This window comes from Nomascus leucogenys, chromosome 10, assembly GCF_006542625.1.
Source record: "Nomascus leucogenys isolate Asia chromosome 10, Asia_NLE_v1, whole genome shotgun sequence".
NCBI classification, from domain to species: domain Eukaryota; kingdom Metazoa; phylum Chordata; class Mammalia; order Primates; family Hylobatidae; genus Nomascus; species Nomascus leucogenys.
In genome coordinates this window covers 49,429,454-49,490,401 of record NC_044390.1, presented here as the reverse complement: position 1 = coordinate 49,490,401, position 60,948 = coordinate 49,429,454, and the positions used below count along the sequence as shown (strand labels likewise).

The following is a 60,948-nucleotide window of genomic DNA, read 5'->3' as shown; positions in this document are numbered from 1 at the left end:
GGGTCTCACTGTGTCACCCAGAATAGAGTGCAATGGCTTGATCAGGGCTCATTGCAGCCTCGACCTCCTTGGTTCAGGCAATCCTCCTACCTCCACCTCCTGAATAGCTGGTACTAAAGCTGCAGGCCACCATGCTCAGTTAACTTTTGTATTTTTTTAGATACATGTTTTTGCCATGTTGCCCAGGCTGATCTCGAATTCCTGGGCTTAAGCAGTCTTCATTTCTTGGCCTCCCAAAGTGCTGGGATTATATAAACACGAGCCATCATGAGTGACCACAATCTTTTTTTTTTTTTTTTTTTTTTGGGACAGAGCCTCACTCTGTCACCCAGGCTGGAGGGCAGTGACCTGATCTTGGCTCACTGCAACCGCCGCCTGTCAGGTTCAAGCGATTCTCCTGCCTCAGCCTCCGAGTAGCTGGGACTACAGGTGCGCACCACCACGCCCAGCTAATTTTCGTATTTATTAGTGGAGACGCGGTTTCACCATATCGGCCAGGCTGGTCTCAAACTCCTGAGCTCGTGATCCACCCACCTCGGCCTCCCAAAGTGCTGGGAATACAGTCGTGAGCCACTGCACCCAGCCCAGAATTTTTTTTTAACATGATATAGAAAAGCTAACTATATTTAGATCTGTTACTTAACAGAAAATTTGAGCAACAAGGCAAATTCCAGTCTCTACTTAAAATACGGAAATAAACCGGGCATGATGGCTTACGCCTGTAGTCCCAGCTACTCCAGAGGCTGAGGCTGGAGAATCGCTTGAACCTGGGAGGCGGAGGTTGCAGTGAGCCAAGATTGCACCACTGCACTCCAGCCTGGGCGAAAGAACAAGCCTCTCCTGGAAATAAAAAAAGAGTGTATAAACAAAAGCAAAATATGCTTTTGATGAAGAAAGTTAGAAACATTTTGTCTACTTTGAAATTATTTAAAGGTTGTTTCAAATTGAAAACATAAGAATAATGTAGATTAAAATACAATATAAAAACTTAAAAAATGGCCAGGCACGATGGCTCACGCCTGTAATCCCACTAACTTGGGAGGCTGAGGCGGGTGGATTACTTGAGGCCAAGAGTTCGTGACCAGCCTGGCAACATAGTGAAACCCCATCTGTACTAAAAATACAAAAAATTAGCCAGGTTTGGTGATGCACGCCTGTAATCCCAGCTGCTCAGGAGGCTGAGGCAGGAGAATCGCTTGAACCCAGGAGGCAGAGGTTGCAGTGAGCCGAGATGGCGCCACTGCACTCCAGCTTGGGCGACAGAGCTAGACTTCGTCTAGACAAAAAATAAAAAATAAAAAATTATAAGAGATCATAAAATATGTATAAAAATCTAGAATGGTCAAAAAGACAAATTTGATGGACTTTATTTTTGTTATTATTATTTTTTTTGAGACAAAGTCTCCCTCTGTCCCCCAGGCTAGGGTGCAGTGGCAGGATCTCGACTCACTGCAACCTCAGCCCCCCGGGTTCAAGGAATTCTTCTGCCTCAGCCTCCCGGGAAGCTGGGGTTACAGGCGCGCGCCACCATGCCCAGCTAATTTTTTTTCTTTTATTTTTTTGAGACGGAATTTTACTCTTGTTGTCCGGGCTGGAGTGTAATGATGTGATCCACGCTCACTGCAGCCTCTACCTCCCGGGTTCAAGCAGTTCTCCTGCCTCAGCCTCCCGAGAAGCTGGGATTACAGGCACGTGCCACTACGCCCAGCTAATTTTGTATTTTTAGTAGAGATGAGGTTTCACCATGATAGGCTGGTCTCGAACACCTGACCTCATGTGATCCGCCCGCCTCGGCCATCGAAAGTGCTGGGATTACAGGCATAAGCCACCGCGCCCAGCTGATGGAGTTACTTATAACGGTTTATCAAATTAGCTTTAGTACTGATAATACATTATTACTAAAGTAAAAGTTGATTTTTTCTTGAACAAAAATTATATGTATTATTAATATACATAAAATATGTTTGTTCACATTTCGAATACATTGAAAAAGAGAGAGAGCAAAAAAGATACAGAATTTTCCCATGCTCTGGGGTGGGCCTGGCTCAGCTCGGGGAGGAAGCCCTGCCCCATAAGGCTGCAGCTTAGGCTGTCACTCTTTCTTCAGCCTAGGGTGTGATCACATCTTCTATCACTCAGGGTCTGAGTAGGCGGGGCCTTAAACGTTATCCAACTAGGGACGTTGGGCTGGGAACTGTCCAATCAGGCACACAGCTGGACTGGACAAGGCGGCTTCCGGGATATGGCGGGGTCTTTGTCTCGCTGTTGCCGGAGCTCCAGGTCTGTCTTCACTGCTCTGTGTCCTCTGCGCCTAGAGGCCCAGCGTCTGTGGCGCTGTTACCAGCAGGTATTGGAGATCCACAGCTAAGATACCAGGACCCCCTAGAAGCCTAGAAATGGTAAGAATGCCAGCGCGACATCCCGAGAGAGGGGAGGGGGCTGGTTGGAACTGGTGGGAAGCGGCTGTGGCGGGACTCAGGCCTCCCCGCAGTCAGCTCCACAATCTGCGCCCAGCTGGACCTCAGTCCCCTTCAGAAATAAGATGGCGGCTGCGCTGACAGCCAGGCCCCCAGGCCTCCTGTTTCTTCCCTGCGCAGTGACTGTGCCCTGGCCTGGAGCCCTCTCTGGGCAACTGTGGACCCGCAGCCCCGCGTCTCTCCCAGATTGTGCAGGGACCCAGGGAGGGTCCTCGGGGAGAATCCTGACTCGGGTTGCGGGTTCATGAACGGGAAGAGCTTTGGTCTGTGGGGTTCCCAGACCCTCTTTTTTTCCATTAAAAATTTATGGGCGTCACTGCAAAAATATTAAATAATTTAATAAAAGAATGATTCAAAAATTGTACAGCACCCAGCTGTGGTTTGTACCTTTGTGGTCCATGGAAGGGGCCTGAAGAAAAGATTGTTACGAGGTTCATGATAAAGAAAACTAAATTCATTAATTGGCTAGGTACAGTTATCTAGGTTTTCGGTTTTTTTTTTTTTTTTTGAGACAGTCTCACTTTTTTGCCCAGGCTGGAGTGCAGTGGTGTGATCTCGACTCACTGCAGCCTCTGCCTCTTGGCTTCAAGCGATTCTCCTGCCTCAGCCTCCCTAGTAGCCGGGACTACAGGCGCCCGCCACCACAGTTTTTTCACTTTTAGTGGAGACGGGGTTTTACCATGTTGGCCAGGCTGGTCTCCAACTCCTGACCTCAGGTAATCCGCCCACCTCGGCATCCGAAAGTGCTAGGATTACAGGCGTGAGCCACCGTGCCCAGCCTAGTTTCTTAATTTTTACATTTAAGGTGGAAATATCCTGGTTATGTAATCAGAGCTTAATTGGCAGCTTATTCTTGGTTAAGCATGAATTTTGTTTCCGCTAATGTAGTAATTTACCAAAAAATGCCCTTGAGTTTAGATTTTTTTTTTTTAGAAGTAGAAATCCGGGGACTAGAGCCACCTCAATCGAATTGCCTGCCACTTAATTATTTCACACTCCACAGGGGACTGCTTTTTTCCTGAAATTTTCACATGTATCCCACGCAGGGCCTCAAGTCCACCCCTCATCCCCTATTCCTCCAGCCTAACTCTGGCTTGCAGGAAAATACTAAATTTCCCCTTTTGTCCGACATTCCCAAATGTCAGTTTCCCCTCCCTAATTCACTTTATCAACTATTTGTCCTTTAGTGTAGATTTTGATACCTGTTTTAATTTTTATTTATTTATTTATTTTAATTTTTGAGACAGAGGCTCGCTCTGTTGCCCCGGATGGAGTGCAGTGGTGCAGTGGTGTGATTTAGGCTCACTGCAACCTCTGCCTTATGGGATCAAATGATTCTGTTGTCTCAGTCTCCCAAGTAGCTGGAATTATAGGCGCCCGCCCCCACGCCTGGCTAATTTTTGTATTTTTAGTAGGGACCGGGCTTCACTATGTTGGCCAGGCTGGTTTCAAACTCCTAGCCTCAAGCGATCCGCCTGCATCGGCCTCCCCAAGAGCTGGTATTACAGACGTGAGCCACCTCGCCTGGCCAATTAATCTTTTTCTTTTTTTTGAGACAGAGTTTCACTCTTGTTGCCCAGGCTGGAGTGCAATGGCAAGATCTCGGCTCACTGCAACCTCCGCCTCCCAGGTTCAAGTGATTCTCCTGCCTCAGCCTCCCTAGTAGCTGGGATTATAGGCATGTGCCACCATGCCTGGCTAATTTTGTATTTTCAGTAGAGACAGGGTTTCTCCATGTTGGTCAGGCTGGTCTCAAACTCCCGACCTCAGGTGATACGCCCGCCTTGGCCTCCAAAAGTGCTGGGATTACAGGCGTGAGCCACTGCGCCCGGCCAATTAATCATTTTTTGACAAAGCATTTGATGGCACATTTAAAAAGATTTGTTTTCTTTTTGTAAATATTTCCTATGAGAAGAAAGCAAAGAATAATCTCCTGACACTGTATTGTAAAATATCTCTGTGCGTTTTTTTTCTTCTATTTTCCCTAGACACAGATATCTTATCAGAATGTTTTTGGGTCAAGTTTTCCTTTTAGAAACTATAGTGTGATGTGTCTTCAGTCACCGTTCGCTTTTCTTGGACCTGGGTTTCAGTACTGTATTGGGATAAACTAAGATACCCACCATGGCTATGTCTGCTTAGAGTGTCTAGTAAATATCAGCTTCTGGGTCATATTCTCTCACAGGAAAATCTGAGGTATTGAGTGTTGCTTCCCAAGTGTGCAGGTGGATGCCCTGAGTCTAAAAGGCATTTCCTGGTGCACTTTTTTTTTTTAAAGCTAATTTTTTGAGACATTAATATTGTCTTCACCCAACCCAGCTTTCATTTCTTAAAGACACATTGCTGGTCAGTCAATCAGATACTAGTATTGAGGAGAAAACAAATAATTTCTGCCTCCTGGTTTCGTTTAGAGGACAGAAAAATAGTAAAAAATTTCTAGAAAACAAAACAAAACAAAAACCAGGGCCAGGCATGGTGGCTCATCCCTGTAATCCCTGCACTTTGGGAGGCCAAGGAGGGTGGATCACGAAGTCAGGAGTTCGAGACCAGCTGGCCAACATGGTGAAACCCCATCTGTACTAAAAATACTAAAAAAAAAAAAAAAAAAAAAGCTGGGCGTAGTGGTACATGCCTGTAATCGCAGCTACTCATGAGGCTAAGGCAGGAGAATCACTTGAACCTCGGAGGTAGAGGTTGCAGTGAGTGGATATCACGCCACTGCACTCCAGCCTGGGCGACAGAGTGAGACTCCATTTCAAAACCAAAAACAAACCGCAAAAAAGCTGACCCCAGTGAGATGGTGTAAGAACTTGCAGACTAAAATGCGCCTGAGGCACTCACTGGGGCATAGTTCAGAGTCTCCTGAGAGGGGGTTATTGAGCACTTTAGTGAGTAGGATGGGGTGGGACAGTCTCTCACATAATTGGATGGCCTGACTTGACACATGATTAAGACGTATCTGTGTCTTAAAAAGGTTTTTTCACTTATTTTGACCTAAGGTTTGTTTTCGTTTTCTTGAGACAGAGTTTCCCTCTGTCACCCAGGCTGGAGTGCAGTGGTACCATCTCGGCCCACTGCAGTCTCCAAATCTTGAGTTCAAGTGATTATCATGCCTCAGCCTCCCAAGTAGCTGGGGCTACAGGTGTGCACCACCACACTCAGCTAGTTTCTGTAGTTTTAGTAGAGACAGAGTTTCACCATGTTGGCCAGGCTGTTCTCAAACTTCTGGCCTCAAGTGACTCACCTGCCTGGGCCTTCCAAAGTGCTGAGATTACAGGCGTGAGCCATTGTGCCCTGCTCACCTCAGTTTTTTAACTGTATATTGCATTTTATTAGTAGAGCTTGAAAGGTAAGAAAATATTTACAAAGAGCATAAAAGAGGTGAGTTTCAGAAACTTTAATATCTAATAATGTATTTTATTTGTTGAACATTTTCGTTTACCTTTTTCTTTCTCAGAGTGAGTTTAGGAAGTTTCTTGGGCATGTTTTTTTTTATGGCGGAGTGATTTTTTTTTTTTTTTTTTTTTTTGAGACAGAGTCTCATTCTGTCGCCCAGGCTGGAGTGCAATGGCGCCATCTTGGCTCACTGCAACCTCTGCCTCCTGGGTTCAAGCAATTCTCCTGCCTCAGCCTCCTGGGTAGCTGGGATTTCAGGCACACACCACCATACCTAGCTAATTTTTGTATTTTTAGTATAGACAGGGTTTCGCCATGTTAGGCTGGTCGTGAACTCCTGACCTCAGGTGATCCGCCCGCCTCGGCCTCCGAAAGTGCTGGGATTACAGGCATGAACCACTGTGCTTGGCCTATGGCTGAGTGATTTCAAACAGAATTCCATCTAGCTTTTAGAATGGTAGCTACCAAGGAAAAAAATAAAGAGAAAAAGATCTCTCTTCAATTTCAGCTGTAGACAATGAATACATTTCCACAAAACAATATGATAGATAATTGATGAGTTAAATAGATTCCTGAAAACTTCAATTCCTTTTATAGCAGGGTAAATTCTTGGTAGTGAATATCTTTGTTCTATATCCTGTTATTTTGTGCGTTTGATTGTTTTTTGAGATAAAGAGTCATACTGCGACACGCAGGCTGGAGTACAATGGTGCGATCTTAGCTCACTACAACCTCCAATTCCCAGGTTCAAGTGATTCTCCTGCCTCAGCCTCCCGAGTAGCTGAGACTGCAGGCATGTGCCACCACACCTGGCTAGTTTTTGTATTTTTAGTAGAGATGGGGTTTCACCGTGTTGGCCAGGCTGGTCTCGAACTCCTGACCTCAAGTGATCTGCCCACCTTGGCCTCCCATAGTGCTGGGATTACAGGTGTGAGCCACTGCGCCCAGTCTTATATCCTGTTATTTTGATTTTTGAGTTTAATGCTAAATTTTATGTGATGAAACTTGGTACCTCCTAGAAGTGTTCCTATGTGATTAATTTTTTTTTTTTTTTTGAGATGGAGTCTCTCTCTGTTGGCCAAGCTGGAGTGCAGTGGTGCAATCTCGGCTCACTGCAAGCTCCATATCCCGGGTTCATGCCATTCTCCTGCCTCAGCCTCTGGAGTAGCTGGGACTATAGGTGCCTGCTACCACGCCCAGCTAATTTTTTGTATTTTTAGTAGAAACAGGGTTTCACCACGTTGGCCAGGATGGTCTCGATCTCTTGACCTTGTGATCCACCCACCTCGGCCTCCCAAAGTGCTGGGATTACAGGCATGAGCCACCGTGCCTGGCCTTTTTTTTTTTTTAAATGGAATTTTGATCTTGTTGCCCTGGGTGGAGTGCAGTGGGCGATCTTGGCTCACCTCAACCTACACCTCCTGGGTTCAAGCAATTCTCCTGCCTCAGCCTCTTGAATAGTTGGGATTACAGGCACCCATCACCACCATGCCCAGCTAATTTTTGTATTTTTAGTAGAGATGGGGTTTTATCATGTTGGCCAGGCTGGTCTTGAACTCCTGACCTCAGTTGATCCACCCGCCTTGGCCTCCCAAAGTGCTGGGATTACAGGTGTGAGCCATCACGCTGGGCCAAGCAATCCTCTTGTACCTCAGCCTTCCAAGTAGCTGGGACTACAGGCATGCACCACCACGCCTAGGTAATTTTTGTTTTTGTATTTTTTTAGAGATGGGATTTTTCCATGTTGCTCAGGCTGGTCTCAAACTCCTGAGCTCAGGCAATCCACCTGCCTTGGCCCCTCAGAGTGCTGGGATTACAGGCATGAGCCATTGTGCCTGATCATACCATATTTTCTTTATTCAGTCTACCACTGATAGGCATTCAAGTTGATTCCATGTTTTTGCTATTGTGAATAGTGCTGTAGTGAACACCCTTGTGCATGTGTGTTTATTGCAGAATAATTTATATTTCTTTGTGTATATACCCAATTATGAGGTTGCTTGATGAAATGATAATTCTGTTTTTAGTTGTGTGAGAAATTGCCACACTGCTTTTTACAATGGTTGAATTAATGTACACTTTAACAGCAGTGTATAAGCATTCCCTTTTCTCTGCAACCTTGACATGTATTTTTTGGCTTTTTAATAGCTGTTCTCACTGGCATGAGATGGTATCTTGTGGTTTTTCTTTGTATTTCTCCAATAATTATTGATAGGCATTTTATTATATGTGTGTTAGCCATGTATTTGTCTTCTTTTGAAAAGCATCTTTTTCATGTTTTTTGTCTGCTTTTTAGTGAGGTCTTTTTTTTCTTGTAAACTTAAGTTTTTTATGGATTCTGGACGTTAGACCTTTGTTAGAAGCATAGTTTGCAAATATTTCCTATCGTTCTGTTGGTTGTCTGTTTACTGTGTTGATAGTTTCCTTTGCTGTGAAGAAGCTCTTTAGTTTAATTAGGTCCAATTTGTCAATTTTTGTTTTTTTTGCAGTTGCTTTTTGTATCTTCATCGTGAAATCTCTGGAGATTCTATGTCTAGAATGACATTTCCTAAGTTATCTTCCAGGGTTTTCTATAACGTTAAAATAAACATTTCAGTCTTTAATCTTGAGTTGATTTTTGTATATGGTGTAATAAAGGGGTCCAGTTTCAATCTTCTACATAGTGCTAGCTCATTATTCCACCACCATTTATTACATAGAGAATTGTTTCCACATTTCTATTGTCACCTTTGTTAAAGATCAGATGGTTGTAGGTGTGTGACATTATTTTTGGACTGTCTATTCTGTTGCACTGGTCTATGAGTTTGTTTTTGTACCAGTTCCATGTTGCTTTGTTTACTGCAGCTCTGTAGTATAATTTGAAGACAGGTAATGTAATGCCTTCAGCTTTGCTGTTTTTGCTTATGATTACCTTGGCTATTCAGACTGTTTGGTTTTATATGAATTTTACAATAGTTTTTTTTTTTTTTTTTTAGTTCTTTTAAAAATATTTTGGGCATTTGATTAGAATAGCATTAAATCTGTAAATTTTGGGGGGCAGTATGATCATTTTTAGGATATTGATCTTTTCTATTTATGAGCATAAAGTTCTTTTCCATTTGTGCCATTTCTGACTTCTTTAAGCATTGTTTTGCAATTCTTACTGAGATCTTTCACCTTCCTGGTATTTGTAGATATTTTATTGTTTCTGTGGCAGTTGTGAAGGGATTGTGTTTATGATTCGTATTTGGCTTGGATGTTGTTGATTTACAGGGACACTACTAATTTTTGTACACTTCGTATCCTGAAATGATACTGCAGTTGTTTGTAAGTTAAAGAGCTTTTCTGCGAAGACTATATGGTTTTCCAGATGGAAAATTATGTTGTCTGCAAACAGGGATAGTTTGACTTCCTCTCTTCCTGTTTAAATGCCTTTTATTTATTTTTATTTTTATTTTTTTGAGATGGAGTCTCGCTCTGTAGCCCAGGCTGGAGTGCAGTGGCAGTCTTGGCTCACCACAAACTCCACCTCCCAGGTTCAAGTGATTCTCTTGCCTCAGCCTCCTGAGTAGCTGGGATTACAGGCGTCCGCCACTGCACCTGGTTAATTTTTGTATTTTTAGTAGAGGTGGGGTTTCACCATGCTGGCCAGGCTGGTCTCGAACTTCTGACCTCGTGAGCCTCCCACCTTGGCCTCCCAAAGTGCTGGGATTACAGGCATGAGCCACCGTACCTGGCCAAATGCCTTTTATTTTTATCTTTTGCCTAATTACTCTGACCAGTACTTCCAATTTTATGTTGAATAGTAGTGTTGAGAGAAGGCATCTTTGCCTTGTGCCAGTTTTCAAAGAGGAGTGCTTCATTTTTTTTTGTTTGTTTGTCTTTCTTTTTGAGATAGAGTCTCACTTTGTCTCCCAGGCTGGAGTGCAGTGGCACAATCTCGGCACTCTGCAGCTTCCACCTTCTGGGTTCAAGTGATTCTCTTTGCTCAGCCTCTCAAGTAGCTGGGATTACAGGCACCTGCCATCACACCTGGCTAATTTTTATATTTTTAGTGGAGACAGGGTTTTGCCATGTTAGCCAGGTTGATCTTGAAATCCTGACTTCAGGGGATCCACCTGCCTTGGCCTCCCAAGTTGCTGGAATTACAGGCATGAGCCACTGCACCCGTCCACTTCCAGGTTTTGTCCATTCAGTATGTTGGCTGATGGTTTGTCATAGATAACTTTTTATTTTAAAGTATGTACCTTCAATGGCTAGGTTGTTGAGGGTTTTTAACATGAAAGATGTTAAATTTTATCAAAAGCTTTTTCTGCATCTATTGTGGTAATCTTGTGGTTTCTGTCTAGTTTCGTTTATGTGATGAATCACATTTCTTGATTTGTGTATATTGAACCAACCTTGCATTCCCAGAATAAATTCTACTTGATCATACTGGGTTAGCTTTTTGATATACTCCTGGATTTGGTTTGTCAATATTTTGTTGAAGATTTTTGCCTCAATGTTCAAAGATATTGGCCTGAATTTTTTTTGTTTGTTTTATCTTTGCCAGGTTTTGGTATCAGAATAATGCTGTTCTTATATAATGAGTTGGAAAGAAGTTACTTTTTCCTAATTGCTTAAAATAGTTTCTGTAGAAATAATAATCAGCACTTTTTTGTACATCTGGTAGAATTCAGCTGTGAATCTGTCTGGTCCTTGGCTTTATTTGGTTGGTAGGCGATTTATTATGAATTCAATTTTTGAGCTTCTTATTAATCTATTTAGGGGTTTTGTTTCTTTTTTGTTAATTCTTGGAAGGATGTATTTGTTCAATACTTTTTTCATTTTTTCTAGATTGTCTTGTTTGTGTGCACAGAGGTGTTCATAATAGATTTCAAGATATTTTTGTGGGGTCAGTGGTAATGTCTCTTGTTATTTCTAATTGTGTTTATTTGGGTCATCCCTTCTTCCTTATCTAGTTAGTGGTTTATTTATTTTTTTCATAGATTTAATTCCTGGATTTTTTGATATTTTGTAAAGTTTTTATGTCTAAATCTGAGTTGAGGTCTGATTTTGGTTATTTCTTGTCTGCTGCTAGCTTAGGGATTGATTTTCTCTTGCTGCTTTCGTTCTTTTATTGATGATGTCAGGTTGTAAAATGAAGATCTTTCTAACTTTTTAATTTGAGCATTAAATGCTATAAATTTCCCTTTAACGCTATCTTAGCTATATTGCAGAGATTCTGATGTGTTGTTTTTTAGTTCTTTTTTTTTTTTTTTTGAGATGGAGTTTTACTCTTGTTGTCCAGGCTGAATGCAATGGCACAGTCTCAACTCACAGCAACCTCCGCCTCTTGGGTTCAAGCATTCTCCTTCCTCAGCCTTTCAAGTAGTTGGGATTACAGGCATGTGCCACCATGCCTGCCTAATTTTTGTAATTTTAGTAGAGACAGGATTTCACCATGTTGGCCAGGCTGGTCTCGAACTCCTGACCTCATGTGATCTGCCTGCCTCAGCCTCCCAAAGTGCTGGGATTACAGGTATAAGCCACCGTGCCTGGCCTGTTTTTTTGTTCTTATTTGTTTAAAATAACTTCTTGGTTTCTGCCTTAATTTCATTATTTACCAAAAAGTTATTCAAGTGCAGGTTGTTTAATTTTTATGTAATTGTATCAGTTGTTTTATTTTTATTGAACTATATTTCTGTTCAGCTGTGGTCTATGTGTTTGGTTTGTATAATTCTGAGTTTTTTGAATTTGCTGAGGATTATTCTATTTCTGATTGTGTGGTCAGTTTTTGAGTATGTGCCACATGGTGATGAGAACAATGTATGCTATGTTATTTTTAGATGAAGACGTCTGTAGATGTCTTTTAGGACTATTTGATCAAGTGTGGACTTTAGGTCCTAATGTTTTGTTAATTGTCTTCTTCAGTTATCTGTCTATTAGTGCCTGTGGGATGTTGTAGTCTCCCACTATTATTGTGTCAGAATCTAAAACTCTTTATAGGTCTCTAAGAACTTGCTTTATTCGTGTGAGCCTGTGAATTTTATATAACACCTTTCTCTCTTCTGCTTTTTCTCCCATAAGCATTCTTACGTGTGCACACAGTGTGCAAAATTCAGATGTCCAAGAGTTCAAGGACATGTTATGGACCTGTCTGTTGTAAAACAAAATATAAATTAGAAATAAGAGGTTTGGTCCACATTAAAATAAGAGAAAATATCTTACTAAAATCTCTTTTCTTAAAACATTTAGATTATGTGTAGATTTTTATCCCTGTTTTTTTGAGATATATATAAATCATATTAACAGCAAAATAAACCTTTTGTCATATTTTTTTGACTCAGGATTGTCTTTATCTGGGACCTGAGATTAATTGCTTTGTTTTTGCTTTGGCAAAAGATTATTCTTATGACAATCTTTTAAAGGTGACACAGATTTGTTCAGGGTAAAGCTCATTCCAAGAGCACACAAAAGTTGAGCATAAAAATAGATAAAATTTAGCAATACAGAATTATAAAGATTAAAAGATACTGAGTAAGTTGTTTGACAGAAACCTGATTATCCATGGTGATTGTTTGCAGGCTGAAGTATTTATACTACAAAAGCAAAAAGAGTTCAGTTTATGGCCGGATGTGGTGGATCATGCCTGTAATCCCAGGATTTTGGGAGGTTGAGATGGGCAGATCACCTGAGGTTGGGAGTTCGAGACCATCCTGACCAACATGGAGAAGCCCCATCTCTGTTAAAAATAAAAAATTAGAAAGGTGTGGTGGCACATGCCTGTAATCCCAGGTATTTGGGAGGCTGAGGCAGGATAGTTGCTTGAACCTGGGAGGCAGAGGTTGTGGTAAGCTGAGATCATGTCATTGCACTCTAGCCTGGGCAACAAAAGCAAAACTCTATCTCAAAAATAAAATAATAGAATAGAATAGAATAGAATAGAAATAAACAAGCAAACAAAAAAAATTCAGTTTATAAACTGAACAGTAGAGTCTGTTGTCATACCTTGGTTTCTATTTATTACTTCAGTACAATTAGCATAGTTATGCAGTGTTTGTAGACAACCTCATTCATACACATTCACTAGTATTTTCTACAATAGTATGAATAAAGCCATAATATTTACTTTAAATGAATTCCTTAAATAGCTATTTTAATATTGTGATTCATACTTTTGAAATGTAGTTTTTGAACTGAATTATAGTTACAGAAAATTTTTAAAAATTCCACATACATTATGAGTTCTACATTAAAATTATTCATACTTACATATTTATGTCTAATATCCAAAGAAAATTTACTACCAAATTGTTACAGTAGATGTTAGTCTGATAGGCTTATTAATTTAACCAATAGGGATAATTATAAGTAAGCATAATGTTAGTGTCTTTCATTTCACAAATTGGAATGCTGCTATTACAGGACAAATAAAGGCAAGTGATGTGACCACCCAAAAACTGTAATACCTCTCTAGTAAGCTATGTTGCAGGCTCACATATATTCCATTATATTATCACAGTCATATTTACTGGTGGAAGTTGTCAAATATATTTCAATATAGATTCTGCCTTCAATGGCTAGATGAGCGCAGCAGAGATGAATAAAAACTTTTAAAATTCCACTGATAACATGCCCCCTTTCTTCATAATACTCATGTTACTCATGCTGAGAGTAGCTATGCACTTTGGTTATTTAGAAACAAATTCTTTTTAGAGGAATATTTTCTGGCTGACTTGAGCAATCTTATATCTCATCTCAGGTTTTTTAAAGAGGCTTTTAACTTCCTTTTTTCTCAATATAATCTTTCTTGGAGTGAGAACTGTTTTTCTTTTGAATGCTTTGTGTATCTGCTTTAGAAGCCCTATTAGTATCCCATAATATCTCTGAAAGACATGGGATATCACAGTGAGAACTCTTGGAGCTAGCTTTATCTGGATGCATGCTGGAAATCCAGCAGTATTTTTTCCATGTAACCATTATAAATAGAAACTGTGGCTTAAAGGATGCTCTCATTACCATTATTGTGAAGGTGCAGTTCTACCCAAGAGGCCTGCAGGCTCTCCTTCTGCAGGTCAGGCTTCACTCTTTTTTTTTTTTTTGAGACAGTCTTGTCCTGTCTCCCAGGCTGGAGTACAGTGACACGATCTCAGCTCACTGCAACCTCTGCCTCCTGGGTTGAAGCGATTCTTCTGCCTCTGCCTCCGAGTAGCTGAAATTACAGGTGCCCTCCACCACGCCTAGATTTTTTTTTTTTTTTTTGTATTTTTTAGTAGAGATGGGGTTTCACCATGTTGGCCAGGCTGGTCTCGAACTCCTGACCTCATGATCCACCAGCCTCAGCCTTCCAAAGTGTTAAGATAACAGGCATGAGCCACCATGCCTGGCCAGGCTTCACTCTTTGATGTGACACTAAAGTGCTGCTGTGGGAATTGGCATTCACCTAAGATGTGAGCTGCCAGCTGTGAGCCCTGTGCTGTGGGCTGTATGTCAGTGGCAGGTGGTAGGAAACAAAAGAGGACACTGGCCACCAGAAGAGGGGAAGCAAGAGTGCTTTAGCCCAGTCTTCAGGGAGTAGAGAGCCACTGATTTAAAATGCAAGTAGCCAAAAAGATAGCACCCTATTCAATCACTTTTGTAGAAGAGTGAAAGTCTACCTTAAGCAGTTACCTGGCTTCAAGTTGAAAACTACCTTCTGTCATGAAGATGTGAAAAGCTTATTTTGTCATTGAATATAACCAATTAGCATACATGGATGGCTAATGAACTATATATGGCATGGTGCTGTAAATTCTTCTACTTGTAAACTAATTATGGTAACTGTCTTTGTGTCTTTTCAGTCTCTTAAGTAGACTCACTGTAATACATGTGACATTCAGATTTAAGTGTGTAATGAAACAGTTTTCTTTCTGTTATATTATTGTGGTTTCTCTGGGGCTGAAGAGAATTTTTAAAAAATTATATTTTCCAAACACTGTCTAGAATTACCAGATATAATATAAACACATAAGTTGTCAACCAAGCTTTATTGTAAAGGGGACTTTCCCTCTTAGTCTTCCAGTCAGCTCACAATTATGCTCTAAAGTGCATGCTGTCACCTAAATTTGCAGGCAGAATTGTGTCTCTATTTGGTATCTATAGTCCTCTATAGTCACTTCTAGAGGGGCTAGACCAGATTTCTACAAACTTTATAGGGCAGATATTAATCATTTTACTTCATTCAATGACTCTTGTATCTTCAGAACTGAAACTGATTCAGAGACCATGGAGCCCAGTAACCTAATCAGAGTAACAATGTGCATTGAGTAGACATGGAGACATGAGAACCTCCACTTCTCTTTCCCTTCTCTTGCTAAAATGCTCACAATTGCAGGTAACAACTGCTGCTACTCCACCCATCCAGGACCTAAATCTGCAGCTCTGAATTCTAAATCTAGGTCTTGAAATTTGAAAAAAAAAAAAAAAAAAAAAAAACCAAAACTTTTATTTGAGGAATGCAAGTCTTTTTACTTATAAAACTCCGAGAGACATTAAAATAAGAGCACAATTACGTCTTTCTCCCTTCCTTCAACTATGTATTCTTCTCTTGAAACTGTTCACTATTGCCACAGGTAGGTGTAAGTTAAACTAATAATGTCACACTGGACACTATATTCTATACCCTTACCCTTAATATACAGTCAATCAATAATTAAAGTTATTTATTTAAACAAGAATTTCTGACAAAGAAGTTTGTATGTCTCTCTTTTTTTTTTGCCTTCACAAATCCACTTGTAATGCTGCTAATCAAAGTGTAATGTAAATTCCAGGCATCTTGAATATTTCTCCTCAAGTTACAATACTTAAGCTTGGCCCAAATAAACTGTCTACTTATATTCATGTTGTGTCAGCTTTTTTTTTTTTTTTTTTTTTTTTTTTTTTTTTTAAGATATGGTTTTGCTCTTGTTGCCCAGGCTGGAGTGCAATGGCTTGATCTTGGCTCACTGCAACCTCCGCCTCCCAAGTTCAAGTGATTCTCCTGCCTCAGCTTCCCGAGTAGCTGGGATTACAGGCAAGGGCCACCATGCCTGGCTAATTTTGTATTTTTAGTAGAGATGGGGTTTCTCCATGTTGGTCAGGCTGGTCTCAAACTCCCAACCTCAGGTGATCCTTTGACCTCAGGGGATCCGCCTGCCTCAGACTCCCAAAGTGCTGGAATTACAGGCATGAGCCATGGCACCTAGCCTGTGTCAGCCTTTTTTTAGGTAAAATATTATTTAGAATTTTCCAGAGCAGCCTCTATGAGTAGATCTTTTGATTGTACTCTACTTGCTGTAACAGCCAAAAATGCAGAATGATGTTTATTTTATCTAGAATCTGCAAATAAGGTCTGGCCTCTGCCTGGAATTTATAAAACAGGGTCCGACTTTAGGTTGAGAATGTACAGAAAACCAATAGGAGGTGTTTTCTGCATTGTGAGATATCAACATAGACATTTTAGATCCCTCCTTTGAGAGTGTGGCTCTTTGACCTTTTCACATCTTGTGTTTTCACCTGCTACAGTTATGTGAAAGGCTCCAGGTGTAAATAGAATCTGATGGCAGAATTTCTTAAGTGTAAAGAAGCATCTTAGGAGTGAGAGATCAAGGCCACAAAGTAGCCAGAGCCCTGAGCACAAGTATACCTACCTGGAAAATGTGATATTAGAGTATTCTTGCACTTCTACATACCCAAAAGCTAGCTAATCAGGACAGGTGATCCAGGTTCTGCAGCTCCACCAGGGTACTTCCATTTTCTATTTAGAATCAGCCTGAGTCTCTTCTGCTGGCTTGCTGTTGAACCATCTGTCCAGGGTCACTGGAAATGCTCTCACAATCACCTAGGTGTCTTTGAGACATTTGAGAATCTCCAGAACAGAATCGTGTCAGGCTGACAAGAGTGGGTAATTTTGCTTCTGTCTTAGTGTAAACAAAATGAGTCATCCTGTGATTGTTCCTCCCCTCATACAAGAGATGTCTTTGGTTGGTACCCAGGTGAGAGTTTCTCCAGTTCCCTGGTACTTGGGTGAAAAACAAGGAGGAGGTCTGCAGACTCAAACAGATAAACTAATTGCTTCCATTTCATATAGTCATTAGAAAAATAGATGAAGCAGTCATGGTCCCTACCATGCAGGAACTTTTAGTCTAGACTAGCAACTGGATAAATGATTTAATTATGCATTATATGGTGGGTACAATAAATAGATGTGTGCAAAAATATGGGCTTTATTTGGGCCATTTTGTTTATATTGTGACTTCAGATGTCTATACCTGAACATATATTAATAAACAAAAGTTATTTATTTTTTTGCCTTGCTAAGAATACTTATTTATCTTCTAAAAATTATTCTAGAAAACCTTAAGGGATTTGTTTAAATTGCTTATTAGTATGTGATATAAAATTGAGAGGGCAGTGGGGCTGAAAAAGATTAAAATTACACAAACTCTGAGATTTAAGGTTTTTTTTTTTCTTTTCGGTAAGCTTAAAAAAAGAAACAGTAATAAAAATACTCCCCAGTGGTGTAAAGAACAGAATTTTACATCAACTCTACACCCTGCTTCAGCCCTGTTTAGATTCACCCTTTTTGAAGGCCTTATTTAGGACTTGCCCTACCCTGGAGTCTTGCCTCACAGAACTAACTAGAAGAGATCAGAGTTTTGGGTGATGAATCCTGTTGCCTTTTTAGAATTGGTGCTCACAATTTTCTGAAACCCAATAGCAGATAAATGGAAAATATAACATGTATTATAGGGTCTTAATTTAATAATTTTATATTAAAACCAGTGTTTACAGAGACATTCCATTTAGCAACTTGTTTTCTGTTCCTGCAGATACAGTAGTTGATTCACAAGTCACAAAATAGCAAAATAAATACAATAAAAATTCATCTACATTTCATTAAACTCTATCTGTATCCTTCTCATCTGTCTGTATTTAGATTTTATTCTATGCATTTTAAAAAACTCAGTGATAAACAGAATAGGAAATAAAAATGCTGGGTCTTTATTCTAAATCCTTGGATTTATTGGACACTTAGTATCAACCCACAGGGTATTATTAGAATCACATAATGTGCTATCACAGTGCTCTATAACATCCTATTGATCACATAGTACCTGCTTAATAAACATTGCATTAATACATGTGCACATGTTGTTTTCCAAATGCAGACTTACTCAGAAAATTGCTGCTTTCTGTTTTCTCTGTAAACTTTAAAGAGCCAGAAAATAATATGATACTTTAAGATAGAGAATGGTTGTCTTCATTTGCATCAGAAGTATTTGTGTTGTTACAAAAGTGCTGAGTGTAAGGGGCTCTCTGCTGTACCTCATTTTTCTAACTAATGCTAATAATGAGCCCAGAGAGAGTGACACCAGCACTGAAAGGGGACTTGTTTAGAACACCCATTTATGGACTATTTCCAAACCTGCAGAATCACATTACATAGAGTGGGGCCAATTTTACCAAGTGATTCATAAGCTCATTAAAGCTTGAGTGACAATGCTTAGGTAAGTGGTTATAAGATCAGGCTTCTTTTTTTTTTTTTTTTTTTTTTTTTGATATGGAGTCTCCCTTAGTCGCCCAGGTTGGAGTGCAGTGACGCAATCTTGGCTCACTGCAAGCTCCGCCTCCCGGGTTCACGCCATTCTCCTGCCTCAGCCTCCTGAGTAGCTGAGACTACAGGCGCCCACCACCATGCCTGGCTAATTTTTTGTTTTTTTTTTTTTGTATTTTTACTAGAGACGGGGTTTCACTGTGTTAGCCAGGATGGTCTCGATCTCCTGATCTTGTGATCCGCCTGTTTCGGCCTCCCAAAGTGCTGGGATTACAGGTGTGAGCCACCATGCCCGGCCAAGATCAGGCTTCTAATTAGAATCACATGGCCAATTTGCAGAACTCTCTTTACTTGTGCCCTTTTCACGTTTCTGTTCTGGGTGAAAGCGTCTATTTGTTTTAATTAAGTGCCTCATGTGACCCTCAGGTGCCAGAATCAAATATGAGGAGTTCAAGATACATTCATCAGAGTTAAGTTCCACTTTTGCACTAAAGAATGTTCTAGGAATCTGTTCTGAGTTTGGTAAGGACAGGACAGTGTGGCCAATATTTCTTTCCTTTTCTTTTTCTTTTTTTTTTCTTTTTTTGAGATGGAATCTGGCTCTGTCATCCCGGCTGGAGTCAATGGCATGATCTCGGCTCACTGCAACCTCCGCCTCCTGGGTTCAAGCGATTCTCCTGCCTCAGCCTCCCAAATAGCTGGGATTACAGGTGCCTGCCACCATGCCCAGCTAATTTTTGTATGTTTGGTAGAGATGGGGTTTCACCCTGTTGGCCAAGCTGGTCTTGAACTCCTGACTTGAGGTGATCCACCTGCCTTGGCCTCCCAAAGTTTTGGGATTACAGGTGTGAGACACCACACCCAGCCAATTTTTATATTGTTAGTAGAGATGGGGTTTCACCATGTTGGCCAGGCTGCTGTTCAACTCCAGACTTTGTGATTCACCTGCCTTGGCCTCCCAAAGTGCTGGGATTCAATATTTATATTACTGTAGCAGAAATTGCTGGTGTTTGTAACAGGGGAGAGCACCTGTGGACAAAAAGAAGAGAAACTTATATTTTTCTTTCTGTGGAGCAGCTCATTGTTCCTGAATCTTTTTTGTTGTAAAGGACAGAAATGGGTAGAGTTTTTGTGTCTTGGGCCTTCTGACTTTGAGTGTGGTGGTAACAGGTGAACATGTGGTGCTCAAATTTTTAAAGGCATATTCTCAAGATGCAGGTGTAATTAGTCCAGAAAATCTCATCTGAGAAAGAATTCTAGAGGAGGAGGAGAGAGAAAAAGTGACTTTTTTTCAGCTAAACGTGTCCCAGATCAAGAGTTGTGTCTACTCTGCTTTCTGGAATGCCTTGCATTTAGTACTTGCAGATCTTCACTTCTATACCTGTGTTTTTTCTCCCTAATGAGTTTTAAACTACTTTTAAAAATGCTTATTTTTAAAATCTGGGGTATTGTAACATAACCCAGGCGGGTCTTAATATTCTGACCGAAAGCAATTCTCCCAACTTTCATGTACCATGTAGCTGTCAAGGGTGTCTGAAAAATTTTTCTATATACCAGAGCCTTCTGTACGTCATGGCTTTTTATATGCCATGCAGGATTCTCACCATGAATTTGTGATCTGCAATGTTAAAAATGTTCTCGTTGTGGCTGTTGAACATGGAGAGGTGTGGATACTCAGTATTTCTATGGGGAAAACCTGGGGTTCTTAGTAAAGATGTAGAACATGTAATGTTGAGGTTCTATCTGTGTTCTTTATTATCTGTATGCATTACACAATTAAGAAAATGCTCATTTAAACAGGATGGCATTTATTACCCAGAAAGTTCTGAAAAAATTATCAAGAGATACCTCCTTATTAGGGTGCTATAGAAAGACTACTTAAAATCACTATTAAAAATTGCAGAACATGAAAGATATCTGTATCTTGAACTTTCCATAAAACTGATGTTTTCTTATGGTTAAATTCAGACTGTAATTTACTTTAGTGGGTACAATATCTCAGTAGTAATGTCGTGTCCTTCTGGGTGCATCAGCACACTATAAAAACTTGTCCTAGTGCAGTTGATGTTGATGCTAATAACTCAATAAGCTCTCTTACAGATTTTTTCACTATAGAATTATTTTTCTCTTCATTAAGTATCTTTATGGAGCTGATGTGCATAAACCATCACGTTTAATCTGGCTGCATTTTGTTTTTTGTCTTTCTTTTTTTTTTTTTAGGTTTTCTTTGCATTTATTTTTCTTTGGTAAATGAAAGCTCTCATCTTTGTTTACAGGCTAGAAAAACTGAAAAAAAAAAAAAAAAAAAAAAAAACAGGCTCTTCCACTTACTGGATATTTGACAAAATAGTCTTTTGGGGCCAAAATATTGGCATTACTGGTGAGCTAGGTAGAGAGATTCATTAACTCACACTTTATTTCAGATCTCCTAAAAAAAAATCTGCATTAACAAGATGTCCAGTTTATTGTACACATTAAAATTTGAATGGTACCTTCTAACTCAAGATTTTGAGTTTTGAGTTTTTTGTCTGAAAAATATAAAAAACTATGTCTTTTTCATCTGAAAAATATACATAACTCATTCTGTATTATGTAAATGTAGCACTCAAAAATGTATGTTAGTGTTTATGCCTTCAATTTTACATGTTATCATCCAGACAAGTATCACATATACACTGATGTTGTGGATATTTTGCCACTCTCTTTTCTCAGAGTTAGAGAATACATTAGAAAATGTTTGTGTGTTGACAGTTATTTTATTGGATAATTTTCAATCACTCTTATAAGTCAGAACCAGTTCTATTTACTCTAATTTTACCTTGAGTCAAATGAAAAATTCTGCCCATAGCCACTTTGTAAATATGTGTGTTCATGTGTGTTTTCCAGGAACTGTTGACATTTAGGGATGTGGCCATAGAATTCTCTCTGGAGGAGTGGCAACACCTGGACGTTGCACAGCAGAATTTATATAGAAATGTGATGTTAGAGAACTACAGAAACCTGGCCTTCCTGGGTGAGGATAACTTTAATACAAATTTCCTAACATAAACTAAAGCTTTTATTTTTCTTTTGTAGAATGTTTTCTGGTAATTTATGCTTTCAGATTTCTGTTTTCAAGAAAATCCTGGGGATTTGTCTGTTGAGAAAGGAATTTCTTCAAGATGTTTCATCTTGACCTGAACTTTCCACATTCCTGAGCTAATCTGTGTCCTGCACTTTAAGGCTAATTTCAGAAGTTTAGTGGCATAAAATATTGTTACACCTTAAAATCTAATTGGCATCACCAATTTTTGATTCAGTAGTACCAGGCAGTGAAATTAAGAACCTAAAAAATTAAAATATTTTCTAAATATTTAAAAATTTCTGTTATAAATTAGTGTATTAGAATAAATTTGTTAGCATATTCTATTATATCATCTTTACTGAGCACATTACTAAGTTGGTAATTGAAGAATATTAGCAAGATTCATTTAGTTATTTTTAATAAAACAGGTATTGCTGTCTCTAAGCCAGACTTGATCACCTGTCTGGAGCAAGGGAAAAAGCCTTGGAATATGAAGCGACATGAGATGGTGGATGAACCCCCAGGTAGGTGAGAGTGAATACAACAGATGACATGGATGAGAGGTCCAAAGTCAAGAAGAAAGCCGCTCTTTAAAGTGATTTAGGAAGCTGTGTTCCAAAGGAAATAGTTTCTGAGAAGCCTAAATCTTTTTTTAAGTTATACTCTCACATAGGGGCATCTTCTGCTTATGCCTGTAAAATCTAAGAATTCTACTTTCCCTTCAGTGATCTTCCTTCAAGTTTACAGTGACAGCCGAAGTACTGTTCATGGCATACAAAAGAGTGTACAATCTGACTTCTTTTTTCTTGTTTTGTGGACAGGCAGATCTATCTCCATAATTTTGAGATACTCTATGTTAAACTGTTTTTTAAGTTCTCTTTTTGCATCATGTCTGAAATGTGTGAGAGTAGTAGTTTCTGTTCTATTGAGTTTTTTCTTTTTGGTTTATTTTTCTGCACATTTCATCCTGTTTTCATTACTATAGTCTTGAAATATAGTTTGAAAGCATAAAGTAGGATGTCCTTCTGCTTTGTTCTTTTTCCTCAAGATTGCTTTGGCTATTCAGTTTATTGTAGTTTCACGTACATTTTAGGATTGCATTTTTCATTACTGTGAAGAAAAACACTGGAATTTTGATAAGGAATTCATTGAATCTACAGGTCACTTTGGATAATATGGCAGTTTCATAATACTTATTCTTTCAATAGAAATAAAATATTTTAAAATTTATTTGTGTCTTCTCTAATTTTTTTCATTGATATATCTTTCACTTAAAAGATTTATGAGCTCCTTGTTTAAATTTGTTCTAAAATTGAGTATTTCATTGCTATTGTACATAAGTTTTTTTCCTCTATTTTATCAGATAGTTTAAGTGTATGGAACCATAACTTATACTTGTATATTAATTTTATATTTTGCTAATTAACTGAGTGTATTCATTAGTTTAAACAGGTTTTAATGTACTGTCTCTCTCTATATATACATATATATATGATTACATGATCTACAAACAGCAACATTTTACTTATTGGTCTTCAATTTCAATGACTTTAAATTTTTCTTTTGACTATTTTGTCTTCTACATGCTTTCACAGCTATGTTAAAATAGAAGCTGGTTTTGCATTAGTGTCTGTAAATTTGAAGGAGCAAACACCTCTTTGAGTTTCTATAAACTGGTTTCAGAAAGTAAAAATGTATTTTTGTTGGGCCCCCAGAGTGATACAATGTCCTCTGGGTTTGTAGTTTAGAGGGGTTGTAGCTTGGCCTTAAGGCTGCTGGGTTTGCACAAGGGTCCACCTTCAGTTGTCTTGTTAAAAGGAGCTTGGATAGTTGTAATTCTCATTTAATTTTTGGACAGACTGAATATCCTTCAGGACTTTGCTGTGCAGGGCAGACCCAAGGGCAGGTTTCTGCAGTCAGGCCTGCATATGGTGAGTTTTATATCAGGATGAGGATGAGCATGGCTTTCACTGAGTACAGGAGAGGATTTTCCCAGGTAACTTTGACTTTCTACATAGGCAAAACCGGCCATGAACTATGGCTCAGGGAGCTGGAACTGAGTCATGGAACTGCTTCAGGGACCACAGTAAAGGTCGAGGTCTGCAGGCCTGCCAGCATGGCTATAAATGGGTGTCTTTCTCCAGGCCTATGGAAAGGCAGGACCTCCCCCAGACTGTGACTGGGAAGAGTTTGGGATGTTTACAGAGTAAGTTTAAAATTCTCAGGGGAACCAAGTTAAGTGGAACAATTTCTTGTCTTTAGCCAAAAAGAGTAGTTCTGTAGTTTGCCACCTGAATGAGGGCTTGCCTTCTAAAAAGGGTTACCTTCAATCTTGGGCTTTAGCAGAGTTTCACAACTCCTTTCCTGGATCTCAGAGTTCTTTTAAAGGCACTTATTTTTGATCTGGGGTATTGTAACATAACCCAGGCAGGTCTTAATATTCTGACCGAAAGCAATTCTCCAACTTTCATGTACCATGTAGCTGTCATTATAGGTGCAAACCGTGATGCCTGGTTCTCTCATAAAGGCATTTTTGTCAGCAATGGCTGACAAATTTTCTTGCTGTCAGAGGATAAGCAAATAAGGCACCTTTAATTTTTTATCTTATTAATGTCATTCTCCATATAAATTTTTACTGTTTTCTACTTCAAATTTGTCTGTAATTTTAGATTCAGACATTTAGGGCAATACACTAGAATATGCATGTTGTGCCTGAATTAAATTAGATAATTAGTATGCAGGCAGGCAAAAAGGAATTATAGAGCCAGGCGCGGTGGCTCATGCCTGTAATCCTTGCACTTTGGGAGGCTGAGGTGGGTGGATCACGAGGTCAGGAGATTGAGACCATCCTGGCTAACACGATGAAAACCCGTCCCTACTAAAAATACAAAAAATTAGCCAGGCGTGGCGGCATGTGCCTGTAGTCTGAGCTACTAGGGAGGCTGAGGCAGGAGAATCGCTTGAACCTGGGAGGTGGGGGTTGCAGTGAGCCAAGATCATGCCACTGCACTCTAGCCTGGGAGACAGAGCGGAGACTCCATCTCAAAAATAAAGGAATTATAGAATTTTCAACCACTTTTATCAGCCTATATCTAAATAATAGCATAATTTATTCCCCAAATATTTGTTTTGTATATGAGGCTCTAACCATATTCTGCTAAATATATACATAATTTAGCAATGCAAGACAATTCTTTGCTTCTAAACTTGGATTACAGTAGTTTTGTGTAAAATAACATGTATTTAAAACATAAAAATTGAGACTAGTTTCTTTTAAATGCTTATCTATTGAAAGTTTCTCATTAGCATCTCCTAATTATGATTTTACTGCATTTACTCTGAAATTTTATTGCTATATAATAGATGCCATTAATTTAAAACACCTGCCTTCCCTGAATGCAGTTACAGTCAAACATTGCAGTTATCTAGACGAATTGTTTGTTAATGTACATTAATGTTGCCAACTAGATTTTATGAGTAAACATTTCTTTCATTATTATCTTGCAGTTCTATATTAGTGTGTTTTTTAGTGCAAGTTTCTTAATATCAGTTTATTGTGTCTATTGATTTCATGCATTATAATTTTAGACAATTGGCAATTCTGTTTGTATACTTTAAGTCACTGTCGGGTTTAATTAAAAGATAAATGAGCCATATGTCTGTCATAGTCAGATTATCTATATGTGTGTGTTTATGTCTACAAATATGACCCAAATTTGGTTATAGTTTACTTGTATATATTCTTTCTTAGCTCATTTTCTTTTTCTTTTTTCTTTTTTTTTTTTTTTTTGAGACAGAGTTTTGCTTTTGTTGCCGAGGCTGGAGTACAGTGCATGTGATGTTGGCTCACTGCAGCCTCCTCCACCCCTCGGGTTTAAGTGATTCTCTAGCCTCAGCCTCCTGAGTAGCTGGGATTACAGGCGTGTGTCACCATCCCAGGCTAATTTTGTATTTTTTTTTTTAGTAGAGACGGGGTTTGCCATGTTGGTCAGACTGGTCTCGAACTCCTGACCTCAGGTGATCTGCTTGCCTTGGCCTCCCAAAGTGCTGGGATTACAGGCATGAGCCACCGTGCCCAGCCTCTTAACTCATTTTCAGTGTTGGTTTTATCTTGTCTAAGTGAGTAGCCTTGGAAATAGTCTTATTTTCACCATGTGTTTAATGATAAATATGTATTTTGTGTGAGAAAAACACTTTCGTGATTTGAAGGTAATTTTTAAAAAGATGTATAATTCTGTATTTTTTCCAGTTTTTAAAAAAATATTTGTTGTAAAAACACTTAACATATAATTTACCGTCTTAAATCTATTTAAATGTACATTTCAGGGCCAGGCATGGTGGTGGCTCACATCTTTAAAACCAGGATTTTGAGAGGCCAGGACAGGAGGATTGCTTGAGCCCAAAAGTATGATACAAACCTGGGCAAAATGTGGAGACACCCTCTCTACAAACATTTTTTTTCTAAGAAATAGCCAGGCATGGTAGTGTACACCTGTGGTCCCAGCTACTTGAGAGATTGAGGGGCAGGATTACTTGAGCCTGGGATTGTGAGGCTGCAGTGAGCCATAACTGTGTCACTGCATTCAAGCTTGGGTGACAGATTGAGACCCTGTTTCCAAAAAAAAAAAAAAAACCCTGTATATTTCAGGCATGTTAACTATATTCACATCGTTATGCAAAAGACTTCTAGAAATTTTACATCTTGTAAAACTAAAACTCAATATCCTTTAAATAACATTTACCTGTTTTATTCTCTCTCTAGCCCTTGACAAACACCTTTCCACCTTCTGTTTTTATGAGTGTGACTATTTTATATATTTCATATAAGTAAAATCATAACATCCATCATTTCGTTACTGGTTTATTTCAGTGGACATAATATTCTCAAAGTGTATCTTTAAATGTGACAAGATTTTTTTTTAAGGCTGAATAATATTCCATTCTATCAAACATGTCTTCAAGGTCTTTTGTTGCATATTTTAGATATAGATTCATAAAGGTAATTGCTGTATTTGATAATTTTATTTTTAGTTATTTGAAGTACATGTATAACATTATAAAATAATATGTGCATCCTTGTTTTCCACCAACAATCCACATGGGTTTCTTTTTTTTTTTTTTTTGAGATGGAATCTCCCTTTGTCACCCAGGCTGGAGCTCAGTGGCACAATCTTGACTCACTACAAACTCCGCCTCCCGGGTTTCAAGCGATTCTCCTGTCTCAGCCTCCTTATTAGCTGGGATTACAGGCATGTGCCACCACATCTAGCTAATTTTTGTATTTTTAGTACAGATGGAGTTTCACCATGTTGGTCAGGCTGGTCTTGAACTCCTGACCTTGAAATCTGCCCGCATCAGCCTCCCAAAGTGCTGGGATTACAGGCGTGAGCCACCTCGCCTGGCCAAGGGTTTTACTGCATCATCAACAGATTAGGTGTTTTTAAAAAATTAATGGTGGCCGTTTAAATGGATGTGAGGGATTTTTTTTTTCATTGTGATTTTTATGCATTTCTCTACAAATTAGAAATTTTGTGTGTCCTTTCAAATTTTTTTATTTGTGTTTTTGATGAAAATGTATTTCAATTATTTGCCTATTTCTAAATAAATTCATTCAAATTTATTGTTTAGTTTTAAAAGTCGTTTATATTTTTTGAATATTGACTCCTGTCACATGTGATTTGTAAATATTTTCACCCATTTTCTAGGAGGCCTTATCCCTCTATTAAATGTTTACTTACATGTGCGGAAATTTTGAAGTGTAGTATAGTTAAATTTTTGCTTTTTTCTTTGTTGCTTATGCGTTTAATGTTGTATCTAAGAGAATGGCACCAAGATTATTGTCATATGTTTCCCCTATATATTTTTAAATGATGAAGAAGTTATCTGGCCTGGAACGGCACCTCACACCTATAATCCTAGCACTTTGGGAGGCTGAGGGGGGTGGATCATGAGGTCAGGAGTTTGAGACCAGCCTGACCAATATGGTGAAACCTCATTTCTACTAAAAATACAAAAAATTAGCCAGGCGTGGTGGTGGGTGCCTGTAATCCCAGCTAATCGGGAGGCTGAGGCAGGAGAATTACTTAAATCCAGGAGACGGAGATTGGAGTGAGTGGAGACCATGCCACTGCACTCCAACCTGGGCAACAGAGTGAGACTGACTCCAAAAACAAAAAAAGTTATCTTCTTATGTCTGATTAAAAGATTTTTCCACACGTGGTTTAAGGAAATAATCAAACTTTATTATTTTTTATTTTTTTATGTTTTTTGAGATGAAGTCTCACTCTGTCACCCAGGCTAGAGTGCAGTGACACAGTCTCAGCTCACTGCAACCTCTGCCTCCTAGGTTCAAGCGATTCTCCTGTCTCAGCCTCCCAAGCAGCTGGGACTACAGGTGTGTGCGACCATGCCTGGCGAATTTTTGTATTTTTAGTAGAGAAGGGGTTTCACCATATTGGCTAGGCTGGTCTTGAACCTCTGACCTCAGGTGATCCACCTGCCTCAGCCTCCCAAAGTGCTGGGATTACACGTGTGAGCCACCACGCCAGGCCTTATTTGTTTGTTCTTGAGATAGGGTGTCACTCTCTCAACCAGGCTGGTTTGCAGTGTTGTGATTGTGGCTCACTGCAGCCTCAACCTCCCAAACTCAGAAGATTCTCTGATTGCAGCCTCTCAGGTAGCTGGGTTACAAGTGTGTAGCATCATGTCCTGCTGGTTTTTTTGTATTTTTGGTTGAGACAAGGTTTTGCCCCATTGCGGAGGTTGGTCTCAAACTTCTGAGATCCAGTGATCAGCCCACTTTAACCTCCCAAAGTCCTGAGATTACATTTATTTTTATTAAGTAGTTTAATTAATTTATATTTAAAATTATTTCTTAAAATGAAATTACTAGTTTTATTGCTATTGTTTTATGTGTTTGAGTGGTATGTTTTTTCTTATTTACCGTTTTATTGCCTTAACTTTTATTTTAATTGTGTAGTGACATGCTTCAATTATTTTTTAAATTTTGTTTTGCATACTTTCTATAAATATTATCTTCATAATCATCTTGTATATTAGTCTGTTTTCATGCTGCTGATAAAGACATACCTGAGACTGGGCAATTTACAAAAGAAAGAGGTTTATTGGTCACAGTTTCTTGTGACTGAGGAGTCATCACAATCATGGTGGAAAGTGAAAGGCATGTCTCACATGGTGGCAGACAAAAGAAAGAGCTTGTGCAGGAAAACTGCCTTATAAAGCCTTCAGCTTTCATGAGACTTATTCTCTATCATGAGAACAGCACAGAAAAGATCTGCCCCCATGATTCAGTTACCTCCTACCGCATCCCTCCCACAACATATGGGAATTAAAGATGAGACTTGGGTTGGGACACGGCCAAACCACATCATCTTAAAAATGGAGTTTACGTAAAACATCTAAAAATTAAAAATATATTTTAATCTCATGACAATTTCAGTTGAATATAAAAATTATACCTCTATATTTTTCAGTTTATTAATATTAAAAATTATTTTGTGTATTAACATTTATGCAGATTTTTATTGTTTTAAATATTCTACAGAAGAGCTTTAAGGGTTTTATGCGTCCTCATTATGATAGTAAAGATTTCTACATTTGTATGTTTACATTTAATAGAGAGCTTTATTTTTATATATGGTTTTATGATGCCATCCAGTATTATTTTATTTTTAAATAAAATTGACTCATTTTAGCATTTCTTTGTTGTTGTTGTTGTTGTTGTTGAAACGGAGTCTTGCTCTGTTGCCCAGGCTGGAGTGCAGTGGCGCAGTCTCAGCTCACTGCAAGCTCCGTCTCCCGGGTTCACGCCATTTTCCTGCCTCAGCCTCCCGAGTAGCTGGGATTATAGGCGGCTGCTACCATGCCCGGCTGATTTTGTTTGTTTTTTTTTTTTGTATTTTTAGTAGAGACGGGGTTTCACCATGTTAGCCAGGATGGTCTCGATCTCCTGACCTCGTGATCTGCCCACCTCGGCCTCCCAAAGTGCTGGGATTACAGGCGTGAGCCACCGCGCCTGGCCCATTTCTTTTTTTAATATGCAGAGTCTTGCTGTATTATTCAGGCTGATCTGAATCTCCTGGTCTTTAGTGTTGTGACAGCTTTGGCCTCCTAAAACTGCAGGATTACAGGCATGAGCCACAGTGCCTGGCCATCATGTAGCATTTTTTTGTAGAACTGTGCTAGTGGTGATGAACTCCCTCAACTTTTATTTTGGAGATTTTCAGTTTTCATCTTATTTTTAAAGGGAAATAGATTTAAATCAAATATTCTTGGTTACAAATTTGTTTTTTCTTTTACTACATCAAAATTTGGGAAGTTCTCACCTTTTCAAGTAACCACTGTATTATTTTTTTCCCATATTCTTCTAAGATTCCCTTAATGAATATATTGATCTACTTGATGGTATCTAATAAGTTTTACATTTCGTGTTTTAATTTTTTTTGCAATTTTATATTTTTGTGTTATATATTCTAACGTATGCCACCATACATCTGATATTTGTGTTTTGACGTTTTAGTATATATCATAATTGTGCATGACAATATTTAACTTTGTACAATTTAAGACCATGTGGAGCAAAATCAAATATGAATCAGCCATATGTCTTTTTCCAGTAGAATTATCTCTATGTTTGTTTGCCTGTATAAATGTTATCCTTTTTTTTTCTTTTTTCTTTTTTTTTTTTTTTTTTTTGAGACAGAGTTTTGCTCTTGTTGACCAGGCTGGAGTGTAATGGCACGATATCAGCTCACTGCAACCTCCGCCTTCCAGGTTCAAGTGATTTTCCTGCCTCAGCCTCCCAGTTAACTGGGATTACAGGCACCCACCACCACGCCCGGATAATTCTTGTATTTTTAGTAGAGACGGAGTTTACCACGTTGGCCGGGCTGGTCTCAAACTCCTGACCTCATGATCCACCCTCTTCAGCCTCCTAAAGTGCTGGGATTACAGGCATGAGCCACTGCACCCGGCTACCCTTGGTTTTTTTTTGTTTGTTTGTTTGTTTTTTGTATATTTGTTGTATAGGTTTTTTGTGAATGTTTTTCTAATCCTGTGTAGATGAGTAGTTATAAAATTCTTGTAATTTCAACATCCTATTTATGAATCTATATGATTTTTATGTGGGAGAAACACTTTTGGATTTGAATATAATTTAAAACTATCATAACTCTGTATCTCTTTTGGGTATTGTTTATTTTTACTTGTCAAAAAGAATAACAAATTTACCACAAAATATTTTTAAATATTCAGTTTAGTCATACTAATTATCTTGACATTGTCGTGCAACATATTGCTAGAATGCTTTTATCTTGCAAAGCTAAATCTTAATACATACTGACTACCACTTTTTTCTTTTTTTTTCTTTTTTGAGGTGGAGTCTTGCTCTGTCACCCAGACTGAAGTGCAGTGGTGCCATCTCAGCTCACTGCCACCTCCACCTCCCAGGTTCAATTGATTCTCATGCCTCAGCCTCCTGAGTAGCTCAGATTACAGGTGCCCACCATCATGCCTGGCTAATTTTTGTATTTTTATTAGAGATGAGGTTTCACCATGTTGGCCAGGCTGGTTTTAAACTCCTGACCTTAGGTGATCCACCCACTTGGGTCTCTCAAAGTGCTCAGATTACAGGTGTGAGCCACCATGACTGGCCCCAATTTTTTCTGTTTTATGGCACTGTGCAAACACCAGTCTGTTCATTGTTTCTAAGAGTGTAACTCCTTCATATATCTTATAAAATCTGTCTTTTTGTGGCTGGCTCATTTCATTTTGCATAATGCCATCAACATTTATCTTTATAGTTCGTACAATATTTCATGCTTTTTGAAGACTGAGTGATATTGCAGAATTTTTATATTTCAAATTATCTACTGAATGATTTGGTGAAAGAAATCTGCATTGCTTTTACCTATTGGCTTACAGTAACAATGCTGCAATAAGTATGACTATGTAAATGACTCCTTATATGACCATGTATGTGAAAGTTTATATATGTGCTGCATTCTATTAGTCTACTTTTTCACCTTTATACTCATACCAAATTGTTTTAATTCTGTAGCTTTGTAATGTGATCTAATCAAGAACTTTAATGCCTCCAGCATTGTTCCTTTTATTTTTTGAAGATTGTTGGGTACTTTATTGTCTCTTGAGATTCTATATACTTTTGGGGTTGCTGTTCCTGTTTCTTCAAAAATGCAATGAGAAATTTGAAAAACATTGCATTAAGTCTGTCTGTTGCATTGAGCAGGATGGACCTTTTCACAATATTAACTATTTCAGCCTTTGTTTAAAAGCACACTCAAGGGTGTGTTGTTTAATTTCTATATATTTGTAAATTTTTCAGTTTTTCTGTCTTATTGTTTTATACTCGTACTCCATTTTACTCATAGAAAGTAGTTTATAGAAGTTTACTTTTAAAAATTTTGGTAAGACTTCCTTTTTGGCTTAAGATGTGGTTTATCAAGGAAAATGTTGTATGAGCTAATTAGAAAGGTGTGTATTCTGATGTTGAGGAGTGTTCTCCATAACTCTGTTTGGAATAATTGTTTTATATTGCCTTTAAGTAGTCTGTTCCCTTATTAACATTCTTGTTTTATTTTTATTACAGAAAGTGTGGTATTAAAATATCTTGCTATAATTACATTGCTTTGTATGTGTTTCTTCCATTCTGTCAATATTTGCTTTATATATTTGGAACCCTAATGTGAGACACACACACACACACACACCTGCGCACGTGCACAGACACATACACACATACACACACACAAATATACACAAATTTTTCATAGGTTCCCAGTGAATGAATCTATTATTTTTTGATGTCCTTTATTTCTTTGGAGTTTAAATTTCAAGTACATTTTATAAAATATTATAATTTTTGACTTAAGATGTAGCTTGTGTAAGATTATTTTGACTGTTTCTGCTCTCATTTGATTAATATTTGTATGGAATGTCTACTTTCTTCCTGCCTCTTCCAGTCTTTTTTTATCATTAGATTTCAACTGACTCTTGTAGAAAGGCAAGATGAATCTCAGTTTTTAAAATATTTTAATAAAACTTTATTGAAAGTATGTCTGAGTTTAAAAGTTAATTTTATATATGTTTAAATAATTTTCTGAAATAGAAAGACGTACTGTTATTTTATTAAGTATTTTATTTGATTCTTGCATCTTTGTCTTTTATTCTCTTTCCATCTTTCTTTGTGTCTTTTTGATAGTTGTATTGATAGGCTTTGACTTATTTTGTTTTGTGTATTTATTCAAATATTTTTGTGGTACGTTGGGAATTACATATAACCTCTAAAAGATACAACAACATATTTTAGTCTGCTAAATAAAGAAACTTAAGTTGCATACAAAAATTTGTTCTTTTTATACCTTCCCTCAAATTGTCATTGATGTTGTTAATTGTATCTTTTTATATTGTAGATTCATTAATGAATATTTGTAATGTTTTCTATGCTTTTAACCTTCAAATTTCAGAGAATAATTAAAAATGTTTTCTGCACCACTAGGGTAATGCTAAGAAATTTGACTTTTGTGTATTTGCATATTTTTCCCAGAAAATCATGTATTTTTATATGATTCTGTGTTTTTATTTGAATCATGTTATTTTCAGTAGAAGGAACTGTTTTCAGCACCTTTTATATGTAGGGCATATGCACTTCCAATATACTTTTTTAGAATTTGGTTACTTTAAAGGTTTTTACTTTTTTTATTTGGCAGGACAGATTCGCTGATGATATTATTCTCAATTAATTAAAGCTTTTTTTTTTCACAATTTTTTTCATGGCTACATCACACAGTTCCCTTATGGCCTGCAAAATTTTTGTTAATAGTTCACTGATTATCTTATAAGAGTATGTTTGTAAATGGCACATCACTTTTTTTCTTTTCTTTTTTTTTTTTTTTTTGGAGACAGAGTCTCACTGTATCCCCCAGCCAGGCTTGAGTAGTGGTATGACCTGAGCTCACTGCAGCCTCCACTTCCTGGGTTCAAGTGGTTCTTCAGCTTCGGCCTCCTGAGTAGCTGGGATTACAGGCATGCACCACCAAGCCTGGCTAATTTTTAGTTTTCGTAGAGATGGGGTTTCGCCATGTTGGTCAGGTTGGTCCCAAACTCCTGACCTCAGGTGATCAGCCCACCTTGGCCTCCCAAAATGCCTGGATTACAGGTGTGAGCCACCGTGCCTGGCCTGGCACATCAGTTTTGTCTTGCAGCTTCAAAGGTAATCTTTTTGTCTGTGACTTTTGAAACTGTGCTTATTTATGTGTTTGTTATAAATATCCTTTTGTTATTCTAGTTTGTTGAGCTTTTTTATTTTTACATCTTTTTTTTTTTTTTTTTTTTTTTTTACTTTTAGGATCTGTCAGTTTTTTTGTGTATATTTTATCTCCACAGTTTCTGTTTTTTGATACCTTAAATATTTTTTATTCTCGCCCTCATTTATCTCATTTTCCGTAGTTGTTTCTGTTCCTGTTTTAATCAGTATTATTCAGTTTATTACCAATTATTAAAATTAATGTATACATCTTTTTTATGGTTTCTTTCAGAAAATTTTGTGATATTTTTGGTGGGATTGTATTGTCCTATTTTGTATATATTATAATCCTTGATCGAGATTTGGACATTAAAAAAAGCTACTTGTCAAAATCTTTATAATGTAGCTTTGTCCTGGCATATTCTGAAAACAATTGTCTTGGCTGGTGATTATGAGAGTTTCTTAAACATGTTCTTAGGATATGTGTTGTCTGAAATTTTATGTTTATTCTTTAGTTAAGAGAGTTTACTCATGTTAATTTGTAGTGTCAGTCATCACTTGCTACACTTGTTCCATTTCTGTGGTACTGCAGTCTCTCTGCTGCTGTAACATTTTTCTTTGGTCTCAGCAGACTCAAACTCTCATTCCAAAATATACCACCATTTCTTTCAGTACTTTATGTCATGAGAGACAGAAACCAGTGTCAGGAAAAAACCCTAAAAGCCAGAAATGACAATGATTGTGCCAGTATTTTACCTTTCTTTTAAAACAGAAACCAAGAGTTGGCAATTTACTTGTAAAGACACTATGTTATAGTGGGAACCAGGAAAATATGTGTTGGGTAAATTTAACAGACTTTTCTTTTTCTTCTGTGTGTTTTTTTGCATTGTGCTTACGTGGGACACTGCACACACTTAAATCATTTATGAATTTTCCACAGATGTATTTTGGTCTGTATGTTTTTGTTACATTTATGTCTATGAAAGAATTAGGGCCTGTGGTATTTTGCAATGCCATCTTGTTTATGTAGTTTGTATAATTTTATAGGTAAGATTTTTAAACTATATTCATGTGAGTCTAGTAAGTGGAGTAATTTATAATTTTTAATTTTTTTTCAGGTATATGTCCGCATTTTGCTCAAGACCTCTGGCCAGAGCAGGGCATGGAAGATTCTTTTCAAAAAGCAATACTGAGAAGATATGAAAAATATGGACATGAGAATTTACAGTTAAGAAAAGGTTGTAAAAGTGTGGATGAGTGTAAGGTACACAAAGAAGGTTATAATGGACTTAACCAGTGTGTCACAACTACCCAGGGCAAAGCATCTCAATGTAGTAAATATTTGAAAGTCTTTTATAAATTTATAAATTTAAACAGACATAAGATAAGGCATACTAGAAAGAAACCTTTCAAATGTAAAAATTGTGTCAAATCATTTTGCATGCTTTCACACAAAACCCAGCATAAAAGCATTTATCATAGAGAGAAGTCCTACAAATGTAAAGAATGTGGAAAAACCTTTAATTGGTCCTCAACCCTTACTAATCATAGGAAAATTTATACTGAAGAGAAACCTTACAAATGTGAAGAATATAGCAAATCTCCTAAGCAACTCTCAACCCTTACTACACATGAAATAATTCATACTGGAGAGAAACTCTACAAATGTGAAGAATGTGGTGAAGCTTTTAATCGATCCTCAAATCTTACTACACATAAGACAATTCATACTGGAGAGAAACCTTACAAGTGTGAAGAATGTGGCAAAGCATTTATCTGGTCCTCAACCCTTACTAAACATAAGAGAATTCATACTAGAGAGAAACCCTACAAATGTGAAGAGTGTGGCAAGGCATTTATATGGTCCTCAACCCTAACTAGACATAAGAGGATGCACACTGGAGAGAAACCCTACAAATGTGAAGAATGTGGCAAAGCTTTTAGCCAATCTTCAACCCTTACTACACATAAGATAATTCATACTGGAGAGAAACCCTACAAATGTGAACAATGTGGCAAAGCCTTTAACTGGTCCTCAACTCTTACTAAACATAAGATAATTCATACTGAAGAGAAACCCTACAAATGTGAAAAATGTGGCAAAGCCTTTAAGCAGTCTTCAATCCTTACTAACCATAAGAGAATTCATACCGGAGAGAAACCCTATAAATGTGAAGAATGTGACAAATCTTTTAACCGGTCTTCAACTTTTACTAAACATAAGGTAATTCATACTGGAGTAAAACCTTACAAATGCGAAGAATGTGGCAAAGCATTTTTCTGGTCCTCAACCCTAACTAAACATAAGAGAATTCATACTGGAGAGCAACCCTACAAATGGGAAAAATTTGGCAAAGCCTTTAACCGGTCCTCACACCTCACCACAGATAAGATAACTCATTGGAGAGAAATCTTACAAGTATGAATAATGTGCCAAAGCCTAAAAAAGCCCTCAATTCTTAATAGATATAAGATTATTCATACTGGAGAGAAACTACAAACGTGAGAGAGGCGCTAATGCTTTTGACAGTACCTCAAACTTTAAAGAAAATCATTCTGCTGAAAAATCCTAGAAATGTGAAGAATGTGAAAAAGCCTTTAAATGATTGTCACTCTTGATTGTAGGTAAGATAATTCATACTGGAGAAAACTACCAGTGTGAACAACGTGGCCAAGCTTCGACAATGCTCACATCTTATTGCACAGGAAAGCATTTATACTTGAGAACAAATGTACAAATATAGGCAAAGTAAAAAAGCCATTAATACCTGCACACATCTTACTCAAAATTGTAGAGTTCATAGTAAATAAAAGCATTAAAAGTCTAATTACTCTCAGAAGATCTATCAGAAGATATGTCTTTAAAGTATAGAAGAGCATTTATTTTGAAAAAGCATTACACATATGAAGAGGATTGTAATATCTTGTACCACAGATTTTATTGTATACATTTTATACTAGAGAAAAACCCTCAGGCAGTTGTTAAAATTTTGTTGAACATCAGGGAGTTCATATTGAAGAAAACCCTGCAAGTGTAATGAATTTGGAACAACATTTTTTCAAGAATAGGAAGTATAAAACACCAAAGTGTTCATACTAAAATATAGTTTTGCAGATACATTAAATATGAAAGATATTCAATCCAAAATTAAGTCCATGTAAATATCAGGGAATAGTTCACAGTAGAAATATCTAGGGCCACTCAAGCTTTAGACATTACACTAAATCAGAGTGCTGAGTATGGAAAATAATACAAACTAAAATTTTTCTGAACATTTGTATACAACTTCAAAAAGTAGAATATTTTTGGGAGGGTTATAATTGCATTCAAAGTACTTTTTTTTTGAAAATACAGATTTTTTTAAAAGTGAATAATGTGTTCAACTCATGCTGTTTCATCATTCCTGGTGTATTCACATGTGAAAGCATGTGACTAATTGTTGCTGCACAAAAGATATGAGATTCTTTTTTATTAGGTAGGCATTATTTATGACCTTTTCTATGAAAAGATACAGACATAAAAATGTAAGATGCATGAGGAAAATTTAGGTAGAGAGGCTTTTTGTGGTTAACTTATAATATTGAGTGATGCATGAGGTAGGTGTTCAGAATAATATTTCTCTGCATTATGAATGAAAAACATTCTTTAGTTAAAATTAAGTTAGCCATATGTTATTTTATTAATTGTACTTCTATGGAATAACATGCAGTCTATTTTTAAATTATAAATTATGTGTGAACTTAGCTTTTCAATTCAACATTTTTAACATGTTAAATACTATTGTGAATTCAATGAAGTGTTCTTATGCCACTAACTTTAACCTATTCCCTTACTCAAGGGTGTAGGTAAAAGATGGTAACAATACACTATTTGGTAAGATAATGGACTGACATCTCTAGCAATCTTTTTTGCCAGTGGCTTTAAATTGCCAATAAGTTAAAGAATATTGTTCCTATAGGTTAAATTTTTATTCTTATTTTCACATTTAAATTTATTTTTCTTAATTTTTGTGGATACATAATATGTGTATATATATATGCCATATATGGTATATTTTGATGCAGGCATACTCGATATAATAATCACATTAGAGGAAATGAGATATCCATTACCTCTAGCATTTATTCTTTTTATTACAAGCAATTCAATTCTACACTTTCAGTTATTTTTAAATTTGCAATGTTATTGATTACAGGGTCGTTTTTTTGGTCATAATAAAAAATTTTATACAAACATGTAAAATCCATACATTTCTGAGTTCTGAATATTTTTAAAAATTTTAATATATTTTTCTCTGAACATGTGGCCTTTGCCTGCAAGCACATATGGACTCTTAGAATTGATTTACATAAAATTAAATATATACATCTATTAAACCTTAGGTGTAAATAAATTATGGAGTAAGTATAGTTGTGTGAGTATAAGTTTGAAACTTTTTAGCAGCAAAAAGAAATATTCAAACAAAATAAATTATTTTAATAAGGTAATAAGGTGTCTAATTTACTAGAAAACAAAAATTTTCAAAAATGCTGAAACCAAATCTATGCTATTTGCTTTGTATTGAATTTATTACTGTACAGTCTTTGGGCTTATGATTCAGAATCTCCCCATGCAAATTCTATGTTTTAACTTGACTGGTACTCATGCTAGACCCATAACTTTCTTTTTTTGTTAATTATTTGTTTATTTATTTATTTATTTTTGAGACGGAGTCCTGCTCTATCACCCAGGCTGAAGTTCAATAGTGTGATCTTGGCTCACTGTAACCTCTGCCTTTTAGGTTCAAGCAATTCTCCTGCCTCAGCTGCCCAAGTAGCTGGGATTACAGGTGCCCGCCACCACATCCAGCTAATTTTTGTATTTTTAGTAGAGATGAGGTTTCACCATGTTGGTCAGGCTGGTCTTCAGCTGACATTAGGTGATCCACCCACCTTGGCCTCTGAAAATGCTGGGATTACAGGCATGAGCCACCACGCCCAGCCTGTGTAATAGTTTTTGAAGTATTCATTATGTGAGCTGGTCTGTAATTATAAGAATAATTTTTTTTTAATTTTGTTGTTTGATAAGTTATTGGAGTACATGTGGTATTTGGTTAGATGAGTAAGTACTTAAGTGGTGATCTGTGACATCCTGGTGCACCCATCATCTGAGCAGGATACACTTCACCATATAAGTTGTCTTTTATCTCTCCCCACTCCCACTCTTCCCCTCAAGTCCCCAAAGTCACTGTATAATTCTTGTGCTTTTGTGTCCTCATAGCTTATCTCTCACATATCAGTGAGAACGTACAATGTTTGGTTTTCCATTCCTGAGTTACTTCACTTAGAATAACAGTCTCTAGTCTCATCCAGGTCATAGCAAATGCTGTTAATTCATTCCTTTTTGTGGCTGAGTAGTATTCCTGTGTGTGTGTGTGTGTGTGTGTGTGTGTGTGTGTGTGTGTGTGTGTATCCACTCATTGATTGATGGGCATTTCAGTTGGTTCTATGATTTTTTTAGTTGTGAATTGTGCTGCTAGAAACATGCTTGTGCAAGTATCTTTTTCAAATAATTACTAGTTTTTCTTGGATAGATACCCAGTAGTGGGATTGCTGGATCAAATGGTAGTTCTACTTTTAGCTCTTTAAGGAATATCCACACTGTTTTTCATAGCAGCTGTACTAGTTTACATTCCCACCAGCAGTGTAAAGTTGTTTGAAATGTTTTTTCCTCAGTGCCATAAAGAAATAGCACTTGAACATAAATTTAATTTATTTAGTAAGGCCATTTTTACCTCCTGCAGAAAGTGTACACTCGTCAGCAGTTTTGCCACGAGAGTACAATGAACAAAGGAGAGAGGGTCATTTATAACCTGACGCATCCACCCTATTGCTGTGTCCGATTTCCATTGGCTGGAATGGGACCTCACATTCTGTATTTAGCCCAATTGGCTAGCAACTTAGAACTTTTTAAAAGAGGCAAAGGTAAAGGAGAACAAAGAAAGGAGTAAGTAACTTGTGGAATGCTGAGAAAGGTAAAACCACTTTTAAATAAGGAAGAGGAACAGGCTATGACCTAATGCTTGCTTGGACCAGTATAAGCATGCCAGGGCAAATATTTAGAAGCACAGGTATTTGAATAAATTTTGCCTCTAAGAAAAGTTACAATTTATTCCTAATTAGATGGGGGTGGGGAATCTTTGAAGAGGAACCTCTACTTTACTTTTTACAAAGTGTTCCCTAATCACCGCATCCCTGCCAACAACTCCAGTTTTTTGATCTTTTGATTATGACCATTCTTGCAAGAATAAGGTGGTATTGCATTGTGGTTTTGATTTTCATTTCCCCGATCATTAGTGATGTTGAGCATTTTTTCATATGTTTGTTGTCCATTTGTATATCTTCTTTAGAAAATTGTCTATTCATGTCCTTAGCACGGTTTTTGATTTTTTTTTTTCTTACTGATTTGTTTGAGTTCCTTGTAGATTCTGGATATTAGTCCTTTGTCAGATGTATAGATTGTGACGATTTTCTCCCACTCTGTGAGTTGTCTGTTTACTCTGCTTACTGTTCCTTTTGCCATGCAAAAGCTCTTTAGTTAGGTCCTAGCTATTTATCTTTGTTTATACTGCATTTGCTTTTGGGTTTTTGGTCATGAAACTTTTGCCTAGCCAATGCCTAGAAGGGTTTTTCCGTTGTTATCTTCCAGAATTTTTATAATTTCAGGTCTTAGGTTTAAGTCCTTAATGCATCTTGAGTTGATTTTTTTTATAAGGTGAGAGATGAGGATCTGGGTTTATTCTCTTACATGTGGCTACCATCCCAGCACCAATTGTTGAAAAGGATGTCTTTTCCCCACTTTATGTTTTTGTTTACTTTTTTGAAGATCACTTGGCTGTAATTATTTCAGTTTATTTCTGAGTTCTCTGTTCCATTGGTCTATGTGTCTATTTTTATACCAGTACCATGCTTTTTTGGTGACTATGGTTTTATAGTATAGTTTGAATTCAGGTAGTGTGGTGCCTCCAGATTTGTTCTTTTTGCTTAGTCTTTCTTTGGCTCTGTGGGCTCTTTTTTGGTTCCATATGATTTTTAGAATTTTTTTTTCTAACTCTGTGAAGAATGATGGTAGTATTTTAATGGGAATTGTGCTGAATTTGTAGATTGCTTTTGGCAGTAGGCTCATTTTCACAATATTGATTCTACCCATCCTTGAGCATGGGATGTGTTTCCATTTGTGTCATCTATGATTTCTTTCAGTAGTGTTTTGTAGCTTTCCTTTTAGAGGTCTTTTGACTCCTTCATTAGGTGTATTCCTAAGTTTTTTTTTTTTTTTTCCAGCTATTGTAAAAGGGGAGTTCTTGATTTAATTCTCCATTTGGTTGCTGTTGGTGAATAAAAGAGCTACTGATTTGTGTACATTAATCTTGTATCCAGAAACTTTGCTGAATTCTTTTATCGGTTGTAGGAGCCTTCTGGAGGAGTCCTTAGGGTTTTCAAGGTAAATTATCATATCATCAGCAAACAGGAACAGTTTGACTTCCTGTTTACTGACTTGGATGCCCTTTATTTCTTTCTCTGTTCTGATAGCTTTGGAGGACGTGCAGGACTATGTTAGAGAGGAGTGGTGAGAGTGGGCATCCTAGTCTTGTTCCCATTCTCAGAGAGAATGCTTTCAACTTTTCCTCATTCAGTATTATGTTGGCTGTGGGTTTGTTGTAGATAGAGCTTTTATTACATTAAGCTGTTCCTTGTATGCCAACTTTGCTGAGAGGTGTTTTTTTGTTTGTTTGTTTTTTGTTTTTTTGACGGAGTTTTGCTCTTCTTGCCCAGGCTGGAGTGCAATGGCAGGATCTTGGCTCACCACAACCTCCGCCTCCTGGGTTCAAACAATTCTCCTGTGTCAGCCTCCCAAGTAGCTGAGATTACAGGCACATGTCATCATGCCTGGCTAATTTTTGTACTTTTAGTAGAGACGAGGTTTCATCATATTGGTCAGACTGGTCTTGAACTCCTGAACTCAGGTGATCTGCCTGACTTAGCCTCCCAAAGTGCTGGGATTACAGGTGTGAGCCACTGTGCGCCCAGCCAAGCTGAGTGTTTTACTTTCAAAGGGATGCTGGATTTTGTCAAATGCTTTTTCTGCGTCTATTGAGATGATCATGTGATTTTTGTTTTCAATTCTATTTATGTGGTGTATCACATTTGTTGACTTGTGTGTCAAACCATCCCTGCATCCCTGGTATGAAACCCACTTTATCATGGTGGATTATCTTTTTGACATGTTGGATTCAGTTAGTTAGTATTTTTTTTAAGGATTTTAGCATCAATGTTTGTCAAGGATATTGGCCTGCAGTTTTCTTTCTCAGTTGTGTCTTTTCCTGATTTTGATACTAGGGTGATGCTGGCTTCATAGAATGAATTAGAGAGGGTTCCTTCTTTCTCTATCTGGTGGAATAGTGTCAAAAAGATTGGTACCAATTCTTTGAATGTCTGGTAGAATTCTGCTGTGAATCCGTCTGGTCCTGGACATTTTATTGGTAATTTTTTAAATTACCATTTTAACCTCACTGCTTGTTATTTGTCTGTTCAGGGTATCTAATTCTTCCTGATTTAAGCTAGGAGGGTTGTATTTTTATAGGAATTTATTCTTCTCTTCTATGTTTTGTAGTTTATGTGTGTAAAGGTGTTCATAGTAGCCTTGAATGAATTTCTTGTATTTCAGTGGTGTCAGTTATAATATCTCCTGTTTCATTTCTCAGTGAGGTGATTTGGATTTTCTCTCTTTTCTTGGTTAATCTTGCTAATGGTCTATAAATTTTATTTATATTTTCAAAGAAGCAGCTTTTTGTTTCATTTATCTTTTGTATTTTTTTGTTTCAGTTTCATTTAGTTCTGCTCTGATCTTGGTTATTTTCTTTTTTTTCTGCTGGGTTTGGGTTTGGTTTGTTCTTGTTTCTCTAGTTTCTTGTGGTGTGATCTTAGATTGTCTGTTTGTACTCTTTCAGACTTTTTGATGTAGGCATTCAGGGCTATGAACTTTCCTGTTAGCACCACCTTAGCTGTATGCCAGAGGTTTTGATAGGTTGTGTCATTATTGTCATTCTGTTTGAAGAATTTTTTAATTTTCATATTGATTTGGTTTTTGCCCCAATGCTTATTCAGGAGCAGCTTATTTAATTTCCATATATTTGCATGGTTTTGAAGTTTCCTCTGGGAGTTGATGTCCAGTTTTATTCCACTGTGGTCTGAGAGAGTGCTTGATATAATTTCAGTTTTCTTAAATGTTTTGAGGCTCGTATTATGACCTATCATATGATCTGTCTTGGAGAAAGTTCCATGCGCTGTTGAGGAGAATGTGTGTTCTGCAGTTGTTGAATGAAATGTTTCGTATATATCTGTTAAGTTCATTTTTTTCCTGGGTATAGTTTAAATCCACTCTTTCTTTGTTGACTTTCTGTCTTGATGGCCTGTCTAGTGCTGTCAGTGGAGTTGAAGTTCCCCACTATTATAGTGTTGCTATCTCATTTCTTAGGTCTATTAGCAATTGTTTTATAAATTTGGGTCCTCCAGTATTAGGTGGGTATATGTTTAGGGTTGTGATGTTTTCCTGTTGGACCAGCCATTTACCATTATATAATGTCCCTCTTTGTCTCTTTTAACCACTGTTGCTTTAAAGTTTGTTTTGTCTGATATAAGAATAGCTACCCCTGCTTGTTTTTGGTGTCCATTTGAATGAAATGCCTTTTTCCACTCCTTTACTTTAAGTTTATGTGAGTCCTTATGTGTTAGGTGAGTCTCCTGAAGATAGCAGATAGTTGATTGGTTAGTTCTTATCCATTCTGCATTTCTGTGTCTTTTAAGTGGAGCATTTAGGCCATTTACATTCAATGTTAGTATTGAAATATGAGGTACCATTGCATTCATTATGCTCTTTGTTGCCTGCATACTTTGGTGTTTTTTTTGTTTTGCGTTTTTTTTTTCTGGTTTTGTTTGTTTGTTTGTTTTTGAGATGGAATCTCACTCTGTCACCCAAGCTGGACTGCAGTGGCACCATCTTGGTTCACTGTAACCTCCGCCTCCCAGGTTCAAGCAATTTGCCTGCCTCAGCCTCCCAGGTAGCTGGGAGTAGAGGTGTCTGCCACCATGCCTGGCTAATTTTTGTGTATTTAGTAGAGATGGAGATGCACCATATTGGCCAGGCTGGTCTTGAACTCCTGGCCTTGTGATCTGCCCGCCTTGGCCTCCCAAAGTGCTGAGATTACAGGCATGAGCCACTGCACCTGGCCTTTTTTTTGGTTTTTCATTTTTGTTTTTTATCTTGTATTTCTGTTTTATAAATCCTGTTTGATTTATGCTGTAAAGAGATTCTGTTTGGTTGTGTTTCCAGGATTTGTTTTATGATTTAAGGTTTCCTTTGGCAGTTTTTGTATTAGGGGCTTGGTAATGGTGAATTCTCTCAGCATTTGTTTGTCTGAAAATGACTGTATCTTTCCTTATATATGATGCTTAGTTTCACTGGATGCAAAATTGTTGACTGATAATTGTTTTGTTTGAGGAGGCTGTAGACGGGACCCCAGTCCCTTCTAACTTGTAAGGTTTCTGCTGAGAAATCTGCTGTTAATCTGATAGGTGTTCCTTTATAGGTTACCTGGTTCTTCTGTCTCACAGCTCTTAAGATTTTTTTGTCTTAACTTTGGATAACCTGATCACAATGTGCTAAGGTGAAGATCTTTTTGCTATGAATTTCCCAGGTGTTTTTTGTGCTTCTTTTATTTGTATGTCTAGGTCAGGCCAGAGAAGTTTTACTTGATTATTCCCTCAAATATGTTTTCCAAGCTTTTAGAATTGTTTTCTTCCTCAGGAACACCAATTATTCTTAGGTTTGGTCATTTAACATAATTCCAGACTTCCTGGAAGCTTTGTTTATATTTTCCTATTCTGTTTTGTCTTTGTTGGGTTGGGTTAATTCAAATACCTTGTCTTTGAGCTCAGAATTTTTTCTTCTGCTTGTTAATTTTTATTGCTGAGACTTTCCCGATCATTTCACATTTCTAAAATTGTGTTCAATGTTTCCTGAATTTTTTATTGTTTTTTTTTAAGCTATCTATTTCATTGAATATTTTGCCCTTCACTTCTTGTATGATTTTTTGGATTTCCTTGTGTTGGGCTTTGCCTTTCTCCCATCTCTCCCTGATTAGCTTAATAACTAACCTCCTGACTTCTTTTTTTTCAGATAAATCAGGGATTTCTTCTTGGTTTGGTTCTATTGCTGGTGAACTAGTGTGATTTTTTGGGGGGGTGTTGATGAACATTGTTTTGTCATATTACCAGGTTTGCTTTTCTGTTCCTTCTCATTTAGGTAGGCCCTGTCAGAGGGAAGGTCTAGGGCTGAAGGCTGTTTAGATTTTTTGACCCACAGGGTGTTCCCTTTTTTCTGTGGATGTGGCTCTCCATGAGCTGAACTGCAGTGATTGGTGTCTCTCTTCTGGGTCTAGCCACCCAGTGAGTCTTCCCTGCTCGAGGCTGATACTTGGGGTTGTCTGCACAGAGTCCTGTGATGTAAATCGACTGTGGATCTCTCAGCCATGGATACCAGTGCCTGTTCCAGTGGAGGTGGTGAAGGGTGCAGTGGCCTCTGTGGGAGTCCTTAGTTTTGATGGTTTAATGCTTTATGTATTTATTTATTTTTGCTAGTGGGCCTCCTGCCAGGAGGTAGCACTTCCTAGAAAGCATCAGCTGTAGTAGTGTGCAGAGGGACTGGTGGTGGGTGGGGCCTTAGGACTCCCAACATTATATGTCCTTTGTCTTCCCCTACCAGGGCGGATAGGGAAGGACCATTGGATGCAGGGGGCACTAGGCGTGTCTGAGTTCAGACTCTCCTTGGGCGGGTCTTGCTGTGGCTGGTGTAGGGGATGCGGGTGAGAGTCCCAGGTCACTGGAGTTGTGTACCTAGGAGGATTATAGCTGTCTTTACTGAGTCACACAGGTTGTCAAGGAAGTGGGGGAAAGCGGGTAGTCACAGGCCTCACTCAGCTCCCATGCAAACCAGAGGGCCATTCTCACTCCCACTGTGTACCCCACAACAACCCCAGGTCTGTTTCCAAGTGGAAGGCTAGTTGGGCTTGAAAATTGCTCAAGGCTTTCTGCCTTCCAGTTGCAGGAAAAAAAAAGGGCTTTAGTTCTTCCCCACCTGTGAAGTCTGCAAGCAAGATTCGCGCCTTTCCCTGAGTTCTGGGCAGGAGGCTTCTTGCCCCGTTGAAATTGTTACAAAGTTCAGCTAAGGAAGTCCTTTTCCACTTGGAGTTTTACCCCTGCTCCTCTGTCCTCCCTCCTGATGGATCCCTGTGGTACCAGGCAGGAATGGGCTGCTTGGGGATTTAGCAAGCTCCCGGGGCCTCCCTGCTGCCTGCTCCACCCCTGTATTTCACTCAGCTTGGCTCTCAAATTTGACGCAGCTCCAGGTGGTCAGGAAATTATCCCACAAACAGACTTTCAGCTTCTCCAGTGGGGATGTGTGTTTGGGAGAGGAGGGTCTCCCTTTCTCACTTCTGCAGTTGCACTCACAGTATTTGGAGTGTCTCCAGGGTCCTGCAGGAGCAGTCTGCTTCCTTCAGAGGGTCTGTCCTGATGCCTTTAAAGACACATTTTCAAGATTCTCAGATAAGTGTGTCCCAGGTAAAAACTGTGTCCACATTTTCTTTTAGAATGTCATGTGTTTAGAATTGCAGTCATTTACATTTCCACTTCTGATGCTTTTGCCTAAGAAGATTATTTCAACTACCTTTTCCCTTTTCTTCTCATGACAGTGAAAGGACCTCTTTAAAATAATTCTCCCCTGTATATCAGAGACTTGTCTTTATTCTCTCCATCCAGGCTTCTTACATATCACAAATAATACTCACCTTGAGTTTATATGCTGAAATATTGAAAGTATTCCCTATGTTGACAGATCAGCCTGGGCAGGTGGGAATATAAAACATTCTTGTTGGGGATGGTGCTGGGTCCTCAGATATCAATGAGGGAGAAAAGTGCACTGTTTAGGTTCCATCTGAATGCTCCATCAGCTCTATGAAGAATATAATTTTTAAATGCACACTTAAAAAGGATGGAATTGGCTGGGCGCGGTGGCTCATGCCTGTAATCCTAGCAGTTTGGGAGGCCGAGGGGGGTGGATCACGAGGTCAGGAGATTGAGACCGTCCTGGCCAACATGATGAAACCCCATTTCTGCTAAAAATAAAAAAAATTTGCTGGGTTTGTTGGCATGTACCTGTAACTCCAGCTACTCAAAAGGCTGAGGCAGGAGAATCACTTGAACCTGAAAGACAGAGGTTGCAGTGAGATGATAAGGTGAGATCACGCCACTGCACTCCAGCCTGGCGACAGAGCAAGACTCCATCTCAAAACAAAAAGGATAGAATTAGTCTGGGCACGGTGGCTCACACTTGTAATCCCAGCACTTTGGGTGGCCAAGGTGGGTGGATCATGAGGTCAGGAGTTCAAGACCAGCTTGACCAGCATGGTGAAACCCTGTATCTACTAAACACACACACACACACACAATTAGCTGGGCAAGGTGGTGTGTACCTGTAGTCCCAGCTACTTGGGATACAGGCAGGAGAATTACTTGAACCCATGAGGCGAAAGTTGCCATGAGCCAAGATTGTGCCATTACACTCCAGCCTGTGTGACAGAGTAGACTCCATCACCCCCACCCCCCCAAAAAAAAGAATGGATAGCCTGGAATAATTAGAAAGATATGAAAAGGAAGTAATTCAAAGAAATGTGTCTTCTAGAATGCTACAGAGAGTATTTAAATACACTCTTAGAAATTACAAAACATGGGCAACATACGTGGCTTGAACTTTACATAAAACATGTTTTTCATAATTAGATTCTGATTCTGATTTACAGTCATGTTGCATCATCCTATATGTATCAGCACATGATACCAATCTGTCCCATTAATTTTATTCACTTGGTTAATGTGTTTTCTGAAAGACTTCTTCCCCCCTCCCCGAGATGGAGTCTTGCTCTGTCATCCAGAGCTGGAGGGCAATGGCACGATCTCAGCTCACTGCAACCTCTGCCTCCTGGGTTCAAGTGGTTCTCCTGCCTCAGCCTCCTGAGTAGCTGGGATTGCAGGCATGAGACACCACGCTCAGCTAATTATTGTATTTTTGGTAAAGATGGGGTTTCACCATGTTGGTCAGGCTGGTCTTGAACTTCTGACATCATGATCCCCCTGCCTTGGCCTCCCAATATGCAGGCATTACAGGTGTGAGCCACCACTCCCAGCCAGGATTTCTTCACTCTAAAGTTACTTTATAAGAACTGTATTATTCACAGTTACTTTGGAGAGACTTTCTGACTAATGTGAATAAACAATCACATTTAATCTGAAAAATCCCCTGTTACACCAAGTGTCAGGTTCCAGTCCAAGCTGAGGTCTGACGGGAGTGGGTGGGTGAGTGGTGGGTTGCTGGAAAAACAATCGAGGAATGGTGGGGAGTTTTGACATGGCTTTATTCTCTCTCTGGGCACAAGCCTGGTCATGAGCCCTGTGTACAGAGTCAGCAGCTTTACTCTCTCTCCCTCTCCTGTCCACCTTTCTGTGTACTCCTAACACATAATAGTGGCTGAGAGCCAAGTATGAGCTTACACAACCAGGTTACATAATGAGTAGAATTGTGCATGTGTGCTCCAAACTCACTGAGTCATGCTGAATCAGATGTTTACCTCAGCCTATTCTTGACCACAGCACATCCATTTTTCTTACATTCCTTTTCTTAATAGTTTCTCTTTGTTTATACCTTGCTTTGGAAAATGAAGGGTGTCATTTTTTTTTTACTGGTCATATACACTGGGATAAAACCCAGGTCCAGTCACTTACTAGATGTTTTACAAAGTATTTTCCTTAAGCTAGAATTATTGACATCATTGCTGAATTCGTTAGCAATGCAGTAACTCAGGTCTCATCCCAGATCTCTTGAGTTAGAATACGTATTTTAACAAAATCTCCAGTTTATTGATGTATGCATTAAAATTTGAGAGGTACCTCCTAATGTCCTGTGACTTCTCCATATGGGAACTATACACAGTTTACTCTGTATAATGTAAATATGGCACTCAAAACTGTATATATTTGTGTTTATGCCATACATTTTATGCTGTATCATCAGAAAAGTATAGTACCTACCCTGGTTTTGTGGATCTTATTCTCTTTCCTCAGAATGATGGAATACATTAGAGAAGGTTTCTCTATTAAATAATATTTTACTGGCTAATTTCGGTCTCATGTAAAACAGAGCCAGTTCTCTTAACTCTAAAACACCTAGAGTAAAATTAACAATTCTGCCCATGGCCACTTGCTAAATATGTGTGGGTGATTGGGGTTTTTTAGAAAATGTTAATATTCAAGGCTGTGGCCATAGAATTCTCTCAGGAGGAGTGGGTGTGTCTGAATCCTGCTCGGTGAAATTTGTATAGAGATGCAGTGTTAGAGAACTACAGAAACCTGGTCTCTTTAGGTGAGAATAATTTTTCCCGAGATTTCCTAATATACCTTAAGGTTTATATTTTATCCCTTTGTAGAATGATTTTGGGAGTTTTTGCTCTGCATACATTATTTTTAGATCAGTACAATTAAGGAAAACTTGAAGTTATTGGAATAGAAAAGAAAATTTTCAAGATGTTATATCTTAACAGGAAACTTCCCCTTTCTTGAGCTAAACTGTATCTTTCACTCTAGATTAATGATAATTCTAGAAATTCAGTGGCATAAAGTATTTTCCCCAAGTATTAAAATCCAATATTCATCACCAATTTTAAATTCAATAGTATTGAATAGTAGAGCTAAGGATCCAGAAATGTAAAATACATATTAAATATTTTAACCTAAATATTCTAAAGGTTCTGTCAGAAAACAGTGTTTTGGAATTAAATTTCTAGAATCCTTCATAATGTTCTCTCCTCTCTACTGAACAGAGTACTAGGTTGGTAACTGGAGAATCCCAGCAAGTCATATTACTCTTTCTAACAAAACAGGCCTTGGTGTCTCTAACCTTGATCTGATCTCCTGCTTTAAGCAAATAAAAGAGCCCTGGAATGTGAAGAGATATGAGACAGTAGTCAAATACTCAGATAGCTAAGCATGAATGAAGCAGATAACAGAGACGAGAGGTACAAAGGTCAAAGAATTCCAGACCTTAAAATGTGGTATGGATTGCTCTGCTTCAACGGAAATATTTCCTAGAAAGTCATTTTTTTTCTCTAGCTCTCAAATAGGAGCATCTTTTATACCATACCCTTAAATTCTCTAAGGGCTCCACTTCCTATTTAATGATTTTCCTTTGAGGGTGTTGTGAGAGCTAAGGTCCTCTTTATGGCTTATAAGGTATCACGTTATTCCTGTTGTTCCATTGCTTTGGGGGGATATAAGAATGCCTCTTGATTATTTTTGAGGAGCTGCATATAAGATTATTTCTTAAGTTTTCTTTTCCCATCATGTCTGAAATGTGTGAGAGCAGTGGTGATATTAAGATTTGTTTCAGAAATCTTAGGAACATTAATGACAGATGTTACTTGTTATTTCTCTATTTTTTCATTTTGATATTAGCAATCCTAACAGATTTGAAATGATAGTGCATCATTGTTTTCATTTGCAATTGCCTGTTGGTAGGTGATATTGAGCACTTTTTTATATATCTATTGGTCATTTGTATATATTTGTTGGCAAAATATTTTTTGAGTCTTTTGACCATTTTTCAGGTGGATTATAATTGTTATTATTATACTTGCCTCTACTTTGAATTTCCTATATATTTTTAATAACTTTTCTTGTATATATGGTTTGCTATTGTGAGCATGCTGCAGTAAACATGCAAGTATAGGTATCTTTTTTTTTTTTTTGAGTCGGAGTCTTGTTCTGTTGCCCAGGCTGGAGTGCAGTGGCTCGATCTCGGCTCACTGCAGGCTCCATCTCCCAGGTTCATGCCATTCTCTTGCCTCAGCCTCCCGAGTAGCTGGGACTACAGATGCCCGCCACCATGCCCGGCTAATGTTTTGTATTTTTAGTAGAGATGGGGTTTCACTGTGTTGGCCAGGGTGGTCTCGATCTCCTGACCTCATGATCCGCCTGCCTTGGCCTCCCAAAGTGCTAGGATTACAGGCGTGAGCCACCACACTCGGCCCAGATATCATTTTCATATAATAAACGATTTTTCTTTGGGTAGATACCAAATGATGAGATCTCTGAATCAAATTGTAGCTCTATTTTTAGTTGAGATTGAGTTTTTTTTTTCATATGCATGTTGGCTATTTGTATTCTTTATTGAAAAATGCTTAGTAATGTTATTTGCCCATTTTCAATGGAATTCCTTTTTTTATTATTATGACATTTTTGAGTTGTTTGAATTATTTGTAAATCCTGAATATTAGTTACATGTTGGCACATAGTTCGCAAATATGTTCTTTTATTCTGTAGGTTGCCTATATTTACCCTGTTGATTATTTTTCTTGCTGTGCCTAAACATTTTAGTTTGAATCCCATTTATCTATTTTTTATAATAATAACAATAATTTTTTTGTTGTTGTTGTGTTCTTGACTAGTTTTGGTATCAAGGTGATACCTCAGAGTGACTTAGGAAGAATTTCATTATCCTGAATTTTTGGGAAGAGTTTCAGGAGGATTATTATTCTTAGTACATTTGGTAGAATTTGGCTGTCCATTTATCTACTCCCAAGCTTTTCTTTTTCAAGACTTTTTTTATTACTGCCTCAATCATGCTACTCATTATTGGTTTGTATTACTGTTGTATCCATTGAAATGTCTGTTCTTTCACTTCTGATTGTTGATTTAGATCTCTTCTGTTTTTGGTTAAGCTACCTAGCAATTTACCAATTTTGTCTTTTTGAAAAATCAACTATTCTGTTGATCATTTTTATTGTTTTTGGTCTTAAATTCATTTGGTTCTGTTCTGATTTGTTATTTTTTTTCTTGTAACTTGGAATTTGGTTTGTTATTAATTTTCTAGTTCCTTGAAGTGTGTGATGTTAGGTCCTTAATATGTAAGCTTTCTACTTTTTTGATGCAGGCATTTAGGCTATAAACTGCTCTCTTTGTACTATATTCGCTGTATCTCACAGGTTTTATTATATTGCATTTCTATTTCCATCTTTTTTCCCACAGTTTTTGAATTTTAATTTTAATTTTCTTTTTTAGGTGGGTTTTACTCTGTCACCCAGGCTGGAGTGTAGTGGCACAATCTTGGCCTACTGCAACCTCCGCCTTCCAGGCTCAAGCGATCTTTTTATTTCAGCCTCCCGAGTAGCTAGGACTATAGGTGTGCACCACCACATCTAGCTTTTTTTTATATATATTTTTTGTAGAGATGGGGTTTGCCATGTTGCCCAGGCTAGTCTCAAACTCCTGACCTCAGGTGATCCACCTGCCTCAGCCTCCCAAAGTGCCGGGATTACAGCTGTGAGCCACCACCCCTGGCTGGCCATCTTAATTACTTCATTTACACAGTGACTGTTTAGGAGTATGTTGTTTAAATTCATTGTAAATTTATAGTTTCTGAAATTTCTCTTGATATTGATTTGTAGTTTTATTCTACTGTGATCTAAGTAGGTAGTTGATATAATTGTGATTTATGGGGGTACTTTGTTGATTTGCCAGTTTCCTATCTCAACGATCTCTCTAATGCTGTGAGTAGAAAGTTGAATTTCTCCACTATCATTGTGTTACTATCTCTTTCTATAGGTTTAATAATATTTCTATTTAAAATCTGGGTGCTTTGATGTTGGGTGCATAGATATTTAGAATTGTTATATCTTTTTGCTGAAAAGATTTCTTTATTATTGGATGATTACCTTCTTTACCCTTTTTGTTGCCGCTTTTTATTTAAAGTGTTTTATTTGATATACATATAGATACTCCTGTTTGCTTTTGGTTTCTGTTTGTGTTAATATCTTTCCTCCTTTACTTTTAGTCTATATGTGTCTTGCAAGTAAGGTGAGATTCTTGTAGGCAACATAGAGTTGGACCATTTTTTCTTATTCATATCATAAATCTATACATTTCAATGAAGGATTTAATTAATTTATATTCAAGGTTAATTTTTTCTTTTTCTTTTTTTTTTTTTTTTTTGAGATGGAGTCTCGTTCTTGTGGCTCAGGTTGAAGTGCAGTGGCGCGATCTCGGCTCACTTCAACCTCTGCCTCGCAAGTTCAAGTGATTCTCCTGCCTCAGCCTATTGAGTAGCTGTGATTACAGGTGCCCACCACCATGCCTGGCTAAGTTTTTGTATTTTTAGTAGCGATGGGGTTTCACAATGTTGGCCAGGCTGATCTCAAACTCCTGATCTCAGGTGATCCACCCTCCTTGGCCTCCAAAATGTATGAGCCACCTCACCCGGCCAAGGTTAATGTTAATATTAACATGTAGGTTTTGTTAGTATCATAATGTTAATTATTTTGTTTTTTTTCATCTATCTTTCTGGTTTAATAAAATTCTGTCATGTTGTGATTTATTTCTTTTTCTCTTTTGTTTTATAAGACCCGTTAGTTTTATACTTTTATATGTTTTAATGATGGTGAATATCAATCTTTTGTTTTTCTATTAGAAGTACCGGCCTGGCACAATGGCTCATGCCTGAAATCTCAGCACTTTGGGAGACTGAGGTGGGTGGATCACCTGAGGTCAGGAGTTTGAGACCAGCCTGGCCAACATGGTGAAACCCCGTCTCTACTAAAAATACAAAAATTAGCTGGGTGAGGTGGCGGGTGCCTGTAGTTCCAGCTACTTGGGAGGCTGAGGCAGGAGAATCGCTTGAACCTGGAAGGCAGAGGTTGCAGTGAACTGAGATTGTGCCATTGCACTCCAGCCTGGGAAACAAGAGCAAAACTCTGTCTCAAAAAGAAAAAGAAAAAGAAAAATCCCTTGAACATCTTTTATAGACCCAGTCTAGTGGTAATTAGTTTCCCCAGCATTTACTTCTCAGGATAAGAATATTTCTTCTTCATTTGTGAAGGTTAATTTACCTTGATGTAAAATTTTTGGCTGGCTCTTTTATTTCAACACTCGGTAAGTGCCATTCCATTATGTTCTGGCCAGTAAAGTTTCTGTTGAGAAGTCTGCTTTTAGTCTGATGTGGTTTTCTTTATAAATGACTAGATGCTTTTCTTTTGCTGATTTTATAATTACTTACTTCACTTTGACTTTAGAAATTCTGATTATCGTGTGCCATGGTGAAGTCTGTTTTGCAATTTATTTTACTGGTGATTGCTGAGCTTCCTGTATATATATGTCTAATTCTATTGCTAGACTTGGAAAGTTTTCATCATTTATTTTCTTAAATAGGTTTTCTAAACTTTTTCACGTTTTTTCTTTCTCAGAAACACTGATAATTTTTATGTTTAGTCACTTTATGTAGTCGGAAACATCTCAAAGTCTTCATTTTTAAAAATTCTTCTTAGTTTTGTCTGAGTAGATTATTTTAAAAGACCCATTTAAAGGTCTGAAAATTCTTTTTATGCCTTTTCAGACTATTATTGGGTCATTGAATGTATTTTATTTTTCCTTCAGTAAATCTTTCAGTTCCATAATTTTGTTTTGGTTTCTTTTAAAAGAGATTTATCTCCTTGGCACATTTCCCATTCATACTCTAAATTTATTTACTTATTTTGGTATTGGTTATTAGATTTCTTTTGCATGTCTTTGAGCTTCTTTAAAATCTATATTTTGAAGCCTTTTAAAAGTCTTTTAAAGTCCTTTCAATGATTTTTTTTTTCTTGGAGTACTGGAGAATTATTGTGTTCCTTTGAAAGTGTCATAAACCTTGCTTTTCTGTGTTTCCTCTGTCTTTATGTGGCTTTATATTGATTTCTGCATATCTGGAGAAACAGTTGTTTCATTTTTTTTTAACTTACATTCATTGGAGGAAGCTTTTTTTTTTTTTGAAGTTATTACCATGATGTTTATTGCATAGAGCCAATTGGCTTTACTTTTGGGTTTGTGCAGAGGCAAAGACTGTATAAGTTTCTTGAGTATAAACAAATATGTATATATGTGTATATATATATTTATCACAAATTTTGGCTTAGGAGTCATATTTTCTCTTAGGTTGATTTTTAATTCTAAGTCTCAGAAAACAATTATCTTTGTTTTATTCGTCATTGAGGCCCTGTACACCTGAGGTAAAAGGGTGAGAAGGTAGGGTGGGGGCTGGATAATGAGAAATTACTTAAGGATTATGATGTAAATTATTTGAGTGATGGATACCCTAAAAGCCCAGACTTCACCACTATGCAGTCTTTGCATGTAACTAAATTACATTTGTACACAACACATTTGTAAAAATAAATTAAAAAGACCACTAGAGTTTGCTATCTTGCTTATTCATACATACAAATATGTCATAAATGTTTCCCATGACATTATTATTGATACAGGAGTTAAAAAGAAATTATTTAGGCAGATAGTGAGGGCAAGAAAGTCCTTAGTAAAGCTTTCCTTTTAATAAAAAGCAGCCCACAAATTATTTCTTTTTTAACAAAGGACAGCCTGTAAAATCAAGCTCCAAACATTGATAAGCAAGCTGGAAGCTTGCATGGATAAATGTTGGCAGCTGTGCCAATAGGAAAAGGGGCTAACTGGGGACTACACATGTTTAAAATGGTGACTCCATCTTCCCGTTTCTTTGTTAACCACATGTACAGTAAGAAGCAGGCAACAGGGTGCTGGCAAATGCTCCATTTGCATAATAGAAAATTATGGTGGAGCAGCCAGCTTCCTTGTGTGCTGTGTAAACTTTCAAACCTGATCCCACCAATGTTTGGGCCCTATGTAAATCAGACACCTGCTCCTGAAGCCAGTGTGTAAAATCCATTGCGCTTCGCTGCAGGCTGGAAGTCCCACTCAGAGGCACTGCTCTTTCTCAGAAGAGACGGCTATTCTGCTTTCTCTTTCTTTTGCCTATTAAACCACCGCTCCTAAACCGACTTCTTGTGTGTCTATGCACTGATTTCCTTGGCATGAGATGACGAAACTCGGGTCTTTACCCCAGATAGGTGATGCCACTTCATTATGTTAAAACTAATTAATTTATTAGTTAAAATTGCTTTATTAATAAATATAGCACTTTTTTTTTTTTTTGAGACAGAGTCTTGCTCTGTCACCCAGGCTGGAGTGCAGTGGCGTGATCTCAGCTCACTGCAACCTCCGCCTCCCGGGTTCAAGCAACTCTACTGTCTCAGCCTCCTGAGTAGCTGGGAGTACAGGCATGTGCCGCCACGACCGGCTAATGTTTTGTATTTTTAGTAGAGACAGGGTTTCATCGTGTTAGCCAGGATGGTCTTGATCTCCTGACCTTGTAATCCACACGACTCGACCTCCCAAAGTGCTGGGATTGCAGGCGTGAGCCACCACGCATGGCAAAATATAGCACATTTTAAAGACCGCTGATGCACAGTGCAAAAACTGCCATATATGAATATGACATCAAATTATACTTCCAGTAACAGTGTTAGGAAAGCTCTTGTTTCCCTACACTTACTATTTATGAATAGTTTAATGGAATATGCTATTTTAAAAAATATTTTCCGTTTTGGTATGTGAAAAAATGGCATCTCGTTATTTATTTATTTATTTTTGAGACAGAGTCTCGCTCTGTTGGCCAGGCTGGAATGCAGTGGCACGATCTCGGCTCACTGAAACCTTTGTCTCCTGGGCTCAAGCAATTCTCCTGTCTCAGCATCCCTAGTAGCTGGGATTATAGGTGTGTGCCACCACACCTGGCCAATTTTTGTATTTCTAGTAGAGAGGTTTACATCATGTTGGCCAGGCTGGTCTCAAATTCCTGACCTTGGCCTCCCAAAGTACTGGGATTACAGGTATGAGCCACCGCACTCGGCGGCATCTCATTATTTTAATATGAATTTTAGTAACTATTAGGTAACTTGTTTTTATATATGTTTAGTGTACTACTTTTTGAATTGCCTAGTCATGCCTTCTGCTTATTTTGCTATTAAATTGTTTAACTTTTTACTGATTTATATAAGCTTTTGGTATCCCCATTATAGTAATTGTTTGTCCAAAATTATTTTACATGTATCTTCATTCAGCTCCCAGAGTCCATCTTCAATGCTTTTGACAGAAAAGCAGTTCCTCCCTTCTAAAGATGTCTACTCTTAGTTTAAATATGTACCAATTAGTAATATACAATTAGGGAAGTTTAAACACTGTCTAATTGAATTTGATTTGGGGAAAATAAATGTTCTCACCTTTCCATTATTTTTTAACCATGTGTGAGAAGGCAGTCCTTACATTCTGGGATGAAAAGTCTCTTTTTAAAAAGAGAAAATGTATTCTATCAAAGAGGGTACCAAATTCCAAGTTTGCACTGCACTTTGCTGAACACATTGTATTTTTTCAAGCTTAAACTTTCTAAAAGGTTAGCAGTATTCTCTGTGAAACACAGAGCTGCTCACATTGCAGCCCTGCTCCAAAACATTTGGTAGTTCATAACAGCCTACAAAGCTGAGCCCCCATCCATGTTTCTAAGGCCCACATCTCTTAACATCCCAAATCTACACAACACTCCCAAAGTAAATTCTCTTGTCAAACTCCACTTCTTGTCCCACCCTGTCCTCAAATAAGCCTCATATTTTTATATTTCATGTCCTGTACTTAAACTGCTTTTTTGCCTAGATGTACATTTTTCTTTTCCCACATTCTTCTACACATGGAAAACCTGCACATTTGTGAGTATCACCTTTACTCTCCACTGCAACTTCTCACTTGCCGGTTCTCCACTTGTTCTTGCTGGTTGTAAGGCACTGGTGAATTTTAGAACTGGAACCATATTATATCCATCTTTGCAGTTCTAGAGCCTGATACCAGGTGTAGGTGTCAAGAAATGGTTCCCAATGGAAGCTTGCTGATAGTGATCTTCAACAGATGAGACAAGAAAGGAGCCAGAATGCTGATCTACTAATCCAGATTGCTTTCCACTATTATTTTGTTGAAACTCTCCAATGTCATGAGAAAAATAACAATGATAATAATAATACTAGTAGAAAATACAGAAGATAAGTCAGTTAAAATTGAGCTGGTAGCATGCATGACTTCAATTCTCTATTTATTACTGGTTTCAAAATATTCCTTATCCACAAATTAGAAGAAACAGGAAACAGACCCTCAAGTGCCTATCACAATGCAAGACCTGCCAATTTCATAACTTGCTCAGCCACCCTCATAAAAGAAACTAGGCACACTGGTGACCCCATATTACACACACTCAAAGGAGACAGAAGGTCTGCCTCTCACTGTCCTCCAGTACATGTGTCTCCTCCTTCTTAAAAAGCAAAACAACAAAGAAATAATACCCCCCAGAGGGTATGACACTTGAACTTGGACAAGTTTTTTTTTTTTTTTAGATGGCATCTCGCTCTGTTGCCCAGGCTGGAGTGCAGTGGTATGATCTTGGCTCACTGCAAGCTTTGCCCATGCCATTCTCTTGCCTCAGCCTCCCGAGTAGCTGGGACTGCAGACACCGGCCATAACACCTGGCTAATTTTTTTGTATTTTTAATAGACACCAGGTTTCACCATGTTAGCCAGGATGGTCTCAATCTCCTGACCTCGTGATTCACCTGCCTCTGCCTCCCAAAGTGCTGGGATTACAGACATGAGCCACTGTGCCCGGCCTGATCTTCAAGTTTTTAGATTCGATTAGTAATCAAGTCAATTCAATTGTTGCCCTTACTTGGCTCATATCACATACTATGAACCTCTTAGGATCACCCCATGCAAATTCTGAGGCAAAATCTTGAGTTTCCATATTATGTAAAATAGCAGTAACCTGTTATGAAACAACAGTAGAGCTGTTCCTAAGGCATTGACCCTGCCCAAAGCACAACTAAATTTCCCAAACAGTTATGAGTTTACAGTTTCAAAATCTCTTCAAAAATAGGCTTCAAATGAGTCTTTGAACAGGGCTCAGCCCTTTCTGTGAGGTTAAAAGAGGGTGTACACAAGGAAGATTTCAAGAGATAAGAAAGCCCCTCATTACCCACCACACAGAGGACGAGCAGAATCATAGAGTCCATGCCCACCCTTTTTCACTTCTAGAATATCTCCCACCATGTGAAAGACCACTTCTCTTCCATATGCTATCCTTTTCAATGAGAACATGGTAAACATTTCATCCTTGGCAGGATTTGTTCAGGGTTTCACTCTACTTTCCCACTGGGTCTCAGTCTGCCAGCTTTCTGCTTTAGTGTCTTGTTGAACTCCCCCTCTTTAAGGGCACACAAATCCCCGTCAGTCAGTTCATGTACTAACACGACCTCTGCAAGCCCCTCACTCCACAAAACACCATTCCTGACCATCACAGAAGGGAAGGTCTAACTTATGTGGTCAAATATTAGCTAAAATGAGTTGTTCAATAGGTAAGCTGTAATTTAATTCTGGAAACCAGACCCCCCTGGCACACTTACACTTTTTCCTTGGTATGCCAATTTTTCCCTTGATGTGCCTAATAGGGAGAACTCTGAACACAGGAGTTTTCAGTTAGTATTTGTTTGGTGAATGGATCATGTCTCTATGGTAGGTAGTCTGGCATGGGTCAGGAGCACAGCCCTGGAGAGAAACTTAATAATTTGAGTTCTAATAGCTGGCTGCCTCTCTGGGTCTTTATATCCTCATCTGAATCCTGAGGATAGTAATTACATCTACACCTCTCTGTCAAAGAATTGTGATGAATGAAAAAGATGATGTATAAAGAAAAATTAGGATGCTGTTAGCTAGCTCTCAGTAATTGTTAGATCTTACGACATTTGCTCCTACTGCTATCAAGCTGAGTGTGTTTCTATGTATAAAAGCTAACAACCAACAAGCTAAGTGTGTTTCTATGTATAAAAGCTAACAACCAACAAAGGGTGAAAATTAAAGTAAAACTTCATTGTTGACTTGTCAGACTGGAGTCCTATGGATTAATAGGTCTAGCACAGGTAGAAGATAAAGAAATACTTAACTTCTGGTTTATTTGATTTAATGCAAATTCAGGCAAACCTGGATAAGAAATGCTTTTCACCAAAGTTTGTCTGCAACTTGAATGTTGTAGGTTAAACTTACTTAAAAGTACTTTAGACAGATTCATTTGTCATATAAGTATGTCATAGTTTCTGGTGTTTAGGACTGGATTTTTGTTTTTTTAGTTTTCTGAAAAGACACAAGAGACAGCCCAAGCTGCTATTGGAATTCCTAGAGACAAGCTGGGCAAATGAGCCCTTAAAAAATTCCATTTATGGTAAAGATAATAATGAAATAAATAATTACCAAGACCAGCTCCATCGGGGAGACCCTAACCCAGCAGCACTAGAGGAATTAAAGGCACACACACAGAAGGTGTGAAGTGGGAAATCAGGGGTCTCACAGCCTTCAGAGCTGAGAGCCTCGAACAGAGATTTACCCACATATTTATTAACAGCAAGCCAGTCATTAGCATTGTTTCTATAGATATTAGATTGACTAAAAGTATCCCTTATGGGAAATGAAGGGATGGGCCAAAATAAAGAGATGGGTTGGGCTAGTTATCTGCAGCAGGAGCATGTCCTTAAGGCACAGATTGCTCATGCTGTTGTTTGTGGGATTTTTTTTTCAAGAGGCAAACAAAAAACTTTTATTAATGAGTATGCATACAAACAAACCTAGACAACCACCAAGAGTCCCTCACAGTTTCATGTATTCACAATATTATTTCATCTCTAAAGCCACCAGTGAATGATTAGTTCTGCTACTTGTTAAAGTTGTGCAAAATTTCTCAATTTAAACATACAGTCTTAATTATACCAGTGTTCTAATGTCCCAAGACTGATTGTAGGTAATGGAATCTCAACAATATCTTAAATAGTAATTTAAAAAACTCAATGTGATCTACAAGACTAATATATTTAAAGGAAAATAATTCATATTCACTAAATTCCTCCCCTTTCTTCCTTCTTACCTATTCTCCCTTTCACTTGCCAGTTTTTTTCTACAGTATGTGATGATGGCCAAATTACCCAATATCAACTGTTTCAAAAAAGAAATGTTATTTTAAAAGATACCATACAGCAAGAGACTTATAGGTGTAACACCACTGAAATTATTTACTAAGCCCTGGCTGGGTATGGTGGCTTACACCTGCAATTCCAATACTTTGGGAG

The 60,948-nt window shown here is 37.9% G+C and overlaps 1 protein-coding gene across 1 annotated transcript; it reads left to right on the top strand.

The window, feature by feature from the left end:
• Positions 1-21,270: 21,270 nt before the first annotated feature.
• Positions 21,271-36,583, top strand: LOC100588037 (zinc finger protein 254). Its single transcript, XM_030820294.1, is given in 4 exon segments — positions 21,271-21,421; positions 21,901-21,996; positions 34,874-36,155; positions 36,157-36,583. Coding segments are annotated over 4 exon segments (1,548 nt in total). The 5' UTR covers positions 21,271-21,279; the 3' UTR covers positions 36,185-36,583.
• The last annotated feature ends 24,365 nt before the right edge of the window (positions 36,584-60,948 follow it).